Raw genomic sequence first — 50,959 nt, forward strand, 5'->3', positions numbered from 1 at the left:
GGTCCTGGCGTAACCTAGCCAGTCTCCAGACCTGAACCAATAGAAAACCTTTGGAGGGAACTGAAACTCAATGTTGCCCACTGACTGCCCCAAAACATGAAAGATCTGGAGAAGATCTGTATGGAGGAGGGGGCCAAAATCCCTGCTGCAGTGTATGCAGACCTGGTCAAGAACTACAGGAAACGTCTGACCTCTAATTGCAAACTAAGGTTTCTGTGCCAAATATTAAGTTCTGTTCTTCTATTGTATCAAATACTTATTTCATGCAATAAAATGCAAATTAATTATGTAAAAATAATATAATGTGCTTTTTTTTTTTAGATTGTCTCACAGGTGAAGTGACCTACGATAAAAATTACAGAACTCTCCATTCTTTGTAGGTGGGAAAACTTGCAAAATCTGCAGTGTATCAAATACTTATTTGTATCTATGTATGATATAGATAAATATAATTTTGGTTATGGGGTGTTCGGTCCAGTGGGCAGTACTAATCGTTGAATGACAGCTGTGTTGTGCACATTTACAAGGCAGGCTGTCAGTCACCGAGTAGGACCACCCGCTGGACTGAAAGTCCAGAAATAGATTATAAATGAATAACCACATTATACTGAATCTTCTACCACAAAACGATCCATCGGCCTCTGCTCAGCTACTCTGGAGATGAGACTTACTCTGCTCAGGGAACAATGAAACCTGGTGACTATCCTCATGGTCTGTAATGGGGGATCCATCGGACTGTAGCGGGGAGAGATGAAGGCAACACTAGGACAGATGAACCCCTGTACGTGGCTCCTGGGTCACAGCATTGGGCAGCAGTGATGGAAACCTCTGTGATTCTCTATGTTCCCAGACACGGCTCCGGCCGCCATGTCACCTTCCTTTCTGCACTGAGGACGAAGCAGGGGGGTTGTGAACCATGTAGACACGACCAAGACCATTTTCTTTCATAGATTTATTGTGATTCCCTATACCGTTCCAAAAACACAGCATAGAAATCATTACAAGGAACAATAACAGGAAAGTAAAAAAAATAAAATAATCCATCTGGACGACAAAAACAGAAGATAGAAGAACAGAGCAGAGAGCGAAGTCGGGAGAGTTTTGTCATTGTTTATTGTGAAGTTAAAAACAGGCAATAAAAAGTAAAAACTCAGCGTACAGTTTCCAATGTCTCTGAACAGACAAAACACATCACGACCCCCCAATGGCGGGAGGGACCGGCGCACTTCACAAGGCCCCAGCTGCGGAGGTGGGACCAGCAGACAGCGTGGGGATGTCACCAGGGAATGTTCAACCAACTAAAAGCACAGGGACATCGGGGACCGGGGTATGAATAATCTCTTTACGTTAAAAAATAATTAAAAAAAAAAAAAAATTCAGATATTTCATTACTCACGGGCAGCTCCAGTGAATAAAACCGTGTTTTGTAATAGTTGGGAGGTGCTCAGATTAGTCCTAATGTCTAGAACCTGCCTTTCCGCAGGGGCCACCACTTGTCTTGTTTTCAAGATGAAAAACCGGGAAAGGATGAAGGACAAAACAAGAAAATGTCCTAAAAAATAAAATAAAAATACAACTAGGGGACTTGTCAAATAGCTTCTCCCCTCACTGAGGTCAGCAACGGAGGCTCCCATCTCCAGACTGGTAATGAGCGACGACAAGTAGTGACATTCACTGGGCCTGGAAGAAGAGAGGAGAGCAGGACGTCAGCCGAGTAGACCGTGGGCGTCCTGGAATAGAGGGGACACTGTGAGGCACAGCAGCAAAAACGCCACCCGTAGGGGGCACAGCAGCAAAAACGCCACCCGTAGGGGGCACACATGCTGACATAGGCGACGTATGTGGAAGACTGACCTGTGGTCCTGGCTGTGCCGGAGGGGGCTGTGCGGGGGGTGCTCCCGGTGCCTGGCCATAGTATGCCGCCTGCTGCCTGTAATATTCCGCCCATGCCGCACTGTAGTCCGGCTGTGCTGCGGGGGGAGCACTGGATGCCGCTGCCACTGCTGTTGCAGCCGCCGCTTGAGCTGCCACTGGGGCGCCAGGAGCTGCTGCTTGGGCTGCAAAAACAGAAATGTTAGCAATATACACCAGACGTTACATGGAGGACGAGGCGATGGCTCTGGGCACCGCACCTTGTTTCTTGTAATATTCTTCCCAGGCCTTTGTGTAATCCGGCTGTCCTGAGGGCTGAGTCGTCTGCTGGCCTGTAACACGGATAGATATTTGGGAGGGTCCTAGGAAGCCTCCTAGGGACCAGCAGGTTGAGGTATGGCAATGTGAGTGGATTTGCACTCACCCATCTTCTTGTAATACTCCTCCCATGCCTTGGTGTAGTCCGGCTGGCTGGCAGGGGGCGGCTGCTGCTGTTGCGGGGGCTCTCCTTGTGGAGGAGGGACAGGGACGGCAGGCGGCTGCCCGGGGACAGGAGCAGGCGGCTGTTGGTAGTAGTGTGAGTAGTAAGCGGCCCAGGCAGCGCTTGGATCTGTGGGGGCAGGAGGTTTTGCTGTGAAAAAAACAGAACATTTTGTGTACACCTTACTATGCATACCTCATTATGGTGCACGTTGGCCAAAACTTACTGGGGTCGTGAGGGGCTGGTGGCTGCCCCCACTGGGGATACGTGCTGCCCCATCCCTGTGGGGGGTACTGGTGAGGCGGTGGAGGAGGTGGTGGACCCGGACTGCAATAGAAAGAGGAAATCAGGAGGAAAATATACATTCTCTGTAGGGAAAAACTCAGCTTAGATACTACGCTCATCTCCCATTAGGCTGTTCAGGTGGGAACCCGTAAGGGCTGCACATTCCAAGACGTCCTTGTAATAAACACATTCACAAAAAAGTAAGAAGTTGTATTGTTCTACAACAGAAGTGTCATCACCCTAGTGGAGTCCCACACAGGGGTCACCTCCGCAGCTCTCAAACTATCCAGCCTCCATCCAGGAGGTCCGGGTCACTTACAGCTGGGTCTGTATGTCGCCCTGCGGATGCCCTAAAGCTTCCCACACAGTGCATGTAATGTCAATTAGAGGAAAACCCCGTAAAAAGCAGATCCTACACCCGATTCTGAGACTGCCGGTCCCATTCGCCAGATCACCCTGGAGTCTGTGTGAGCCGGACGTCACTTTTACAAGTCCATAGACTCACATTGTAAAAGCGACTTGACCCCAGGGTGATCCGGCGAGTGGGAATTGTAGCCACGTGACCCAGAAGAGGATCGACGCTGGAAAGTGGGGGAGATGAGCGTATTAATACATACAGAATAAATCAGTTCGTGGGAGCGCTTCTTACAATAAGGACATTTCATGTTAAGTAATACAGAAAAGGAATGAAAGACTAATGTACATACTGCGGTGGAGCTCCCGGGGGTCCTGGTGGGTAAGGACCTGGGTTAAATGGACCCATGGGGCCAGCTGGGCCAGGACCAGGGGGGCCCGGACCGATCGGGCACAAGGGACCCTAGGAGGAAACCAGAACACGTCATACTTTATCTGAAGGACTGGATTCACAGAACTATTTTGCAAAAAGCTGAAAATGTAAGTTTTATAAAGCTTCATTTATCAATGATGTAAGAGGACGGTCCAGCCGCCTCGGTAATGACCACACTTTCATGGCTGTTCGCTGACACCGCAGAGAAGTACAGGAAACGCTTATCCGGCAGTCAGCCACCACGGAGCCGGGACCGGACGCCTCACTTGCAGCCATTACCACAACCATTTGGTTATTTCAGCAGTTTTCCTGCAAAGAGTGCCGGCACAGACCACGTCTCACCTCAATCTTCTCCTCGATGAGCTGTTTGGCATGGTCGATCTGTTGTGGGGAGCCGCGGATAATGAACATTTTGAAGTTTGGGTCGCCGTTAGGTGGAGGCTGCCGTGAGATCTCCACAAATGCCCCCGTCTGTTGGTTAATTGCCTTTACATTCTCTCCTCCTGCAGAGATAGGAAACCATAGGAAATGTGGTTTAAAAAAATCAAATGTGCCACATGTGAACGCAGCCCAAGAGGAGAGAGAAGATCAAGACAGCCGCCACTCACCTCGACCAATTACTAAGCCGCATTTATGAGAGGGTATAGAAAAGGTCATTTCTCCTCCAGGAGGTCCCCATGGCCCCTGCCCTCGACCCCTTCCTCTGCCACCAGGCGGCATACCTGGGCCTGGAGGTCCCGGAGGACCGCTCTACAGACAGAAAGCAAAGTGAGTGAGCAGAGATCACAGATGATGTAGGTGGTCAGCTGCTCTCACTACTAGCAGTGCCCGGACTCACTCGCAAACTCTGCAATAAGTCACCGATGATCCTGGCTGCGTGATCACATCTGTCCGGGGGCCCCATAATGTGTGCGATCTTATCGGGACCGGTCCCATCATCTGTACAGGAGATTTTATAGGTTAGAGCCTCAAGAATATGGTGCAGATATTATTATACAATACATAACGCACCACCCCCCTCCAGTACAACTTACAGATGGGCTCACACACCCTAGTCTGAAGCAGATCGGACTCTCACCTTGTTTAAACTGTATCCTGACCCCAGCGTCATTCTGAATTTTCTTGATCATTTCTCCATTGCGTCCTATTACTACCCCCACTGAGTGACGGGGGACCGGTACCTGCAATGGAGACCAGTCAGTGCCCGAAACCTGCCACGGTGCATTTACCACCACCAGTGGGCGCTACTCACATCTATGCCGCCTCCACCACCACCACCACCTCCTCCACCGCCGCCGCCTCCTCCTCCTCCTCCCCGGGAGCCGTACTCATTTCTTTCACCGAAGTTTCCCTGATCTCGTTCTCGTAAGAGATCCATCACCATCTCACAGGCCTGCTGCAGAGGAAAGCACAGAGGTGATGTCAGTGTACGGAATATAAAAGCTCGAAGAAATCTGCAATCTAGTCAGTGGGAAAAACAAGGATAATGCACTGGGGGAGGTGAATGACGGACACTCGCACTTATCAGGACTTCGTAGTTTTATTCAAGCAAGAAAAAGGACCGTACAACGTGACACGTTTCGGTTCAATCAGCCTTTTTTCATATGCAATACGGACAGCAGGAAACATCACCTTTAAAGAGGGGCATAAACATGGCGTGTGGATCTAATTCACAGATTCATTAAAGAGACCAGAAAGCGTTAAAAATTGCATTTGTTAATAAATATCATGCAGGACATGTTCTCGTGATCTTTCCCTGGGATTGAGGCGTTCCGGCTCCCACCAGTTATTTACCATCAGAGATAAAACACTAAGAATGACATGAGCAGTATGGCAGCATTGTATAGAGACTCATCAACCCCTAGAATGGGCACACGTCCCTGTTCACACTGTACCCGCTGGCGATCGGTTTTACAGTCTTTGTGAGGCTTGCTCTATTAAAATTTTACATGTGATCGCAACATCATACGAGGGGGCACCCAAAAGAAATGGGAATATTCTTCTGGAGAGCAGGGACTTCTAATCCGGGTATCCGCTGCCGGGTGAATGTCCGCAGCACCCTTCTGTGTCAGTATACCGGCCCACCTTATTGGGGGAAGTTTACATTTGGCTTCAGTGACTTTTTTTGTCAACAGTTCAATATTTCTCCTATTTTGTGAGGACTGATTCATGCGAACAACGTGCGGCCATGACGCTTTGCTTCCTTTTGGGGGAAACAAAAGGATCAAATCACTCCAGAAAAGTGGAGGAACAGTGATGAATGGTGGTGGTGGGGGGCGGCATTTTGCAACTTCATAGATTAGAACAAGTTACTGAACGGCGGAGGATGTCGCCGTATACTCCTTAAAGCTGTGGGGCCTACGGGTCTGAAATGCGCGTATGACGGTAGGAATTTTCTCCCCGTTTCAGACCGATGTTGTGGTCATAATATGTGACTAATGACTTCTGGATACAGAATCAAAGATCAGAAAATCATCACAGCCATTATATTTACGCTGATGATTCCCTTTTCCCGTACGGTCATGTATTTAATACACATTAATGAATAGGTGACTTTGATCCACGCGTCACACTTGTTTCCTTCTGCCTGTATAATGCAGGGTGACCAATATGTCGCTAATTGTTTGATGCTTTTCTAGTTTGAATAAAACTACAATCAAAGTCCTGAAAAGTGTGAGTGCCAGACATCAATATGATATTGGTGGGGGTATGACCCCGCACACCCCACGGACAGATGGTATCAGCTCGTGCGGCAGCCGTGAAGCTCCAAACACTATAGGGGGCGCTCTCAGAAACGTCACCTCCTATTACAATGAATAGGATCTGATCTGTGGAACAGAAGTTCAGCTCCAGTGACGGCTTACATCCAGCCGCACCTCTGGAGAGACCCCCTGACAGTGTCCTACCAGGTGGTCATCCCATCCTGACAGAAGCCAAGCTCACCCCCTGTGGGCTCCTAGGGGCCCGCACCAAATATTCTAACGAGACGTGTACGTGCCCCACCATATCGGCAGGCGATCACTGGGCAGCATTGTGAGGCTATCCTGAAAAGCCTGACGGTACAGCGACAGCACATAGTGATGGCATCGATTTCAGGACACCTACTTGTACTTTGAAGGGCTCTCCTACAATGCGCAGGGGCTTATCCACGTTCGTGCCCTGTGAGCCATCTTGTATGAGAATCATCTTGACCCCAGCACGTTCCTGGACAGGAAGGGAAACAAATATGGAGTTTACAGAGCCACATGGCGATCTGCGAGCCCTGGCCGCCTCTCCACCTACCTGCAGCTGTTTAATAGTTTCCCCGCCCTTCCCGATGATGAGACCGGCCTTGCCAGCAGGGATCATGATCTCCTGTAAGGAGCCGTTCTGCCCATTGGCGTTATCATGGAACTGCCCGGGCCCTCCTCCACGGCCCCGGGCCACTATTTCATCAAGCATCATTTTTGCTTTCCTGCAAGAAAACCAAAAGAGAAAAAACATGAGACCATTTGCCCAAATCAGACATCATCCTTGGGGCCTGCGTGACGTATGTGGTCAGAGGCCAAAATGCTGGGGGACGGGGAGCAGCTCACTTGGCATTTCCACTCCAGATATATATATATATATATTTTTTTTTAATACACTCTATACATTGTTAATGTGGTAAATGACTCTTCTATCTGCAAACGTCTTGTTTTTATTGCAATATCTACATAGGTGTATAGAGGCCCATTTCCAACAATCACCACTTCAGTGTTTTAATGGTACATTGTGTTTGCTAACAGTGTAAGAAGCTAATGGATGCTTAAAAAACCCTAGAAAACCCTTGCACAAGTATGTTAGCCCAGCTGAAAACGGTTTGGCTGATTTGAGAAGCTATAAAATTGACCTTCCTTTGAGCTAGTTGAGAATCTGGAGCATTACATTTGTTTGTTCTATGAAACTCTCAAAATGGCCAGAAAAAGAGAACTTTCATGTGAAACTCGACAGTCTATTCTTGTTCTTAGAAATGAAGGCTATTCCATGCGAGAGATTGCCAAGAAACTGAAGATTTCCTACAACGGTGTGTACTGCTCCCTTCAGAGGAGAGCACAAACAGGCTCTAACCAGAGTAGAAAGAGAAGAGGGAGGCCCCGCTGCACAACTGAGCAACAAGACAAGGACATTACAGTCTCTAGTTTGAGAAATCGACGCCTCACAGCTCCTCAACTGGCAGCTTCATAAATAGTACACGCAAAACACCAGTGTCAACGTCTACAGTGAAGAGGCGACTCCGGGATGCTGGCCTTCAGGGCAAAGTGGCAAAGAAAATGCCATATCTGAGACTGGCTAATAAAAGGAAAAGATTAATATGGGCAAAAGAACACAGACATTGGACAGAGGAAGATGGAAAAAAGTTTTATGGACAGACGAATCAAAGTTTGAGGTGTTTGGATCACACAGAAGAACATTTGTGAGACGCAGAACAGAAAAAAAAGTGGAAGAAGAGTGCCTGACGCCATCTGTCAAGCATGGTGGAGGTAATGTGATGGTCTGGGGTTTCTTTGGTGCTGGTAAAGTGGGAGGTTTGTACAAGGTAAATGGGATTTTGAATAAGGAAGGCTATCACACCATTTTGCAACGCCATGCCATACCCTGTGGACAGCGCTTCATTGGAGCCAATGTCATCTTACAACAGGACAATGACCCAAAGCACACCTCCAAATTATGCATGAACTATTTAGGGAAGAAGCAGGCAGCTGGTATTCTATCTGTAATGGAGTGGCCAGCGCAGTCACCAGATCTCAACCCCATTGAGCTGTTGTGGGAGCAGCTTGACCGTATGGTACGCAAAAAGTGCCCATCAAGCCAATCCAACTTGTGGGAGAGGCTTCAGGAAGCATGGGGGGAAATTTCTCAAGATTACCTCAGCAAATTAACAGCTAGAAAAAGGTCTGCAATGCTGGAATTGCTGCAAAGGAGCATTCTGTGACCAAAGCAAAGTTTGAAGGAGAAAATTATTCTTTCTAATATAAATCATTATTTCTAACCTTGTCAATGTCTGGACGATATTTTCTAATCATTTTGCAACTCATTTGATAAATAAAAGTATGAGTTATCATGGAAAACACAAAATTATCTGAGTGACCCCAAACTGTGTGTAATAAATAAATAAATTATATATATATATATATATAATTTTATTTTTCTATGACCATTTTCTGGGCCCAATAACAAATTTTTTGGTCACTGGAGCTCAGCAGGGTTTTTTTGTGGCAGGGCGACAGGTCATTTTTACTGGTACCATTTTTTGGGAACATATGGCTTTTTTCACCCCCACCACTAGGAACCTGGGGACATCAAATGGAACTAGCTGCGATGTCAGCAGCCGAACACAGCTAGTGCCTGCAGTACATGGAGCAGGCTCAGATCCTGCCATACAAAATATCTCATCCATGTAAGTCAGGTGTTAGACTCAGGTTTCCGTGGGATTTTTTTCAGCGTGGTCACACGTGGAGTTTACTTACTGCACGGCGTCTGGAGAACCAGTTAGTGACACCACCCGCTCCGGGAGCCCACCGCTGTCTGTAATAGAAAGGATAATCTATTAGTAGTCCTATTTATTTCACCATCCGGAGCCATGTGGGCAACATTCCTATAAAACTATAGGATTCCTAGGATGAAATCAGCAATGATGGTTCCAGGCAGCGTTCAGATACGGATGGTGCGGCCAATATGTAATCAGAGTCTGGCAACATGAAGGATCTCTGTGGCACCATATCCATGAGGTTTCCCCCTCAGGAGGTTATAGGGATACAAAACCTTCTCACCTGGGGAAATCTGAACTTTACAGCCCGACTCTTGTTGGATCTTGTTTATTTGTTCTCCTCCTCGGCCAATGACTGAAAGTGAAGACGGATCATCAGTCTAATTGTCATCAGTTATTATAAGGCACGACAAAGAACGCTCGCACTAAACACTCACTTAGTCCCACCATGCCATCCGGGACCCGATATTCTTCAGTCAGCGATGTTGCCCTAAAACCAAACAAGAGTTATTAACAATGACGTGCTGGAAAAGACACAGGGGGGCGAAGAGGTGGAATACTTACCGAGGGGTATGTACTGGAGTGAGTGGAGGGGCGATTGCTGAAATATACAGAAAAGGACACATTAGATTTCTGAAGGATGAAAATGGGTACCCCGGCCTGTCCTCTGGATAGGCGATAACTATTAGATGGCTGTGGGTCCCAACACTGAGACCCCCACTGACCACCAGAGTGGCTTCTTCTCTGGCTGCTGCCATTCTAATCTTTGACAATGAAGATAACTTTGATTTCCTCATAAGTGTCAATGATTACAAGGTGGAGACGGGGTCCTGGTGCGACAACATTCACTCCTAATTGCTGCCATCTTGTGGCCAGGTGAGAACAGGGCACACTAGTCCTATGTTCTTACAATTGGTGGGGGTTGCATATCCCACGCCCGTCAGACATTGTGCGAATCGATTCACAAGACCCGGTGTAGTGGCCATGTCATTAATCATGTTCTAGTGTTCCTTGGAGAGCCGTCTTTTTTTTTGTGCAAATATTTAAAGGAACATATTAAAGAAACACACAAAGACCCTATATAGCCAATACCCACCATCAATAATGACTTACGTTCGCTTTGTGTTGCCAATTTTTTGCACTCTGGTTGGTCTGGGTAAAAAGAAAGACAAAAGTTAACCGATTGACGATCCCTGGTGCTGTAGCCCCAGCCTCACCATAAAACGCAGTACACACAGCAATAACGGCATCAGGTTCTCACCTCCGTCTTCTAATTGTCTTTTCTGACTGCCAAAATTAAATTCTTGAGTGTTGTTAACTCCTCCGGTAGCGTCACCACCGATCTTTGCTGCAATCTGTAGAAGATGAGAGAGAAGACGTCACTACGGACATCGCAGGAACCTCCTGCAATCCTGTCAGCCCTGATGTAAGAGCTCAGCGAAGAGCACAGGATAAATGTGAACAGAGCCTTAGTAAATCCCCTGGGCGGCTGCTGTGGATAGCGAGGAGTTTTCCCCCACAAAGGTTTCCAGAGCAGATGACCTGGCTGCTATAGGGCAGATGTAATAAATGTCCAGCACAGACCCCGAGCAATGCACACCGCCATATCAGATAATCGCTAACAAGCGAGGAGACGTGCAGCCGCTCAAATAATCACACTGATCCTCTAGTAAATGTTCAGATCAGACGAGCCGCCGCCTGTAACAAGTGCCATCAACCTGTAATCACACCTAGTAGAAACAGCCGCCCGAGGGCAAGAAGTCTGGACAAGGCCAGAGAACATCAAATAACACGAACCTCAGAGGAATCCAATACCAGGGTCACCCCGCAGTGACTTACCAGACTGCAACTATGGAGGCGCCAAACACATAAGATACCTGTAGGACGAACAATCGTTCAGCCAACAGCGATACCTACTGATCCCCTACACACAGGAGCACTGGGGGCACTGATATATCTGGTATTAGAGCCGCTCACAGGATCCCCCCGTACCCTGCAGGCTCCTCCCATCCAGTGCCCACCAGGCTACTCCCCCGTGCCCTTTATGCCCATCAGACTCCCCCACCCTATGCCCTTTATGCCCGTGCTCTGCAGGCCTCCTCCCTCCTCCTCAGTCACCTCCAGGATCCACCCCCCCCCCCCCTCCTCCTCAGTCACCTCCAGGATCCACCCCCCCCTCCTCCTCAGTCACCTCCAGGATCCACCCCCCCTCCTCTTCAGTCACCTCCAGGATCCACCCCCCCTCTTCCTCCTCCTCAGTCACCTCCAGGATCCACCCCCCCTCTTCCTCCTCCTCAGTCACCTCCAGGATCCACCCCCCCTTCCTCCTCCGTCACCTCCAGGATCCACCCCCCCCCCTTCCTCCTCAGTCACCTCCAGGATCCACCCCCCCCCCCCTCTTCCTCCTCAGTCACCTCCAGGATCCACCCCCCCCCCTCTTCCTCCTCAGTCACCTCCAGGATCCACCCCCCCCCTCTTCCTCCTCAGTCACCTCCAGGATCCACCCCCCCCTTCCTCCTCAGTCACCTCCAGGATCCACCCCCCCCTCTTCCTCCTCAGTCACCTCCAGGATCCACCCCCCCCTCTTCCTCCTCAGTCACCTCCAGGATCCACCCCCCCCTCTTCCTCCTCAGTCACCTCCAGGATCCACCCCCCCACCTTCCTCCTCAGTCACCTCCAGGATCCACCCCCCCACCTTCCTCCTCAGTCACCTCCAGGATCCACCCCCCCACCTTCCTCCTCAGTCACCTCCAGGATCCACCCCCCCACCTTCCTCCTCAGTCACCTCCAGGATCCACCCCCCCACCTTCCTCCTCAGTCACCTCCAGGATCCACCCCCCCACCTTCCTCCTCAGTCACCTCCAGGATCCACTCCCCCACCTTCCTCCTCAGTCACCTCCAGGATCCACTCCCCCACCTTCCTCCTCAGTCACCTCCAAGATCCACTCCCCCCTCTTCCTCCTCAGTCACCTCCAGGATCCACTCCCCCACCTTCCTCCTCAGTCACCTCCAGGATCCACCCCCCCCCCTTCCTCCTCAGTCACCTCCAGGATCCACCCCCCCCTTCCTCCTCAGTCACCTCCAGGATCCACCCCCCCCCTCTTCCTCCTCAGTCACCTCCAGGATCCACCCCCCCCCCCTCTTCCTCCTCAGTCACCTCCAGGATCCACTTCCCCACCTTCCTCCTCAGTCACCTCCAGGATCCACCCCCCCCCCTCTTCCTCCTCAGTCACCTCCAGGATCCACCCCCCCCTTCCTCCTCAGTCACCTCCAGGATCCACCCCCCCCTCTTCCTCCTCAGTCACCTCCAGGATCCACCCCCCCCTTCCTCCTCAGTCACCTCCAGGATCCACCCCCCCCTCTTCCTCCTCAGTCACCTCCAGGATCCACTCCCCCACCTTCCTCCTCAGTCACCTCCAGGATCCACCCCCCCCCCTCTTCCTCCTCAGTCACCTCCAGGATCCACCCCCCCTCTTCCTCCTCAGTCACCTCCAGGATCCACCCCCCCCTCTTCCTCCTCAGTCACCTCCAGGATCCACCCCCCCCTTCCTCCTCAGTCACCTCCAGGATCCACCCCCCCCTCTTCCTCCTCAGTCACCTCCAGGATCCACCCCCCCCTCTTCCTCCTCAGTCACCTCCAGGATCCACTCCCCCACCTTCCTCCTCAGTCACCTCCAGGATCCACCCCCCCCCCCCTCTTCCTCCTCAGTCACCTCCAGGATCCACCCCCCCCTTCCTCCTCAGTCACCTCCAGGATCCACCCCCCCCTCTTCCTCCTCAGTCACCTCCAGGATCCACCCCCCCCCTCTTCCTCCTCAGTCACCTCCAGGATCCCCCCCTCTTCCTCCTCCATGACCTCCAGGATCCACCCCCCTTCCTCCTCCGTGACCTCCAGGATCCACCCCCCTTCCTCCTCCGTGACCTCCAGGATCCACCCCCCTTCCTCCTCCGTGACCTCCAGGATCCACCCCCCTTCCTCCTCAGTGACCTCCAGGATCCCCCCCCCCCCCCAGTGACCATCCTTAATGCCCCCCAGGGTCCCATGGCATCGGTATATATGCCAGAGCACAAAAGGATCAGCCTTTGGAAATTGGATCCTTCTCACCCCCGACAATCTGCTGTAAGACCCCCATACAAATTAGACTATCAGGTGATACTGAGGAGTCTTATGTGTATGGGGGACTCCAGTCTCTCCAGGTTACAGCGGCGCTGCAGGTAATCACCAGTCATGTATTCGTTAGCGGCCCGATTGGGTCGTCCGCTCAGCATAAATGAAGTGCAGGGGTCACATTCGGCGGAAGGAAAAATCGTCTGCATCTCACTGTAGCACATTGAGAAATCTCATCCGCAGTGGACGTTGGGCGACGCTGCACATTTTCACCAGGTTTTTTTTTTTGCATTGCTTAAGGTGAAATCTGTGATAAAACCGTGAGGATTTCACAGCCGTGGAAATGTCCCCTGTGGACATGCTCCGTATGGGCAGGACTGAGGCAATAATGAAAGTAATCAAGGGAAGAGCAAACCTCATGCAGACTCACAGGAGAAGCTCGTGTGTCTCATACATCTGTGTGCTGCTCCAATACAACCTCACTCACATGGACGGAGCCAGGGTGCAGTCCTAGAAATGTCTCCACACTCTGCAGCATGAAAATCAACCCCAACATTTCATTTTTAGTGAGTGGACAAGGGGCAATTAGAAAACTAATTTTTTGACCAACAGAGGAACAAGTGTGATCTGTACCCTGCAGCCATCGCCAGGACTGCGCGATAGCACTTGTTCATTACATCAATTCCTACATGGAAAAATCACCAAAATAATAGTAATAAAAAAATAAATAAAAATAAATCAGCCATGAAGATGCACGACCCCGTGACAGATGGTGGAAGGAACATGAAACCAAGATCATAGGTGGACGGCTAATAACTAATGGATGGGGCCACCAGTAGCTACAACCTGTGCATAAGGCGACACCAGGACGCAGATCAACGGTTCATTGATTGTCAGCGCGTTGGCACTGCTGCTGTGCAGGGTCAGAGAAGCATCTGCCCTCAGTTTGCACACGTTTCCTACCACACAGACTACAACAGTACGAGATCCCGGACAGAACTGGTATGTGATAAACGTACGTACGGGTCCCAAGCGACGCCGGCGGCCATGATGGCTCCCAACATTGAGATCTGCAGCACGTGGGCATGACAAGGCGCGGCTCACTGTCACTACCCATCACATTAGTGCCACCGCTGCCAGTGATTTCCTGCCACGTCACAATGTTATGACAGCAGGATGTGGTGGGACACTGACATTTTTAACCTTTTCAGAAGCTTAGACTTCTCTTTCTAGGCGTTCTGGAAAGCCTTTGATGAGCATGAGCTGTAAGCTGGGGGGCACTGGGCCCTCCGCTGATAGTGAGGCACATGTCATTACCATGATAGAGCCGTGTACACACCGCGCCATTCATAACGACTGTTTTCAGAGCAGTCAGTACAAGAAGCTGACTGTCCTGTTGTACAGACGCTCCACTACCAGCGGCAGTGATGCTGGTGGTGGTAATAGTGGTACTCCCTCCCTCCAAAAGCTGCAGGCTAAAATACACCGGAGCAGGGCTGTAACCAATCGGAGCTCACAGTCAAATCAGACCCCATCACTTATTTTTCAGAGGTTCTTCGGACATTGAGCTGGTTTTTGCCCCAAGTCCCATAGGATTCGTAATAGAGAAAAAAATCCCTGGAGGCAAAAATAAGGAAACATCTATTCAGAAAACGGTCCACACTTATCTGGACTCTGCGACGACATGAGATGCCCCCGACACCAAAACGTCTTATCGGGGGCGTGTCCATGCTCATGGCAGAAGCAGTGTGTACCTGGAAGAGATTGATGCACTCACTTTCTATAGGGAGAACTGGTGACAGGAAACCTTCCATCCCCAGCGCTGCCCGATGCAAGACGATCAATAGGCCCTAGCAAGCATCAGGTGCCACAGATCACAAGACTGCAGAAGGCAGGTAATAATTGCCAGGAGGTAGTGACACTGCAGCTACCATACATGCAGATGGCCCCCATGCATGCGCTGCGCCGACACGAGGGGGAAAGAGGAGCACCCATAGCCACGCATGCCTACGCAGCGGCGGCGCCCCCTCCCCCAGCCACGCATGCCTACGCAGCGGCGGCGCCCCCCCCAGCCACGCATGCCTACGCAGCGGCGGCCCCCCCCCCCCAGCCACGCATGCCTACGCAGCGGCGGCGCCCCCCCCCAGCCACGCATGCCTACGCAGCGGCGACGCCCCCCCAGCCACGCATGCCTACGCAGCGACGGTGCACCCCCCCAGCCACGCATGCCTACGCAGCGGCGGTGCACCCCCCCAGCCACGCATGCCTACGCAGCGGCGCCCCCCCCCCAGCCACGCATGCCTACGCAGCGGCGGCGCACCTCCCCCAGCCACGCATGCCTAAGCAGCGGCGGCGCACCTCCCCCAGCCACGCATGCCTAAGCAGCGGCGGCGAACCCCCCCCCCAGCCACGCATGCCTAAGCAGCGGCGGCGAACCCCCCCAGCCACGCATGCCTACGCAGCGACGGCGCACCCCCCCAGCCACGCATGCCTACGCAGCGACGGTGCACCCCCCCAGCCACGCATGCCTAAGCAGCGGCGGCGCACCTCCCCCAGCCACGCATGCCTAAGCAGCGGCGGCGCACCTCCCCCAGCCACGCATGCCTAAGCAGCGGCGGCGAACCCCCCCCCAGCCACGCATGCCTAAGCAGCGGCGGCGAACCCCCCCCCCAGCCATGCATGCCTACGCAGCGACGGTGCACCCCCCCAGCCACGCATGCCTACGCAGCGACGGTGCACCCCCCCAGCCACGCATGCCTACGCAGCGACGGTGCACCCCCCCAGCCACGCATGCCTACGCAGCGACGGTGCACCCCCCCAGCCACGCATGCCTACGCAGCGACGGTGCACCCCCCCAGCCACGCATGCCTACGCAGCGACGGTGCACCCCCCCAGCCACGCATGCCTACGCAGCGACGGTGCACCCCCCCAGCCACGCATGCCTACGCAGCGACGGTGCACCCCCCCAGCCACGCATGCCTACGCAGCGACGGTGCACCCCCCCAGCCACGCATGCCTACGCAGCGACGGTGCACCCCCCCAGCCACGCATGCCTACGCAGCGACGGTGCACCCCCCCAGCCACGCATGCCTACGCAGCGACGGTGCACCCCCCCAGCCACGCATGCCTACGCAGCGACGGTGCACCCCCCGCCACGCATGCCTACGCAGCGACGGTGCACCCCCCCAGCCACGCATGCCTACGCAGCGACGGTGCACCCCCCCAGCCACGCATGCCTACGCAGCGACGGTGCACCCCCCCAGCCACGCATGCCTACGCAGCGACGGTGCACCCCCCCAGCCACGCATGCCTACGCAGCGACGGTGCACCCCCCCAGCCACGCATGCCTACGCAGCGACGGTGCACCCCCCCAGCCACGCATGCCTACGCAGCGACGGTGCACCCCCCCAGCCACGCATGCCTACGCAGCGACGGTGCACCCCCCCAGCCACGCATGCCTACGCAGCGACGGTGCACCCCCCCAGCCACGCATGCCTACGCAGCGACGGTGCACCCCCCCAGCCACGCATGCCTACGCAGCGACGGTGCACCCCCCAGCCACGCATGCCTACGCAGCGACGGTGCACCCCCCCAGCCACGCATGCCTACGCAGCGACGGTGCACCCCCCCAGCCACGCATGCCTACGCAGCGACGGTGCACCCCCCCAGCCACGCATGCCTACGCAGCGGCGGCGCACCCCCCCAGCCACGCATGCCTACGCAGCGGCGGCGCACCCCCCCAGCCACGCATGCCTACGTAGCAACGGTGCACCCCCCCCCCCAGCCACGCATGCCTACGCAGCGACGGTGCACCCCCCCAGCTACGCATGCCTACGCAGCGGCTGTGTGAGCAGGACCCCATATATATGTAACCAGGAGCAGACAGAATAGGTCCCTGTGCAGGAACAATATGGGCCCCAGCAGCTCATCCTATTCCTCCTGCTTTGCAGCCGGTAGTGGCCCCTTCACCCTCGGGCCCCTGTGCGGCTGCCCGGGTCGCACCACTGTTATGTCCGCCCTGTATAGCGGGGATACACAGGACACCTGCGAACCGCTCACCACCAGCGCCGGCCGGATGCACAATACACTGCCGGCCTGTGTCCCCTCCTCCGCCACTCAGGGGTCTCCGCAGCCCCGGCCCTCTCCTCCCTTGTCTCCTCACCTGCCTAGCCCTCTGCACAGCATCGGCGAACGCGTCCTTGCGGTTCCCGGTCTGGGCTCCGGGATAGTCGGACATTGCGGCAGCAGCAGCTCCTCCGCGGGCTGAAGGCGCGAACAAGGCCGCAACGCGCAGGGCAGACTGGGAAACGGGGAGACAGGCAGCTCGTTGACGGACATCTCAGCGAGCCAATCACCTTTCGGCTCGGCGTTACGGCCGGCCAATAACAAGAAGGGGTTGGACACGGAGTCTGTGATTGGCAAATTTTACTAGCCAATGGTGAGAGGGCATAGAGACAAAGACAAAAAGGAGGGACTAACGTGATTGCAGGCCGCCTCGACCAATCAGTGAGGAACACGCTTAGTAACGGACAGGAGAAACAACCAGTCGAGAAAAGTTTTAAATAGAAGGGCGGGGATTGCACGGGTTTTATTCACTGAATTGGTTTCAGGGTTTACGATTGACGTCTTGAAGATCCAATCAGGACTCGGCCTGCCCAGTGACGCTACGGCCGGTATAATGTTATTACAGGCTTTGTAGTGAGCAGGTGCAGTTGGTGTGGAGGCCATTGGTGATGGCTGCTGTACCGGCAGTGGCTCCCTACATGCTCGAGTACAATACCGGCCCTGTATGCGGCGGTGAGAATTCTTTGGAAAATGCGAATTATCCCAAACCGTTAACTTTCTATTCACCTGCAGCTGCGAGTCCATTAATGCCATAGAAACCGTGCAAGGGGTTGTCCACCTCTGGGGTCAGATTTTCTTTTTATACTTAAATGCACGTATTTGGGGCTAAAAATCACTTTTGCAATTGGTTTTCATTAAACATTTTGCACCGTTTACCTCCTATAGCTGCTGTACTGCAGAGGGAGTTAACTGAGAATCTGTCAGCGAGCTCATCCGATATGGAGCTTGTCACTGTTCTGTCTTTTTCTGTGCTCCTTTCAGTTTATTTATGGCAGCAGATCACATCACCGCTGTGCACGCAGGGAAACAGCGGCCATAGAAGGGGAAAAACGAAAACCCCTTTGATAGAAGGTAATCAGTAAATTCTATCCTCTCTCCAATTCTTCCTGCAAAAAGCGTGCACTTACTAATGTGACGACGGACTATAAAGATAAGAGAACGGACACACGTGCACGCTCCTGAACCCCGCTGTATTAAAGGGATTGCACCAAATTAAGATCAATTACCCTAAAGCAGGGAGTGGGATAAAGTAACCTGGTAAATCTCCAGTGATGCCTCTCTGAGAAGGATTACAGGAAGTATTTCTCTGCTCAATGGCCGGAGAAATGTTAGCTAGGAAGAGAGGAGGGGGGGGAGGGAATAGTGCTGGCAGAATGCTAATGGAGAGGAAGCATTCACTCAGGCTGCACGCACATTACAGAACATGAGAATTAGGACAAGTCCGGGTCATATCAGGAAAACAGTTTTAAAGGGATATTCTGTGATTGGAATATCTGTCTATATGCAGTGACTACAAGTGGTTGGGGCTGTGGGATCAGTCAAAGGATGGATCATGGTGATATTATTGGGTATAAGTGGTCACGATGTGGCGGTATTATTCAGACCTTGTATGGCGGTAGTATTTGGTGTGTAATTGTATGATACAAATAGGCCAATTATCCCACAACATCTCATGGGGTGAAATCTAGAATACCTCTACTGCTCCACCCAGTGGCCACCGGTAGGTACTGCGTGATAGTACACATAAGGGTCAATGATCACACTGCATTCCATGGGGTGGAATTTAGAATGAGTCTGTGGTCCACCCAGTGGCCACATGTAGGTACTGCGTGATAGTATACATAAGGGTCAATGATCACACTGCATTCCATGGGGTGGAATTTAGAATGAGTCTGTGGTCCACCCAGTGGCCACATGTAGGTACTGCGTGATAGTATACATAAGGCCAATAACCATACTGCATTCCATGGGGTGGAATCTAGGAGTCTACTGCTCCACCCAGTGGCCACATGTAGGTACTGCGTGAGTGCACCTGTACATGTACTATGATTTCAGTGGAGGCAGGAGATGGCACATATTAGCTAGAAGTCACGGACAGAACACACGGTGAAGAATCAGAAATGTTTTTTTATTCAGTGTAGAAATTGACTTGTCAGTAGTGCGGTGGTATACATAGTGGGTAATCTCCGGAACAGTGGAGGCAATACATGCCGAGCCCTCTAATGCTGCAGAGTAATACTCTGTACATACACACAAACAGAAAACACACAGGCGGCAGTGCAATGTTCTGCAGGCACCCACTGTTAGTGCACAGCTCCGCCAGTAGTGGCAGAATGCTCTGCAGCGTCACTACAAATCTCCATGTGCCGTACATAGATTATTCTCTGGACGCTTTCATTTAAATAACCTACAAAAAAAATATATAAAGGTACGTAATGAAATGCTCTGCAGATATACAGTACATGTTTAAAAAGTTACCAAAATATACAAGCCGCAGAGCATTTCTCTGCAGGGAAATCATAGAGCTGTGATGCAATGCTCTGCAGAAGCACAGCATCGCTCTCTATCCTTACCAACATTATGTCCGCATGCTATGCAGACATACAGCCGCAGCACAAATGCCCCCAGATTATATGAAATGTTCTGCAGATATTAGCCATGTCTGGTGTCCGATAAAAACCCAGGCGCAGCAGCAGACAGGTCACGTTGTATTGCTCTGTGTGATCAGTGTAGATGGCCGGTAGAGTAATATTCTGCAAATCTTTAACATCTCTGTATATTTTTATTCGATATATACAAGAGACGCAATGGTCTGCCGATACACAACAGCAGCTCAGATACGGCACAGATTACTATGAAATGTTCTGCAGATTTAAAAAAAAAAAATCAGTGCAGTTTTCAGTCATATACACAGGCTGAAGTGCAATGCTCTGCAAGTATTCAGTAGTCAGGTGTCATCTAACTGAATGAGACGGATATGTTCTGCAGATGTCCACACAATAGTGCAATGCTCTGCATGGATACAGTCTGAATGTGTAGAGAATACACCGCCGGGGGTGTAATGCTCTGCACATACACATCTATATAGTGCAATGCTCTGCAGATATGTAACATCAGTCCAGCGATCTCAGCGTGAGCCGGGCAGAACGTGGTCTCCTTAGACGCATTGGTTGTACCCATGTGGACGATATTTGTTCTAAGACCCGGCTAGAAATAAACACCTTGCTCCGCGTCCTGACGAAACGTTCTGTCTCAGACGTACATCCCAAAAAACATTCACGAAAAGAGGCGCAGCTAAAACATGGGCGGGTATCAGTCATCCCCAGGAGTGCTGGCCTCTACACTACAACTCCCAGCGTGGCCAGACAGCCCGATGACCGTGCAGCGATCACTGACATTCAGGGTGCGGAGCGCGGTACATTCAGGTGAGGAGCCCATCCCCCTCCAGTGACCTCAAAATAAAAGTCTAAATCACATGCAAAATATACATTCAGTATAAAATGAGCTCATATTCAGGCGAGACCGCGATACTTGCCCCAGGGTCACCGTCCGTGTGGCACCCCAGAAGTCTCTCATGAAATGCAGCAGAATCCAAACCCCCCTCACTTTTCTTAGCAGTGAAGCAGGATTACAAAAATGCTCTAAAAAATAAATGGGGCGTCCTTTACCTAGAAAAAAAAAAGTGTTTGATCCTCTGGGGTCCGAGTCTCTGCAGCTTCACCGGCTGGTCACCCCCAGCACGCGCTTCATGTTCTCGTAGACCACGTAGCTGATGCTCACGGCAGGAATCACTTTCATGAAGTTGGGGGCGATCCCGCGGTACAGGCCGAGGACCCCTTCTCGAGCCACGATGTAACGAAACAGAGCCACCATAGAGAGTTGCGGAGACCCCTGGATGGACGCTGGAAAAGAGAGAGATTGTCATGTGCCGAAACCACATGATCCCAGAAGACATCACATATCCTTGCGCCCAGAGCTGCATTCATAATTCTGCTGTCAGCTAAGCTGGTGCATCCATTACGGCTCACACATGGGAGTCTGAGTGACAAGGTCTCACCTTGCGCTTGCATACGTGTCCTAACCAAAGCCAGTGGATAGCTGGCGATCTGCCCACATGTGCTAGAGATCGTGCCACACGCCAGTAACACCAGCACCCCCGGGTCCGGGCTGGAGCCCGTCTGGTACCTCTGCAGCCACGTGTTCTTCAAGGTCTAGATCAGGGGCACAATAAGAGAAGCTTATCCAGAGCAGACACCACGTAGGGACCACCTGCCTACCCGTCCCCCGGAGCTCACCTCATATACTGCCAAGTCAATTCCTGCGTACGGCACAATGCCCAGCAGGTTGGGGAGGTAGCCCTTGAAGTACGCTCTGACCCCTTCAGTGCGTAGGATCTGTCGAGCGCAGTCCGCCATTCCTGAGTACTGACCGGTCCGCCGGAGAGCCAGCCTGGTCTTCAGGACCTAGTGAGACATCAAGTGCTGGAATATCAGAATTTCTGGATTACAGGAAAGATACCCCATTATACCACCCACCCAAAAAAAAATGTCATCTCACCTCCATAGGATAGATCACAGTCTGTGCTATGGCGCCGGCCAACGACCCGGCTACGAATCTCTCTCTGACCCTCAGGGTCTCATCCTGGCCACGGATGAGCTTCTTGATCTGTGAGATGAAACCAGACTTGTCAGCTGCCCCCCGTGATTGGCATTGATAATACCCAGGTGACCGGGGCTGAGATGTAGTGTCAGGTACTGCAGTAAAGCGAGCTGCTGTGCTATGGAGTGACTGGCCCATAAACCTCCTATAGATCCCCACTAGGGGGTCCGGCAGCCTCACACAGAGCCCCCCTGGATTTCTCAGCATCGTATATGGGCAATGGAAACAGCCAAGTATAACCCATATGGACCTGGATTTTCCTGTTTCCTCAGTGTCTGATAACTGCATTCATGTAAGCATACACACCAGCCAAGCTTAACAAGCAAAGCTGCAGTGCAAAGCATGGAGGAGGAAGAATAAAAGAGCTGCACACACCTCTGGACAGGAGGTGGATTTCCCAATACCTCAGTCTCCCATACACAGCACCTTGGGTCGGGCGGCTCACCTGCTCGTATGCCATGAACTTGATAGCAGATTCTGGTGCGATCTTCAAGACGTTGATCCCGTTCCCACGCCAGAGTGACCGGATCCCCCCCTCCTCAATCATTCCCTTCAAACCTCTCAACATCGAGAGACCATCAGCCTTGGTTCCATGGACCTGGGGACATGGAGGACGCAAGAGCATGGCGGCATCACTCAGTCATGGTATATATACAGTACAGACCAAAAGTTTGGACACACCTTCTCATTTAAAGATTTTTCTGTATTTTCATGACTGAAAATTGTACATTTACACTGAAGGCATCAAAACTATGAATTAACACATGTGGAATTATATACTTAACAAAAAAGTGTGAAACAACTGAAAATATGTCTTATATTCTAGGTTCTTCAAAGTAGCCACCTTTTGCTTTGATGACTGCTTTGCACACTCTTGGCATTCTCTTGATGAGCTTCAAGAGGTAGTCACCGGAAATGGTTTTCACTTCACAGGTGTGCCCTGTCAGGTTTAATAAGTTGGATTTCTTGCCTTATAAATGGGGTTGGGACCATCAGTTGTGTTGTGCAGAAGTCTGGTGGATACACAGCTGATAGTCCTACTGAATAGACTGTTAGAATTTGTATTATGGCAAGAAAAAAGCAGCTAAGTAAAGAAAAACGAGTGGCCATCATTACTTTAAGAAATGAAGGTCAGTCAGTGCGAAAAATTGGGCAAACTTTGAAAGTGTCCCCAAGTGCAGTTGCAAAAACCATCAAGCACTACAAAGAAACTGGCTCACATGAGGACCGCCCCAGGAAAGGAAGACCAAGAGTCACCTCTGCTTCTGAGGATAAGTTTATCCGAGTCACCAGCCTCAGAAATCACAGGTTAACAGCAGCTCAGATTAGAGACCAGGTCAATGCCACACAGAGTTCTAGCAACAGACACATCTCTACAACAACTGTTAAGAGGAGACTTTGTGCAGCAGGCCTTCATGGTAAAATAGCTGCTAGGAAACCACTGCTAAGGACAGGCAACAAGCAGAAGAGACTTGTTTGGGCTAAAGAACACAAGGAATGGACATTAGACCAGTGGAAATCTGTGCTTTGGTCTGATGAGTCCAAATTTGAGATCTCTGGTTCCAACCACCGTGTCTTTGTGCGACGCAGAAAAGGTGAACGGATGGACTCTACATGCCTGGTTCCCACCGTGAAGCATGGAGGAGGAGGTGTGATGGTGTGGGGGGTGCTTTGCTGGTGACACTGTTGGGGATTTATTCAAAATGTAAGGCATACTGAACCAGCATGGCTACCACAGCATCTTGCAGGGGCATGCTATTCCATCCGGTTTGCGTTTAGTTGGACCATCATTTATTTTTCAACAGGACAATGACCCCAAACACACCTCCAGGCTGTGTAAGGGCTATCTGACCAAGAAGGAGAGTGATGGGGTGCTACGCCAGATGACCTGGCCTCCACAGTCACCAGACCTGAACCCAATCGAGATGGTTTGGGGAGAGCTGGACCGCAGAGTGAAGGCAAAAGGGCCAACAAGTGCTAAGCATCTCTGGGAACTCCTTCAAGATTGTTGGAAGACCATTCCCGGTGACTACCTCTTGAAGCTCATCAAGAGAATGCCAAGAGTGTGCAAAGCAGTCATCAAAGCAAAAGGTGGCTACTTTGAAGAACCTAGAATATAAGACATATTTTCAGTTGTTTCACACTTTTTTGTTAAGTATATAATTCCACATGTGTTAATTCATAGTTTTGATGCCTTCAGTGTGAATGTACAATTTTTATAGTCATGAAAATACAGAAAAATCTTTGAATGAGAAGGTGTGTCCAAACTTTTGGTCTGTACTGTATGTACAAGTGCTTCTCACAACATTAGAATATCATCAAAAAGTTAATTCAGTTCTTCAAGCCAAAAAGTGAAACTCCTATATTATATAGAGTCATTACATACAGAGGGATCTATTATATAGCGTCATTACACACAGAGTGATCTATTTCAAGTGTTTATTTCTGTTAATGTTGATGATTATGGCTTACAGCCAATGAAAACACAAGTCATTATCTCAGTAAATTAGAATACTTTATAACAACAGCTTGAAAAATGATTTTAAAATCTGAAATGTCCTTCTGAAATGTATGGTCAGTAAATGCCCTCAATACTTGGTCGGGCTCCTTTTGCATCAATTACTGCATCAATGCGGCAATGTGGCATGGAGGCGATCAGCCTGTGACTCTGCTGAGGTGTTATGGAAGCCCAGGTGGCTTTGATAGCAGCCTTCAGCTCATCTGCATTGTTGGGTCTGGGGTCTCATCTTCCTCTTGACAATACTCCATAGATTCTCTATAATAGATTCTCTATGGGGTTAAGGTCAGGCGAGTTTGCTGCCAATCAAGCACAGTGATACTGTTGTGTGTAAACCAGGTATTGGTACTTTTGGCCATGTGGACAGGGGCCAAGTCCTGCTGGAGAATGACATTTCCATCTCCAAAAAGCTTGTGGGCAGAGGGAAGCATGAAATGCTCTAATGTCCTGGTAGACGGCTGCACTGACTTTGGTCTTGATAAAACACAGTGGACCTCCACCAGCAGATGACATGGCTCCCCCAAACCATCACTGATGGTGGAGACTTCACACTAGACCTCCAGCAGCTTGGATTGTGGCCTCTCCACTCTTCCTCCAGACTCTGGGACCTTGTGGAGTGTGTCAGTGACTGCCTTCTGGACATCTGTCAAATCAGCAGTCTTCCCCATGATTGTGGAGCCTACTGAAACAGACTAAGGGACCTTTTTAAATGCTTAGGAATCCTTTGCATGTGTTTTTTGTTAATTATTCTAATTTACTGAGATAATGACTTGTGTGTTTTCATTGGCTGTAAGCCATAATCATCAACATTAACAGAAATAAACACTTGAAATAGATCACTCTGTAATGACTCTATATAATATATGATTTTCACTTTTTGTATTGAAGAACTGAAATAAATTAACTTTTTGGTGATATTCTAATTTAGTGAGATGCACCGGTATATCCTCCTCTTTGTTACCTGCATTAGCACTTTCAGTCTGTCCAGAGGGGCCGTCCCGGTCCTGGACACGGCCCCCGCCACTCCTCCGGCCAGAAGCTGCTTCCACCACGTACCTGAGCGAATCTCCTTCTGAGAAAACTCATCGGGGACGGCGAGCGACTCCCCAATGTCAAGCACCTGGAATCACAGTCATACGGCATTATGTACTATGCCGCCATATTGGGGTTACGGCCTCCCCACAAGATCATCACGGCAATATCCTGTAACACTCTGTGCTGCTGCAGGTACATACACTTACTATCTTGGACCTCCCACTTGGATCCATGGTTCCTCCTACAAGAATATAAAAGCCGGAGGAAGCTCCAACAATAGAAGCTGGACTGCTTGCTGATGGTTTCCAGTTATTTCTATACTGCACAGACTAAAAACTATAATGAAAATATACCATGCACACTTCGGGCTGGTCAGGATTCGCTTTACACCTGACAGCGGGGCGATATCAGCTCACATTTTGGGACCTCCTGAAAAACTGTATCTTCTAATGACTGTACTCACAGACGAATGCTTCCAATAAGTGACCACGTCCTCCATGTTGTGCAGGGGATTCAGCAGGAAATGATCCCTCCATTCCAACCAGTCGATTGTTAACGTGCCATCGCGATCCATGCTGTGGAGTACAGGAGTTTAGTGTGCAGGACTGAGCAATGACTGCGAGCTCCACTAGATGGCAGCATTACAGCAGAGCAGTACAGGAGTATAGTGTGCAGGACTGAGCAATGACTGCGAGCTCCACTAGATGGCAGCATTACAGCAGCGCAGTACAGGAGTATAGTGTGCAGGACTGAGCAATGACTGTGAGCTCCACTAGGTGGCAGCATTACAGCAGCTCAGTACAGGAGTATAGTGTGCAGGACTGAGCAATGACTGCGAGCTCCACTAGATGGCAGCATTACAGCAGCGCAGTACAGGAGTATAGTGTGCAGGACTGAGCAATGACTGCGAGCTCCACTAGGTGGCAGCATTACAGCAGCTCAGTACAGGAGTATAGTGTGCAGGACTGAGCAATGACTGCGAGCTCCACTAGATGGCAGCATTACAGCAGCACAGTACAGGAGTATAGTGTGCAGGACTGAGCAATGACTGCGAGCTCCACTAGGTGGCAGCATTATAGCAGCTCAGTACAGGAGTATAGTGTGCAGGACTGAGAAATGACTGCGAGCTCCACTAGGTGGCAGCATTACAGCAGCGCAGTACAGGAGTATAGTGTGCAGGACTGAGCAATGACTGAGAGCTCCACTAGGTGGCAGCATTACAGCAGCGCAGTACAGGAGTATAGTGTGCAGGCTGAGCAATGACTGCAAGCTCCACTAGATGGCAGCATTACAGCAGCGCAGTACAGGAGTATAGTGTGCAGGACTGAGCAATGACTGCAAGCTCCACTAGATGGCAGCATTACAGCAGCGCAGTACAGGAGTATAGTGTGCAGGACTGAGCAATGACTGCGAGCTCCACTAGGTGGCAGCATTACAGGAGTTTAGTGTGCAGGACTGAGCAATGACTGCGAGCTCCACTAGGTGGCAGCATTACAGCAGCGCAGTACAGGAGTATAGTGTGCAGGACTGAGCAATGACTGCGAGCTCCACTAGGTGGCAGCATTACAGCAGCGCAGTACAGGAGTATAGTGTGCAGGACTGAGCAATGACTGCGAGCTCCACTAGATGGCAGCATTACAGCAGCGCAGTACAGGAGTATAGTGTGCAGGACTGAGCAATGACTGCAAGCTCCACTAGATGGCAGCATTACAGCAGCGCAGTACAGGAGTATAGTGTGCAGGACTGAGCAATGACTGCGAGCTCCACTAGGTGGCAGCATTACAGGAGTTTAGTGTGCAGGACTGAGCAATGACTGCGAGCTCCACTAGGTGGCAGCATTACAGCAGCGCAGTACAGGAGTATAGTGTGCAGGACTGAGCAATGACTGCGAGCTCCACTAGGTGGCAGCATTACAGCAGCGCAGTACAGGAGTATAGTGTGCAGGACTGAGCAATGACTGCGAGCTCCACTAGGTGGCAGCATTACAAGACTTTAGTGTGCAGGCTGAGCAATGACTGCGAGCTACACTAGGTGGCAGCATTAAAGCAATGCAGTACAGGAGTATAGTGTGCAGGACTGAGCAATGACTGCGAGCTCCACTAGGTGGCAGCATTACAGCAGCGCAGTACAGGAGTATAGTGTGCAGGACTGAGCAATGAGTGCGAGCTCCACTAGGTGGCAGCATTACAGCAGCACAGTACAGGAGTATAGTGTGCAGGACTGAGCAATGACTGAGAGCTCCACTAGGTGGCAGCATTACAGCAGCGCAGTACAGGAGTATAGTGTGCAGGACTGAGCAATGACAGAGCTCCACTAGGTGGCAGCATTACAGGAGTTTAGTGTGCAGGCTGAGCAATGACTGCGAGCTCCACTAGATGGCAGCATTACAGCAGCGCAGTACAGGAGCATAGTGTGCAGGACTGAGCAATGACTGCGAGCTCCACTAGGTGGCAGCATTACAGCAGCGCAGTACAGGAGCATAGTGTGCAGGACTGAGCAATGACAGAGCTCCACCAGGTGGCAGCATTACAGCAGCGCAGTACAGGAGTATAGTGTGCAGGACTGAGCAATGACTGCGAGCTCCACTAGGTGGCAGCATTACAGCAGCGCAGTACAGGAGTATAGTGTGCAGGCTGAGCAATGACTGCGAGCTCCACTAGATGGCAGCATTACAGCAGCGCAGTACAGGAGTATAGTGTGCAGGCTGAGCAATGACTGCAAGCTCCACTAGATGGCAGCATTACAGCAGCGCAGTACAGGAGTATAGTGTGCAGGACTGAGCAATGACAGAGCTCCACTAGGTGGCAGCATTACAGCAGCGCAGTACAGGAGTATAGTGTGCAGGACTGAGCAATGACTGAGAGCTCCACTAGGTGGCAGCATTACAGGAGTTTAGTGTGCAGGCTGAGCAATGACTGCGAGCTCCACTAGATGGCAGCATTACAGCAGCGCAGTACAGGAGTATAGTGTGCAGGACTGAGCAATGACTGCAAGCTCCACTAGATGGCAGCATTACAGCAGCGCAGTACAGGAGTATAGTGTGCAGGACTGAGCAATGACAGAGCTCCACTAGGTGGCAGCATTACAGCAGCGCAGTACAGGAGTATAGTGTGCAGGACTGAGCAATGACTGCAAGCTCCACTAGATGGCAGCATTACAGCAGCGCAGTACAGGAGTATAGTGTGCAGGACTGAGCAATGACTGCGAGCTCCACTAGGTGGCAGAATTACAGGAGTTTAGTGTGCAGGACTGAGCAATGACTGCGAGCTACACTAGGTGGCAGCATTACAGGAGTATAGTGTGCAGGACTGAGCAATGACTGCGAGCTCCACTAGGTGGCAGCATTACAGCAGCGCAGTACAGGAGTATAGTGTGCAGGACTGAGCAATGACTGAGAGCTCCACTAGGTGGCAGCATTACAGCAGCGCAGTACAGGAGTATAGTGTGCAGGACTGAGCAATGACTGAGAGCTCCACTAGGTGGCAGCATTACAGCAGCGCAGTACAGGAGTATAGTGTGCAGGACTGAGCAATGACTGCGAGCTCCACTAGGTGGCAGCATTACAGGAGTTTAGTGTGCAGGACTGAGCAATGACTGCGAGCTCCACTAGGTGGCAGCATTACAGCAGCGCAGTACAGGAGTATAGTGTGCAGGACTGAGCAATGACTGCAAGCTCCACTAGGTGGCAGCATTACAGAAGTATAGTGTGCAGGACTGAGCAATGACTGCGAGCTCCACTAGGTGGCAGCATTACAGCAGCGCAGTACAGGAGTATAGTGTGCAGGACTGAGCAATGACTGCGAGCTCCACTAGGTGGCAGCATTACAAGAGTTTAGTGTGCAGGCTGAGCAATGACTGCGAGCTACACTAGGTGGCAGCATTAAAGCAATGCAGTACAGGAGTATAGTGTGCAGGACTGAGCAATGACTGCGAGCTCCACTAGGTGGCAGCATTACAGCAGCGCAGTACAGGAGTATAGTGTGCAGGACTGAGCAATGACTGCGAGCTCCACTAGGTGGCAGCATTACAGCAGCGCAGTACAGGAGTATAGTGTGCAGGACTGAGCAATGACTGCGAGCTCCACTAGGTGGCAGCATTACAGCAGCGCTGTACAGGAGCATAGTGTGCAGGACTGAGCAATGACAGCGAGCTCCACTAGGTGGCAGCATTACAGCAGCGCAGTACAGGAGTATAGTGTGCAGGACTGAGCAATGACTGAGAGCTCCACTGGGTGGCAGCATTACAGCAATGCAGTACAGGAGTATAGTGTGCAGGACTGAGCAATGACAGAGCTCCACTAGGTGGCAGCATTACAGGAGTTTAGTGTGCAGGCTGAGCAATGACTGCGAGCTCCACTAGATGGCAGCATTACAGCAGAGCAGTACAGGAGTATAGTGTGCAGGACTGAGCAATGACTGCGAGCTCCACTAGGTGGCAGCATTACAGCAGCGCAGTACAGGAGTATAGTGTGCAGGACTGAGCAATGACTGAGAGCTCCACTAGGTGGCAGCATTACAGCAGCGCAGTACAGGAGTATAGTGTGCAGGACTGAGCAATGACTGAGAGCTCCACTAGGTGGCAGCATTACAGCAGCGCAGTACAGGAGTATAGTGTGCAGGACTGAGCAATGAATGAGAGCTCCACTAGGTGGCAGCATTACAGGAGTTTAGTGTGCAGGCTGAGCAATGACTGAGAGCTCCACTAGGTGGCAGCATTACAGCAGCGCAGTACAGGAGTATAGTGTGCAGGACTGAGCAATGACTGAGAGCTCCACTAGGTGGCAGCATTACAGCAGCGCAGTACAGGAGTATAGTGTGCAGGACTGAGCAATGACTGCGAGCTCCACTAGATGGCAGCATTACAGCAGCGCAGTACAGGAGCATAGTGTGCAGGACTGAGCAATGACTGCGAGCTCCACTAGGTGGCAGCATTACAGCAGCGCAGTACAGGAGCATAGTGTGCAGGACTGAGCAATGACAGAGCTCCACTAGGTGGCAGCATTACAGCAGCGCAGTACAGGAGTATAGTGTGCAGGACTGAGCAATGACTGCGAGCTCCACTAGGTGGCAGCATTACAGCAGCGCAGTACAGGAGTATAGTGTGCAGGCTGAGCAATGACTGCAAGCTCCACTAGATGGCAGCATTACAGCAGCACAGTACAGGAGCATAGTGTGCAGGACTGAGCAATGACTGCGAGCTCCACTAGGTGGCAGCATTACAGCAGCGCAGTACAGGAGCATAGTGTGCAGGACTGAGCAATGACAGAGCTCCACTAGGTGGCAGCATTACAGCAGCGCAGTACAGGAGTATAGTGTGCAGGACTGAGCAATGACTGCGAGCTCCACTAGGTGGCAGCATTACAGCAGCGCAGTACAGGAGTATAGTGTGCAGGCTGAGCAATGACTGCGAGCTCCACTAGATGGCAGCATTACAGCAGTGCAGTACAGGAGTATAGTGTGCAGGCTGAGCAATGACTGCAAGCTCCACTAGATGGCAGCATTACAGCAGCGCAGTACAGGAGTATAGTGTGCAGGACTGAGCAATGACTGCGAGCTCCACTAGGTGGCAGCATTACAGCAGCGCAGTACAGGAGTATAGTGTGCAGGACTGAGCAATGACTGCGAGCTCCACTAGGTGGCAGCATTACAGGAGTTTAGTGTGCAGGACTGAGCAATGACTGCGAGCTACACTAGGTGGCAGCATTACAGGAGTATAGTGTGCAGGACTGAGCAATGACTGCGAGCTCCACTAGGTGGCAGCATTACAGCAGCGCCGTTGGGCTCTGTTCACACTTTTGACAGGAGCCCCCATGACAGTTTCTGTCATATTCTATTGACAGATCAACACAGAATTCAGCTCTATCCTTCTCATCAAGATGACGGACAGTATTATAAACTCATGGGGTCCGCCAGGTCCTTCAGGCCCAAAATTGGCCTTATCCTTAAAGAGTTAATGATCTGAATCATAAATTGATCCTCCACCCCCCTCTGAGGCAACAACGGGGGAAGCAAAGTGACAAGTATGCAAGTACAGAACAGGTGGAAACTGTCAGCATGGCGAGGTCATTTTCTCGCTCACCTTTGCAGGATCTTGTGGGCCTGGGTCAGCGAGATGTGAACCCCGAGACCATGGAAACATTCCTGGATCTCAGATGCATCAATGCGACCTGGGAGAGAGAACAGTGATGAGCTGCACCCAGCTTTCCCGGGAGCAGATAAGGATGGAGCAGGATACATAGAGGCTGGTTGTGCACACAGTATATGCAGACATCTGCCGGCACGCTGCTCTGACACCAGAGGCCGGCACCGGCCCGCACTCCGTCCTCTTACCACCTTAGAAAATAATGAATTCCCGGTCTTGAGTACGGCTGACGTCAGTGGTGCGGCCTCTGGCTCCGGCCTGTGACTGTACAGAAATATTTACTACAAGCGGTAAAGCGAGAGGCGCAGGATGTGGCCGACCATCTGCGGGGGAGGGGGATACATCTCTTGCTATCAGTTACTGTGTGGGGTCTGCACTATTACTGGAGGTCGGACGTCACGGCCCGGCCTGTCACTGTCAGTACGCGCCTAGCCCCGGCCGGCTAGAATTACGGATGTGTCATATAGACGTGTACACACCATCGCTGTTGCGGTCCAGACTGTTGAACATGATCAGGAGCCTCTTCTCTCTGTCCACCAGGTATCGGGTGAACTCATCAAAATCCAGCTGCCCGTCCTGATCAATGTCCCCGACCCGGAGGATCTCCTGCCGAGAAGAGGAGGAAGAGACATGGATGACCCGTTATATATATATATACATATCCACGTCACAGGGCTCCGCTGCACAACACGCCACAGTATGGCCACCGGGTCTTACTGCAGTATACAGAAGTATGAATGTCTGCATCTACTCTGAAGTATCCCTGTACCTATTGTGCAGGAGGGCTATCACCATATACATCTTGAGGGAGGAATATCCCCATACCTATTGTGCAGGAGGGCAATCCCTGTAGACATACTGCAGGATAACTATTCCCATACCTATTGCGCAGGAGGGCTATCCCCATACCTATTGTGCAGGAGGACTATCCCTGTCCACATATTGTGGGAGGACTATCCCCATAACTATTGTACAAATCCACTGAGAAACAAACTGAAATCATTTTTGAGGGGGAAAATAAAACTAAAATAATATAGCTGCATAAGTGTGAACACCCTCTTATAATTGTGGATGTTGTGGTGTTCATAAATAGCAGATCACATGTTACTCTCATGTTATATAGTAGTCAGTGCTCGGCCGCCATCATTTACAGCGATTCTGATTAACTCTATAGAAAGTTTTTTGTTCTAGGAGGATTTTCCTGAAATTTTCTTAGCTGCATTTTACAGCAAAACACATAAAACAGCTGACAACACAGCAAAGGGATCTCATAGGTGAAAGTTATCAGTCAGAAGGGTAGAAAAAAAATGTCCAAGACATTAGATATACCATGGATCACTGTGAAGACGTCATCAGGGACTTAAATGTGACACAACAGTGATATTAGCTAGAACTGGACGTCCCTCCAAAAATTGATGAAAAGACAAGAAGAAAATTGGCCCGGGAGGCTGCCAAGAGGCGGATAGCTGCAGTAATGGTGGTATACTGCATGTGACAACAATCTCCTGTATTCTTCATATGTTCAGCCTCTAGGGGAGGGCGGCAAGGTGGAAACCTCTGTTTACACAGAAAAACATCCCAGCTGGCTATGTTTGAGAAAACCTACAGCAAGTCGGTCAAAAGCAAGAAACCTGTTATGTCTGATGAGACAGAGGGGGAACTTTTTGGCCACAACTTCGAAAGGTGCAGAGAAAACACTGCGCATCAGCAGAAGATCACCATCCCCACAGTGAGGCATGGTGGAGGCAGCGTGCGCTTTGGGGACGTTTTTCGGTAGCTGAAACGGAGGCTTTAATCAAGGTGGAGGGAATTATGAGCAGTTCCAAATATCAGTCAATTCTGCAGCAAAACCTCCTGAAGATGAAGACGAATTTCACCTTTCACAACATCAACCCTAAGCGACCTCCAGATGACCAAAAGAATGGCTTCACCTGAAGGTCAGAGTTTTGGACTGATCCAGCCAGAGCCCAGAGACAATCTGTGGATGACCTGACGAGGGCGCTGCACACAGGAGACGCCCCGCAGTCTGATAAGGAGCTGCTGCAAGGAGGAGCGGGCAAAGATCGCCAGTTCTAGATGTGCCACGCTGAGAGACCCCGACCCCAAAACACTGAACGCTGCCAGAGATTCACAGGGGACTGCAACTAAGTATTAATATAGGGGTGTGCAGACTTATGCAACCACATTATTTCACCACCTGAAAAGATTTCAGTCTGTTTCTCTATGGATTTGTACAGATTATGGGCGACATTAAAGGTGGGAAAAGTGCTGAAATCATTCTTCTTGTAGGATTATTACATAGTGAAAGAAAGCGAATTATAACAGGGGTGTGTGGACTTTTATATCCACTGTGGGTGTGTACATATATATAATGCACATACATCAGTGCATACAGTGTGTGTGTGTGTATATACACACAGTATATCAGTGAGTACAGTATATAGAGAGATATATATACACACACATATACAGAGTATATCAGTATATACGCAATGTATACACCCAGTGCACACACATCCTCACCTGCTCCGCGTTGCCGCAGCCCCTCATGCCCAGCGCCTCCAGTCCCTCCCGCAGCTCGTTGATATCCACATGTCCGTCCTTGTTGGCGTCCAGCTGGCGGAACAGCGCCGCGTACCGCTGCTCCCTGTCACCCTCCGGGTCCTCCATGTCGGCGGCGGCGGCGGGAGCCCGTGGCCCCGGGGGGCCTGTCCCGGCTGCGGCACGCTCAGCTGTGCAGCCTGTGTGTGTGAATAGTGTGTGTTCCGCGCCCTCCCGCGTCCTCTTCTTTCTGGGAGCAGCCGCACCGATCACTGGCTCCGCTCCCCGCTGCCTGCTGGGACTTGTAGTCCTTGGCGATTACAGCAGCAGGTCCCGGCACAGCTGTGAGGTGACCGCTGCTGTGTCCCGCAGCCAGGCTGGTGATGTCAGTGCAGATTGGCTGCGTTCACATGCGGCATTGTTGCTTCCTTTTTTCTCTCCACAGAAGAACCACAGTGATAAATAATTCAGGTTAAAATAGGTTAGTAAGTACACGTGGGGGGTTTCTAAGTGATGAGGACGTCAGTTTTTTAGTGTTTCGTTTTTTTCCCCATTTTTAGCATTTTTGCAACTTTTTTTTACATCCATTAATAAATAAATTGCTGGAATTTTTTTCTTAATAAAAAATGCAGAGATTGAAAAATGGCTATGTTCACACACAGCGTTTTTTTCTGCAATCAAAACTGTCACACTTGGTAGCAAAAAGTCTGCGTCTAAAACCCAGAAATTCACTGCGTTTTTTGCTGCGCTGTTCAGGCATGATCACACAGGAAGTTTTATTACCGAAAAATGTGCTGGAAAAAATTGTGTTTTTTTAAGCATTTTTGAAAGCTTTTTTGCACTTTCTATAGGTGAAAAAAACTGCAGATTTAAAGAGTTCAGTGCAGAAATTCAATCAGGAAAAAAGCTAGGAGTGCAGGAGACGCCGGAGATCTCACAGCTTCTTCTGGTAATGTGAAACGCAGCTTCTTTTCTGCAGGAAAGAAACAAACCATGTGTGAACACAGCCGTACAGCCAAGAGAGCAGATATTGGCTGGAGAACAAAACGCCGCATGTGAACATGGCTTATGAGGGATCAAATCAGCAAGGAAAGAATATTCAGAAATCTCATTCCCTTTGCTGGTGCTTTAAAATACTGCAGCAAAAATGCAACGTGTGAACAAGACCAAAGACACTTCATGAAACCCCAGCGTGGTTTTTCCTGAAGTGATTTTTGTAATAGTTTCTTGGGCGCTGCAGTCTTTTTTTTTTTTTTTTTTTCTACTAGTGTTTTTTTTCTTTTTTTTTTTTTACTGCATTCAACAATGAAGAAACTGGTAGAGTTTTTTCAAGCAAAAAACCCGCAGCAAAAAACCTGACGAAGTTAAAAGACGCTCAAAAGCCTGAACATGTGAACAGGAGCGAGTCGTCGTTACATGGGAGTGAATATGTTCATTCTTTTTGGCATTTTTTTTCCGAAGATTTTCAGAGCGGAATCTGCCAGAAAAAGACGCAGTGCCCACATATCCTTTACCCCTGGAAAAAAAGTGTAATTCTAAGGTCATGTTTTTCCCGTGGATTTTGGAGAGGAGTCCGCTCCTAATCTACAAAAATCACTTCAGATGCTCTTATTGGGCTTTTTTTTTTTAATAGGAAGAGTCCATCAAGCTCCAAAAAAAAACCTAAAAAAAACTTCTGTCTTTGCACATACCCAAAAGCGAGTTCACTCTGCAGGTTTTTCTGACAGTTTTTTTTTAGCATTTTTATACTGCAGAAAAACCTCCAAAGAAAAGCAGAATTTCCAAGTGTTTTCTGTTGGAAAATCAGTCATTTTTAAACTTCAGAAAAAGGCACCATGTGAACACGCACTTAGCTTTTTCAAGAGAAAACTGTTTCAAGAAACCCTACTTTATTGAAGACTTTTTTTTCCCTTTTCCTGAAGGTTTTTCAATGAGTTCCCCCCCTGAAGAATATTTTGCAGACTTCTGCTTGGAAAGTGCCAAGTTAGGAGCAGATTTCATCAAAAGTGAGATGCGTTTTTTTATGAGTTTTTGGAGCCAAAACTGATCAGAAACCCCAGGATTTTCAGGATTTTCAGGATTTTTGCATTTTTGAGGAGGCGTTGGAGAGTTTCTGCTCCAGAATCTCAGTGTGTGCCCTTAGACTACGTGCACAGAACGGATTTAATCCTGGGAAGACATGGCGGCTGCTCCGGCGTCTTATAGACTCGGGGGCTCATAGCCTTGGAGTTTTTGGAGGAGTTTTTCTCGTCCTGAGGTGGTTTTGGTAGAGTTTTTTTCGCATCTTTCTGAATGGACGGCGTCTAGCTTGGAGACAGATTCCATCAGGAACCGGTGAATATTTCTATCCTTCTAGGATTGTACATTACTTTACTTCATACTAATTTGTATTGTGAGTGTGGGAAGCTGATCCCCCTATAATCGGGCCTGGTCCCACGGCTGTGGCCCCTCGTGTGCTGGGCCGGATTATACTGACGCTCAGGGCAGGACTGGAGGATTGTGAATGAAATATTAGGTACTGGCACAGAGCTGCCCTACCGCATGTCTCTGCAGCATGGAGCCGTCCGTGAGCGCAAGATTTACCCTGCACACACTTCCTAGTGAAAGCTGATTGGCTAAAGTCTTGTTTCTGTAAATCATTGGGCTGTCACTGTCCTCATATACAGCACAAGGGGCTGTCACTGCCCTTATATACAGCACACGGGGCTGTCACTGCCCTTATATACAGCACACGGGGCTGTCACTGCCCTTATATACAGCACACGGGGCTGTGTCTGCCCTTATATACAGCACACGGGGCTGTCACTGCCCTTATATACAGCACACGGGGCTGTCACTGCCCTTATATACAGCACACGGGGCTGTCACTGCCCTTATATACAGCACACGGGGCTGTCACTGCCTGTGATGAACCTGTAGCCGCCATCTTGGTAATGATAAATCATATCCAGGGATGGCCACACTTCAGCAGCCCCCACCCTTGGGACCTTCTGTTAAAACGTCAACTAGATAGTTTCCCCCCATCCAGGCTCCTGTAAGATAAGAAGCCTACTTAACACTTGAATGCTAGGAGCTTCAAAGACTTCGAGAGGAAACACAGCCAGCAGGGGGGGGTGCTTCGTCTATCTGTACCTGACCATTTGTCCCATAGGACTAGTTTCTTTGTCTGTCACAAGCATGGAGGCATAAGATATAGAAACATGAATAGTACACGCATGTTGCGTGGGATGGGCCAATAAAAAAATATCACGGCGTCCCGGAGCCATTGCGCACACAAGCCTCCGCGGTAGACGTTTGTACGTGCTCTGGAAGCCAAGATATAGCGCGGAGCCATTCCTGAGGACCGTATGGTATCATAATTGATATCAAAAGGTCGGTTACGGCGGCCCGAATCCATGGGAACCCCTGGGGGTATCATGAGACCATCCCAGAAGAAGTTATTGGGTTCCATAGAATTTGGGCTTCTGATCGAAGTTAGACCTGAGGGTGGAGACTGAGCCAGCTGACCTCACCAGCAGTGGGCGGGACGGGGCAGGTAAGATAGCAGGACAGACAAGAGACAAGTCAGTTTTTGACCCAAGAGTGGTGTGCTGAACATCTGAGCACCAGCTGAGGCCACCAAGGGGAGGAGCAGTTTGACCATGCGGTGGTAGGCCTCAGCCTGTAACAAAGAACCGTGCCTGCGACCGCAGAATCCTCTCCCTGCGTCACAAGAAAATCAAGAAACCGGTAACTGATATGCTGTGGTGATTCTGTGTGTTGTATTCCATTGTTGTATAGTTTAGCCTGACCTTATACCTGTGTATATTTAGTTGTATATCGTGTATCTAGTGTATTATTATAATCAATTACCTCAAGTAATTGTGGGCCTGCCTTTTATTCTGCATAACGAACGCACGTCCGTGTGAGCTCGGCTCAAGCCAAAAACGCTACCCAGGGTTGGTTCCTGACCCGATATAGGCCCATTCACGGACTGGGCGTATATCTAAAATAGGGACTGGTGGCAGCATACCAACTGGGGATTGGGGAAGGCTGGTAGTGACGGTCGGAGGTTCAGATATATATATTCCTGGCGCGGCCAAGGAAGATATATATACCGCCCTCACTACAGAGGGCCCCGATACCCAGTAGGTTACAGGACAGTCTCCCTGGCGACCGCTTATCCTAGGTGCAGTTCCTTGACTGACCTGAGGCTAAGAGGGCGCTAGCGAGTTGTGCTGTGTAGTGACGTTACGGTTTAGTGACGTTGAAGGGATAACACACTACCGTGTTCCCTGCGCTGGTTGCAGCTTCCTGGCACTACTTTCTCTAGGTGCAGTACCTTGACTGACCTGAGAGGTAAGGGGGCGCCAGAGAGCTGCACCCACCGGCCAGCTTTCATCACATTGGTGGCAGAGCGGTGGGATTGCAGAATAATAGTGTTGTGGGACCCCTACTCCCAGGCACTAAAGACTGCCAGTGGTAACTTCCACTGCTGGAGTCTTAAGGTCAGCCCAACGTTAGACGGTCAGGCTAAAAGTATAACAAGGTGTGTGCAAACTCAGGGTTGCAGCGGTGTCGGTTACCAAGATGGCAGACGGCACCAGGAGCAAGACCCTGCAGGAGGCTAATGCTACGGTCCGTGTGGCAGGAGGGGAGGACATTGTTACTCATGGCGAGGAGGAGTCCAGCCCGGGCACCTCAGGGAGCCAGTCCCCAGTATACGGTCCCGCAGTGGGCTGCCCACCACCTACCCAGCCCAGCCTGTCCAGATCACAAGCCCTTTTACAAGCGGCTATGGCAAGTCTCCAGTCTCATGGCGATGCCGTCTACAAAACCCTCCTGGCAGCATCAGAGAAGGCAGCGGAGGAGGAGCGCGAAGCTGCGGAGCGCCGGGAGGCTGCGGAGCGTGAAGCTGCAGAGCGCCGGGAGGCTGCGGAGCGTGCAGAGCGAGCTGCGGAGCGCCAGCACCAACTGGACCTGGCCCAGCGGGGGCTTCCGCTAGAGCAACCAACCCATCAGGAGACCAAGTCGTCCAAAGTCCGAGCTGAGGACTTCCCTCTACTGGAGAAGGATGGGGACCTGGACTCCTTTCTGGTGGCATTTGAACGGACCTGTCTTCAGCACTATCTGGCCCGGGATCAGTGGGCCAGATACCTGACCCCCCGTTTGAGGGGTAAGTCCCTGGATGCCTTGGGGGACTTACCTGCCGGGGAGGTACAGAACTACGACTGCATCAAGCGGGCCCTGATCCGGCAGTACAACCTCACTCCCGAGTCGTACCGCCAGAAGTTCCGGAGCCTGCTGCGTGGCCCCAAGGACACCTGGACCGATCATATGCGGGCGCTGTTGAGAGCCGCAGAGCACTGGACCTCGGGTCTAGCGCTTACTACCCGCCAGGAGGTCCAGGAACTGTTCGTCACGGAGCAGTTCTTGTGGAACTGCCCAGAGGACCTCCGACAGTTCCTCCGTGACCGAAAACCAACAGGGGCTTCTGCTACAGCCGCCCTGGCAGACGAGTATGCCAATAACAGGGCGCCTGAGCTGAAGAAGTCTGCCAGCAGCACCTGGAGAGGGGGTAAGCCCAGTCATGCCCCTGTTTCCCCGGCCCCTAGAACACAAGGGGTGTATCCCCCTGTTGCCCTCTCCAGGCAAGGACCAGACGTAAGACGTTGTCATCTATGCAACAAACCAGGACACTTTAGGGCTGAGTGTCCCCAGCGCCAAAAGACCCCATCCCAGTCCCAGAGAGCGCCCAATGTTTTGTGTGTGGGAGGGGGTGGTGGTAGGTCCCTGGACAACATCCAACCCGTCACCATAGGCTGTTCTGCGGTCATGGGACTGCGGGACACGGGCGCTGAACGAACACTGGTACGGCCTGAGGTGGTGTCCCCCCAGGACTTGGTACCAGGAAAGACTCTTTCCGTCTCCGGGGTTGGAGGCGTGGAGCCGGCACTTCCCGTTGCCATGGTGTATTTGGACTGGGGTGCCGGAAGGGGGATGCGGGAGGTGGGAGTAACGCCAAATATTCCCGCAAATGTTTTATTAGGGACCGACTTGGGGCGTCTAGTATCGCAGTATGTACCCTCTGAACCCCCAAGTTCGGCCCCCCAAGAGTGTATTGATTTGTCTGCTGCTAATGCCAACCATGTTGTATGTAGTGTGTGTCCTGCTGAGGAGGAGGGAGTGAAACCTGAGGGTAACACCTGCACAGACACAACACAAACAGGGTTAGTGAAAGCAGGTGGGGAGTGTGGGGATGCCCGCAGAGGTGCTCAGCCGGCGTGCCGTGACCTCTTGTCCTCCGGTGAGGGAGGGGGCGGGCAGGATTCTGTAGAGGGAAGCTCAGGGATGGAGAGGGGGGCAGCTACCGGCAGTGTAGGGCTCCCAGGGGTATCCAGGCTGCTGAGTATAGGCCCACTGCAGGGGGAGGAACAGGCCATGGGAGGTGGGGGTGTCCCAAGAGAGGAGCCGCCAGGTAAGACCCCAGGGCAGGAGTTCCCCACATCCGAGATGTCCAAAGGCCTAGGAAGCCTGCCTGATCGGGCGGCTTGGTCAGAAACAGAGGGGAAGCAGGCACTACCCACGGTCACAGCGGTCATAGCCGCTGTCACCAGGAGTGGGAGCGCCGGAGCCCAAGGAGCCTTGCAGAGGTCCGACGGCTTCCCCACTTCTGACCAAGTGTCTGCCGGGTCAGACAGCGGCCAGGTGACATGCCCGGAGGGGCTGACAGAGGATGTGGCAGTTTCGTCGATTCTGGCCACATCAAGTCAGGAATTTCAGGCTGCGTTGGAAGCAGACGACAGCCTGAAAGCTCTCAAGGAACAGGCGGCACAGCCTCCCATGGAGTCAGACTGCGAGCGGGTGGTCTGGGACCAGGGACGGCTGTACCGGGTAACGGTCCAGCAGGGTTCACCGGAGGCGTGGCCCAGGGACCGACAGTTAGTGGTACCCTATCCGTTCAGGGCGGAATTGTTGCGGATCGCACACGAGATTCCGATGGCCGGACACCTAGGGATCGCTAAAACCAAGGCCAGGATAGCTCAGCATTTCTACTGGCCTGGGATGGGAGCCGCGGTGGGTGCCTACTGCCGTTCGTGTGACACCTGTCAGAGGGTGGGGAAGGCGGGGCCGCGCCCCAAAGCCCCACTGGTAACTCTGCCAATCATCGAAGAGCCTTTCTCGAGGGTTGCTGTGGATCTTATTGGACCTCTGTCCACTCCCAGCCACTCCGGGAAATGCTTCATACTCACGGTAGTGGACTATGCCACCCGGTACCCGGAAGCGGTAGCTTTGTCGTCCATTCGGGCCGACAAGGTGGCTACCGCCTTACTGGAGATCTTCTCCAGAGTGGGTTTCCCCCAAGAAATGCTCACCGACCGAGGGACCCAGTTCATGTCGCGGCTGATGGAGTCCCTCTGTAAGCAAATGCAGGTGCAACATCTGGTGGCCAGCCCGTATCACCCACAGACTAATGGCCTGTGTGAGCGGTTCAATGGCACCTTAAAGCAGATGCTTAAGATGTTGGTCGACTCCCACGGGAGAGACTGGGAGCGTTACCTCCCACACCTCCTATTTGCTTACCGGGAGGTTCCGCAGGCCTCAACGGGGTTCTCCCCCTTTGAGCTCCTGTACGGGCGACGGGTACGGGGCCCCCTGGCTCTGGTGAAGGAAGCATGGGAAGGGGATTTGGCCACCCCCGAGGTGTCGGTCATCGAGTATGTCGTGCGCCACCGGGACAGGATGATGGCCTTGGCAAAGCTGGTGCAGGACAATATGGCCCAGGCCCAGGCCGACCAGAAGCGGTGGTACGACCAGAATGCTTGTGAGAGGACCTACCAGGTGGGTCAAAAGGTGTGGGTACTGGTCCCCGTACCACAGAACAAGCTTCAGGCAGCCTGGGAAGGTCCCTACTTCGTGCACCAGAAACTCAATGCCGTCACCTATCTGGTCACCCTGGATCACGCCCGTGGAAGGAGGAAGGCCTTCCACGTGAACATGATGAAGGCTCATCATGAGCGGGAAGCGACTGCCCACCCAGTGTGCAACCTTCCCGAGGAAGGAGAGGTAGAAACCCTCCTGGATCTGCTCACCCAAGCCAAGGCGGGTGGGTCCATCGAGGATGTGGGGGTTGGCCACCAGCTCACGGAGGACCAACGGTCCCAGCTGGGGACCACCCTGCACCCCTTCCGGGGGCTGTTCAGCAGCCTGCCCGGAAGGACTGAGATGGCTGTCCACGACGTGGACACTGGCGATCACCCGCCGATCCGGCGTTCAGCATATCGGGTCTCTTTCGAGGTGCAGGGAAACATGCGCCAAGAGATAGACGAGATGCTGAAGCTGGGGGTGATCCAGGCATCCAGCAGCGCGTGGGCCTCGCCTGTAGTCCTCGTACCAAAGAAGGACCGAACTACACGGTTCTGCGTGGACTACCGGGGGCTCAACGCTGTAACGGTCACCGATGCGTTCCCCATACCACGCATCGATGACCTGCTCGATCGGATGGCCGGGGCTAAGTACCTGACCATCATGGATCTGAGCCGGGGGTACTGGCAGATTCCTCTGACCCCCGCGGCAAGGGAACGCTCTGCCTTTATCACCCCTTTTGGACTGTACGAGTCCACAGTGATGCCATTCGGCATGAAGAATGCCCCTGCCACTTTTCAGCGGATGGTCAATACGCTGCTTGAGGGACTTGAAGGGTACGCGGCTGCGTACTTGGACGATATTGCAGTCTTCAGTCCCACTTGGGAGGATCACCTAGAGCACCTGCGGCAGGTGCTCGGTCGGATCCACCGGGCAGGCTTGACCATCAAGCCGGAAAAGTGCCAGCTGGGCATGAGTGAGGTCCTCTACCTGGGTCACCGGGTAGGCGGGGGGGTTCTGAAGCCAGAACCGGTGAAAGTGGATGCCATCGCATCCTGGCCCACTCCTAGGACCAAAAAGCAGGTGATGTCCTTCTTGGGGACCGCCGGGTACTATAGGAGGTTCGTCCCACACTATAGCATCCTGGCCAAGCCCCTGACGGACCTCACCAAGAAGAAGCTGCCCGTCGCAGTCGACTGGACAGTCGCCTGCGAGACAGCTTTCGGGGCACTCAAGGCCGCCCTAAGTAGCTCCCCTGTACTGCAAGCTGCCGACTTCGACCGGCCGTTTGTGGTACAGACCGACGCCAGTGACTTTGGCCTCGGTGCTGTGCTAAGTCAGGTCAACACGACAGGCCAGGAACATCCTGTCTTGTACCTGAGCAGGAAGCTACTGCCCCGGGAGGTGGCTTACTCCACGGTGGAAAAAGAATGCCTGGCAATTGTATGGGCCCTGCAGCGTCTGCAGCCCTACTTGTACGGGAGCCATTTCACCGTGGAGACGGACCACAACCCCCTCAGCTGGTTACACACGGTCTCTGGGTCGAATGGCAGGTTGCTACGCTGGAGCCTCGCTCTCCAGCAGTACCACTTCTCCATTCGCCACAGAAGAGGCCGTGACCACGGTAACGCTGACGGGTTATCCCGGCAAGGGGAGGGTGCAGAAGGACGCACGGGGGAACACAGGAATGTGCTACCCCCTCGCGCCCTCGTATAGGGGGAGGTGTGATGAACCTGTAGCCGCCATCTTGGTAATGATAAATCATATCCAGGGATGGCCACACTTCAGCAGCCCCCACCCTTGGGACCTTCTGTTAAAACGTCAACTAGATAGTTTCCCCCCATCCAGGCTCCTGTAAGATAAGAAGCCTACTTAACACTTGAATGCTAGGAGCTTCAAAGACTTCGAGAGGAAACACAGCCAGCAGGGGGGGGTGCTTCGTCTATCTGTACCTGACCATTTGTCCCATAGGACTAGTTTCTTTGTCTGTCACAAGCATGGAGGCATAAGATATAGAAACATGAATAGTACACGCATGTTGCGTGGGATGGGCCAATAAAAAAATATCACGGCGTCCCGGAGCCATTGCGCACACAAGCCTCCGCGGTAGACGTTTGTACGTGCTCTGGAAGCCAAGATATAGCGCGGAGCCATTCCTGAGGACCGTATGGTATCATAATTGATATCAAAAGGTCGGTTACGGCGGCCCGAATCCATGGGAACCCCTGGGGGTATCATGAGACCATCCCAGAAGAAGTTATTGGGTTCCATAGAATTTGGGCTTCTGATCGAAGTTAGACCTGAGGGTGGAGACTGAGCCAGCTGACCTCACCAGCAGTGGGCGGGACGGGGCAGGTAAGATAGCAGGACAGACAAGAGACAAGTCAGTTTTGACCCAAGAGTGGTGTGCTGAACATCTGAGCACCAGCTGAGGCCACCAAGGGGAGGAGCAGTTTGACCATGCGGTGGTAGGCCTCAGCCTGTAACAAAGAACCGTGCCTGCGACCGCAGAATCCTCTCCCTGCGTCACAAGAAAATCAAGAAACCGGTAACTGATATGCTGTGGTGATTCTGTGTGTTGTATTCCATTGTTGTATAGTTTAGCCTGACCTTATACCTGTGTATATTTAGTTGTATATCGTGTATCTAGTGTATTATTATAATCAATTACCTCAAGTAATTGTGGGCCCGCCTTTTATTCTGCATAACGAACGCACGTCCGTGTGAGCTCGGCTCAAGCCAAAAACGCTACCCAGGGTTGGTTCCTGACCCGATATAGGCCCATTCACGGACTGGGCGTATATCTAAAATAGGGACTGGTGGCAGCATACCAACTGGGGATTGGGGAAGGCTGGTAGTGACGGTCGGAGGTTCAGATATATATATTCCTGGCGCGGCCAAGGAAGATATATATACCGCCCTCACTACAGAGGGCCCCGATACCCAGTAGGTTACAGGACAGTCTCCCTGGCGACCGCTTATCCTAGGTGCAGTTCCTTGACTGACCTGAGGCTAAGAGGGCGCTAGCGAGTTGTGCTGTGTAGTGACGTTACGGTTTAGTGACGTTGAAGGGATAACACACTACCGTGTTCCCTGCGCTGGTTGCAGCTTCCTGGCACTACTTTCTCTAGGTGCAGTACCTTGACTGACCTGAGAGGTAAGGGGGCGCCAGAGAGCTGCACCCACCGGCCGGCTTTCATCACACTGCCCTTATATACAGCACACGGGGCTGTGTCTGCCCTTATATACAGCACACGGGGCTGTGTCTGCCCTTATATACAGCACACGGGGCTGTCACTGCCCTTATATACAGCACACGGGGCTGTCACTGCCCTTATATACAGCACACGGGGCTGTCACTGCCCTTATATACAGTGCAGTGTATCTGCTGTCCTTATATACAGTGGTGTATCTGCTGTCCTTATATACAGTGCAGTGTATCCGCTGTCCTTATCTACAGTGCAGTGTATCCGCTGTCCTTATCTACAGTGCAGTGTATCCGCTGTCCTTATCTACAGTGCAGTGTATCCGCTGTCCTTATCTACAGTGCAGTGTATCCGCTGTCCTTATATACAGTGCAGTGTATCCGCTGTCCTTATATACAGTGCAGTGTATCTGCTGTCCTTATATACAGTGCAGTGTATCCGCTGTCCTTATCTACAGTGCAGTCAGTGTATCCGCTGTCCTTATATACAGTGCATCCGCTGTCCTTATACACAGTGCAGTGTCTCCGCTGTAATTATACACAGCGCAGTGTCTCCGCTGTCCTTATACACAGTGCAGTGTCTCTGCTGTCCTTATACACAGTGCAGTGTATCCGCTGTCCTTATACACAGTGCAGTGTCTCCGCTGTCCTTATACACAGTGCAGTGTCTCCGCTGTCCTTATACACAGTGCAGTGTCTCTGCTGTCCTTATACACAGTGCAGTGTCTCCGCTGTCCTTATACACAGTGCAGTGTCTCTGCTGTCCTTATACACAGCGCAGTGTATCCGCTGTCCTTATACACAGCGCAGTGTCTCCGCTGTCCTTATACACAGTGCAGTGTCTCTGCTGTCCTTATACACAGTGCAGTGTCTCTGCTGTCCTTATACACAGTGCAGTGTCTCTGCTGTCCTTATACACAGTGCAGTGTCTCTGCTGTCCTTATACACAGTGCAGTGTCTCTGCTGTCCTTATACACAGTGCAGTGTCTCTGCTGTCCTTATGCACAGTGCAGTGTCTCTGCTGTCCTTATACACAGCGCAGTGTCTCCGCTGTCCTTATACACAGTGCAGTGTCTCTGCTGTCCTTATACACAGCGCAGTGTCTCCGCTGTCCTTATACACAGTGCAGTGTCTGTGCTGTCCTTATACACAGCGCAGTGTCTCTGCTGTCCTTATACACAGCGCAGTGTCTCTGCTGTCCTTATACACAGTGCAGTGTCTCTGCTGTCCTTATACACAGTGCAGTGTATCCGCTGTCCTTATATACAGTGCAGTGTATCCGCTGTCCTTATATACAGTGCAGTGTATCCGCTGTCCTTATATACAGTGCAGTGTATCCGCTGTCCTTATCTACAGTGCAGTCAGTGTATCCGCTGTCCTTATCTACAGTGCAGTCAGTGTATCCGCTGTCCTTATATACAGTGCAGTGTATCCGCTGTCCTTATATACAGTGCATCCGCTGTCCTTATACACAGTGCAGTGTCTCCGCTGTCCTTATACACAGTGCAGTGTCTCTGCTGTCCTTATACACAGTGCAGTGTATCCGCTGTCCTTATACACAGTGCAGTGTCTCCGCTGTCCTTATACACAGTGCAGTGTCTCCGCTGTCCTTATACACAGTGCAGTGTCTCTGCTGTCCTTATACACAGCGCAGTGTCTCTGCTGTCCTTATACACAGTGCAGTGTCTCTGCTGTCCTTATACACAGTGCAGTGTCTCTGCTGTCCTTATACACAGTGCAGTGTCTCTGCTGTCCTTATACACAGTGCAGTGTCTCTGCTGTCCTTATACACAGTGCAGTGTCTCTGCTGTCCTTATACACAGTGCAGTGTATCCGCTGTCCTTATACACAGTGCAGTGTCTCCGCTGTCCTTATACACAGTGCAGTGTCTCCGCTGTCCTTATACACAGTGCAGTGTATCCGCTGTCCTTATACACAGTGCAGTGTCTCTGCTGTCCTTATACACAGTGCAGTGTCTCCGCTGTCCTTATACACAGTGCAGTGTCTCTGCTGTCCTTATACACAGTGCAGTGTCTCCGCTGTCCTTATACACAGTGCAGTGTATCCGCTGTCCTTATACACAGTGCAGTGTCTCTGCTGTCCTTATACACAGTGCAGTGTATCCGCTGTCCTTATACACAGCGCAGTGTCTCTGCTGTCCTTATACACAGTGCAGTGTCTCCGCTGTCCTTATACACAGCGCAGTGTCTCCGCTGTCCTTATACACAGTGCAGTGTCTCCGCTGTCCTTATACACAGTGCAGTGTCTCCGCTGTCCTTATACACAGTGCAGTGTCTCCGCTGTCCTTATACACAGTGCAGTGTCTCCGCTGTCCTTATACACAGCGCAGTGTCTCCGCTGTCCTTATACACAGCGCAGTGTCTCCGCTGTCCTTATACACAGCGCAGTGTCTCTGCTGTCCTTATACACAGTGCAGTGTCTCTGCTGTCCTTATACACAGTGCAGTGTCTCTGCTGTCCTTATACACAGTGCAGTGTCTCTGCTGTCCTTATACACAGTGCAGTGTCTCTGCTGTCCTTATACACAGTGCAGTGTCTCTGCTGTCCTTATACACAGTGCAGTGTCTCTGCTGTCCTTATACACAGTGCAGTGTCTCTGCTGTCCTTATACACAGCGCAGTGTCTCCGCTGTCCTTATACACAGTGCAGTGTCTCCGCTGTCCTTATACACAGTGCAGTGTCTCTGCTGTCCTTATACACAGTGCAGTGTCTCTGCTGTCCTTATACACAGCGCAGTGTCTCTGCTGTCCTTATACACAGTGCAGTGTCTGTGCTGTCCTTATACACAGCGCAGTGTCTCTGCTGTCCTTATACACAGCGCAGTGTCTCTGCTGTCCTTATACACAGTGCAGTGTCTCTGCTGTCCTTATACACAGTGCAGTGTATCCGCTGTCCTTATATACAGTGCAGTGTATCCGCTGTCCTTATCTACAGTGCAGTGTATCCGCTGTCCTTATATACAGTGCAGTGTATCCGCTGTCCTTATATACAGTGCAGTGTATCTGCTGTCCTTATATACAGTGCAGTGTATCCGCTGTCCTTATCTACAGTGCAGTCAGTGTATCCGCTGTCCTTATATACAGTGCAGTGTATCCGCTGTCCTTATATACAGTGCATCCGCTGTCCTTATACACAGTGCAGTGTCTCCGCTGTCCTTATACACAGCGCAGTGTCTCCGCTGTCCTTATACACAGTGCAGTGTATCCGCTGTCCTTATACACAGTGCAGTGTCTCCGCTGTCCTTATACACAGTGCAGTGTCTCCGCTGTCCTTATACACAGCGCAGTGTCTCTGCTGTCCTTATACACAGCGCAGTGTCTCTGCTGTCCTTATACACAGTGCAGTGTCTCTGCTGTCCTTATACACAGTGCAGTGTCTCTGCTGTCCTTATACACAGCGCAGTGTCTCCGCTGTCCTTATACACAGTGCAGTGTCTCTGCTGTCCTTATACACAGCGCAGTGTATCCGCTGTCCTTATACACAGCGCAGTGCCTCCGCTGTCCTTATACACAGTGCAGTGTCTCTGCTGTCCTTATACACAGTGCAGTGTCTCTGCTGTCCTTATACACAGTGCAGTGTCTCTGCTGTCCTTATACACAGTGCAGGGTCTCTGCTGTCCTTATACACAGTGCAGTGTCTCTGCTGTCCTTATACACAGTGCAGTGTCTCTGCTGTCCTTATACACAGTGCAGTGTCTCCGCTGTCCTTATACACAGTGCAGTGTCTCCGCTGTCCTTATACACAGTGCAGTGTCTCTGCTGTCCTTATACACAGCGCAGTGTCTCTGCTGTCCTTATACACAGCGCAGTGTCTCTGCTGTCCTTATACACAGCGCAGTGTCTCCGCTGTCCTTATACACAGTGCAGTGTCTCCGCTGTCCTTATACACAGTGCAGTGTCTCCGCTGTCCTTATACACAGTGCAGTGTCTCCGCTGTCCTTATACACAGTGCAGTGTCTCCGCTGTCCTTATACACAGCGCAGTGTCTGTGCTGTCCTTATACACAGCGCAGTGTCTCTGCTGTCCTTATACACAGCGCAGTGTCTCTGCTGTCCTTATACACAGCGCAGTGTCTCTGCTGTCCTTATACACAGTGCAGTGTCTCTGCTGTCCTTATACACAGTGCAGTGTCTCTGCTGTCCTTATACACAGTGCAGTGTCTCTGCTCTCCTTATACACAGTGCAGTGTCTCTGCTCTCCTTATACACAGCGCAGTGTCTCCGCTGTCCTTATACACAGCGCAGTGTCTCCGCTGTCCTTATACACAGTGCAGTGTCTCCGCTGTCCTTATACACAGTGCAGTGTCTCTGCTGTCCTTATACACAGTGCACTGTCTCTGCTGTCCTTATACACAGTGCACTGTCTCTGCTGTCCTTATACACAGTGCACTGTCTCTGCTGTCCTTATACACAGTGCACTGTCTCTGCTGTCCTTATACACAGTGCAGTGTCTCCGCTGTCCTTATACACAGCGCAGTGTCTCTGCTGTCCTTATACACAGCGCAGTGTCTCTGCTGTCCTTATACACAGCGCAGTGTCTCTGCTGTCCTTATACACAGTGCAGTGTCTCTGCTGTCCTTATACACAGTGCAGTGTCTCTGCTGTCCTTATACACAGTGCAGTGTCTCCGCTGTCCTTATACACAGTGCAGTCTCTGCTGTCCTTATACAGTCATGGCCAAAAGTATTGAGAATGAGACAAATAGTAATTTTTCCAAAGTTTACTGCTTCATTTTTTGTAATGGCAATTTGCATATACTCCTGAATGTCAAAGAGTGATCAGCTTAACAGCAATTACTGTACTTGCAAAGTCAATATTTGCCCAGAAAATGAACTTTAACCCCCAAAACACATTTCAACATCATTGCAGTCCTGCCTTAAAAGGAGCAGCTAACACCGTTTTAGTGATTGATCCATTAACACAGGTGTGGGTGTTGATGAGGATAGGGCTGGCGATCAATCAGTCATGATTAAGTAAGAATGACGTCACTGGACACTTTAAAAGGAGGCTGGTTCTTGGTATCATTGTTTCTCTTCAGTTAACCATGGTTATCTCTAAAGAAACACGTGCAGCCATCATTGCACTGCACAAAAATGGCCTAACAGGGAAGAGTATCACAGCTACAAAGATTGCACCTCAGTCAACAATCTATCGCATCATCAAGAACTTCAAGGAGAGAGCTTCCATTGTTGTCAAAAAGGCTCCAGGGCGCCCAAGAAAGACCAGCAAGCGCCAGGACCGTATCTTAAAACTGTTTCAGCTACGGGATCGGACTACAAGCAGTGCCGAGCTTGCTCAGGAATGGCAGCAGGCTGGTGTGAGTGCTTCTGCACGCACTGTGAGGCGGAGACTCTTTGAGCAAGGGCTGGTTTCAAGGAGGGCAGCAAAGAAGCCACTTCTCTCCAGAAAAAACATCAGGGACCGACTGATATTCTGCAAAAGGTACAGGGAGTGGACTGCTGAGGACTGGGGCAAAGTCATTTTCTCTGATGAATCCCCTTTTCGATTGTTTGGGACATCTGGAAAACAGCTTATTCGGAGAAGAAGAGGTGAGCGCTACCACCAGTCTTGTCTCATGCCAACTGTAAAGCATCCTGAAACCATTCATGTGTGGGGTTGCTTCTCAGCCAAGGGAATCGGCTCACTCACAGTCTTGCCTAAAAACACAGCCATGAATAAAGAATGGTACCAGGATGTCCTCCAAGAGCAACTTCTCCCAACCGTCCAAGAGCAGTTTGGCGCCCAACGATGCCTTTTCCAGCATGATGGAGCACCTTGCCATGAAGCAAAGGTCATAACTAAATGGCTCATGGAACAAAACATAGAGATT

The 50,959-nt window shown here is 51.3% G+C and overlaps 2 protein-coding genes across 4 annotated transcripts; both read right to left on the reverse strand.

The window, feature by feature from the left end:
- Positions 1-937: 937 nt before the first annotated feature.
- KHSRP (KH-type splicing regulatory protein) lies at positions 938-17,382 on the reverse strand. 3 transcript variants are annotated; one of them, XM_073654365.1, is made up of 20 exons: positions 17,205-17,382; positions 10,196-10,289; positions 10,048-10,086; positions 9,499-9,535; positions 9,372-9,424; positions 9,218-9,289; positions 8,915-8,972; positions 6,708-6,879; positions 6,531-6,629; positions 4,678-4,821; positions 4,504-4,606; positions 4,264-4,364; positions 4,034-4,175; positions 3,768-3,928; positions 3,346-3,455; positions 2,580-2,680; positions 2,297-2,482; positions 2,133-2,204; positions 1,855-2,057; positions 938-1,730 (listed from the first exon to the last, which is right to left on the reverse strand). In XM_073654365.1, exons 1-20 carry the CDS (start codon positions 17,277-17,279, stop codon positions 1,707-1,709), a joined length of 2,046 nt encoding a protein of 681 aa, XP_073510466.1. In that variant the 5' UTR covers positions 17,280-17,382; the 3' UTR covers positions 938-1,706. The 3 variants fall into 3 exon arrangements, with proteins under 3 accessions (XP_073510466.1, XP_073510465.1, XP_073510464.1); XM_073654364.1 differs by having other exon boundaries at positions 938-1,680; positions 2,297-2,503; XM_073654363.1 differs by having other exon boundaries at positions 2,297-2,503.
- A 1,892-nt stretch (positions 17,383-19,274) lies between these two features.
- LOC141167045 (mitochondrial adenyl nucleotide antiporter SLC25A23-like) lies at positions 19,275-34,206 on the reverse strand. The gene is made up of 10 exons (XM_073654366.1): positions 34,044-34,206; positions 32,000-32,126; positions 31,458-31,545; positions 25,843-25,954; positions 25,306-25,464; positions 22,272-22,424; positions 21,725-21,832; positions 21,463-21,630; positions 21,225-21,378; positions 19,275-21,069 (listed from the first exon to the last, which is right to left on the reverse strand). The coding sequence occupies exons 1-10, from the start codon at positions 34,188-34,190 to the stop codon at positions 20,885-20,887; spliced, it is 1,401 nt and encodes a 466-aa protein (XP_073510467.1). The 5' UTR covers positions 34,191-34,206; the 3' UTR covers positions 19,275-20,884.
- Between the last annotated feature and the right edge of the window lie 16,753 nt (positions 34,207-50,959).

This window comes from Phyllobates terribilis, unplaced genomic scaffold (genome assembly GCF_046119375.1).
Source record: "Phyllobates terribilis strain yellow unplaced genomic scaffold, ASM4611937v1 Scaffold_11__3_contigs__length_659146591, whole genome shotgun sequence".
Taxonomy (NCBI): domain Eukaryota; kingdom Metazoa; phylum Chordata; class Amphibia; order Anura; family Dendrobatidae; genus Phyllobates; species Phyllobates terribilis.

Coding starts and splice junctions, on each gene's coding strand:
- KHSRP (XM_073654363.1), bottom strand. CDS start 17,279: ATGTCCGACTATCCCGGAGCCCAGACCGGGAACCGCAAGGACGCGTTC. Junction 4,607..4,677: donor GTGGTGGAGGCGGCATAGAT/GTGAGTAGCGCC, acceptor TCTCCATTGCAG/GTACCGGTCCCCCGTCACTC. Junction 2,205..2,296: donor GGAGTATTACAAGAAGATGG/GTGAGTGCAAAT, acceptor TCCGTGTTACAG/GCCAGCAGACGACTCAGCCC.
- LOC141167045 (XM_073654366.1), bottom strand. CDS start 34,190: ATGGAGGACCCGGAGGGTGACAGGGAGCAGCGGTACGCGGCGCTGTTC. Junction 25,955..31,457: donor GCCCACAAGATCCTGCAAAG/GTGAGCGAGAAA, acceptor TGTACTCCACAG/CATGGATCGCGATGGCACGT. Junction 21,833..22,271: donor AGTTCATGGCATACGAGCAG/GTGAGCCGCCCG, acceptor TTCATCTCACAG/ATCAAGAAGCTCATCCGTGG.